Source organism: Arachis stenosperma, chromosome 2 (genome assembly GCF_014773155.1).
Source record: "Arachis stenosperma cultivar V10309 chromosome 2, arast.V10309.gnm1.PFL2, whole genome shotgun sequence".
NCBI classification, from domain to species: Eukaryota; Viridiplantae; Streptophyta; class Magnoliopsida; order Fabales; family Fabaceae; genus Arachis; species Arachis stenosperma.
This window is the reverse complement of record NC_080378.1, coordinates 52,841,115-52,913,203: the sequence shown is the minus strand read 5'-3', so window position 1 is coordinate 52,913,203 and position 72,089 is coordinate 52,841,115. Positions and strand designations below refer to the sequence as shown.

Here is a 72,089-nt window from a genome sequence, read left to right as displayed (position 1 = left end):
AATTATTGTGTTTATATATGTTTTGTGTCTTTATTTCATGATCATTAGTATGTAACCATGCCTTAAAGCTATGAATAAAATCCATTAATCCTTCACCTCTCTTAAAAGAAAAATGTTTTAATTCAAAAGAACAAGAAGTACATAATTTTCGAAATTATTATTGAATTTAATTTAATTATATTGATGTGGTGACAATACTTTTGTTTTCTGAATGAATGAATGAACAGTGCATATGTCTTTTGATCTTGTTGTTTATGAATGTTAAAATTGTTGGCTCTTGAAAGAATGATGAACAAAGAGAAATGTTATTGAGGATCTGAAAAATCATGAAATTGATTCTTGAAGCAAGAAAAAGCAGTGAAAAAGAAAGCTTGCGAAAAGAAAAAAAAAGAAAAAAAAATAGCGAAAAAAAAAAGAGAAGGAGCAGTAGAAAAAGCCAATAGCCCTTAAAACCAAAAGGCAAGGGTAAAAAGGATCCAAGGCTTTGAGCATCAATGGATAGGAGGGCCCAAGGAAATAAAATCCAGGCCTAAGCGGCTAAATCAAGCTGTCCCTAACCATGTGCTTGTGTCATGAAGGTCCAAGTGAAAAGCTTGAGACTGAGTGGTTAAAGTCGTGATCCAAAGCAAAAGAGTGTGCTTAAGAGCTCTGGACACCACTAACTGGGGACTTTAGCAAAGCTGAGTCACAATCTGAAAAGGTTCACCCAGTTATGTGTCTGTGGCATTTGTGTATCCGGTGGTAATACTGGAAGACAAAGTGCTTAGGGCCACAGCCAAGACTCATAAGTAGCTGTGTTCAAGAATCAACATGCTTAACTAGGAAAGTCAATAACACTATCTGAAATTCTAAGTTCCTAGAGAAGCCAATCATTCTAAACTTCAAAGGAAAAAGTGAGATGCCAAAACTGTTCAGAAGCAAAAAGCTACAAGTCCCGCTCATGTAATTAAATTAATATTCATTAATATTTTGGACTCTATAGTATATTCTCTTTTTTTTATCCTATTTGATTTTCAGTTGCTTGGGGACAAGCAACAATTTAAGTTTGGTGTTGTGATGAGCGGATAATTTATACGCTTTTTGGCATTGTTTTTATATAGTTTTTAGTAAGTTTAAGCTACTTTTAGGGATGTTTTCATTAGTTTTTATGTTAAATTTACATTTCTGGACTTTACTATGAGTTTGTGTGTTTTTTTTTTATTTCAGGTAAATTCTGACTGAAATTGAGGGATTTGAGCAAAACTCTGAAAAAGGCTGACAAAAGGACTGCTGATGCTGTTGGATTCTGACCTCCCTGCACTCGAAATGGATTTTCTGGAGCTACAGAACTCCAAATGGCGCGCTCTCAACGGCGTTGGAAAGTAGACATCCAGGGCTTTCCAGCAATATATAATAGTCCATACTTTGTTCGAAGAATGACGACGTAACTTGGCGCTAAACGCCAAGTACACGCTGCTGTCTGGAGTTAAACGCCAGAAAAACGTCATGATCCGGAGTTGAACGCCCAAAACACGTCATAACCTGAAGTTTGACGCCAAGAAATGCCTCTACACGTGGATTGATCAAGCTCAGCCCAAACACACACCAAGTGGGCCCCGGAAGTGGATTTATGCATCAATTACTTACTCATGTAAACCCTAGTAGCTAGTCTAGTATATATAGGACACTTATCTATTGTATTAGACATCTTTGGTCTCAGTTTTGTTTTATTCTTCATCTGAGGAGATCATTGATCACGTTAGGAGAGGGCTGGCCATTCGGCCATGCCTGAACCTCTTTCACTTATGTATTTTCAACGGTGGAGTTTCTGCACACCATAGATTAAGGGTGTGGAGCTCTGCTGTACCTCAAAGATTAATGAAGTTCTACTTTCTTTTATTCAATTCCTCTTTTATTCTTATTCCAAGATATTCATTCGTACCCAAGAATATGATGAATGTGATGAGTTAGATAACCCTCATTATCATTCTCACTTATGAACGCGCGTGATTGACAACCACTTCCGTTCTACATGCAACACAAGCTTGAATGTGTATCTCTTAGATTCCCCAACAGAATCTTCGTGGTATAAGCTAGATGGATGGCGGCATTTATGAGGATCCGGAAAGTCCAACCTTGTCTGTGGTGTTCCGAGTAGGATCCTGGGAATCCGGAAAGTCTACCTTGTCTGTGGTGTCCGAGTAGGATTCCGGTAATGAATGACTGTGACGTGCTTCAAACTTGTAACCTGCTGGGCGTAGTGACAACGCAAAAGAATCAATGGATTCTATTCCAGTAGGGGAGGGAACCAACCGGTGATTAGCCGTACTGTGACAGAGTGCGTGAGCATTAGCTTTCACTGCGAGGATGGGATGTAGCTATCACCATGGGTGATGCCTCCAGACTGGTTAGCTGTGCGAGTGACAGCCGCATAGGATATTTCCCCGAGAGGATGAAAGTAGCCACAGTTGATGGTGAACCCCTATACAAAGCTTGCCATGGAAAGGAGTAAGAAGGATTGAGTAGAAGGAATAGGAGAGCAGGCGTCCGTGAGCTCTACAGCACCTCCATTCCGCTTATCTGAAATTCCTACCAATGAATCTACATAAGTATTTCTATCCCTTTTATTATTCCTTTTTATTTACAATCCAATAATCACAATTACCCTTTAATCTCCCTAACTGAGATTTGCAAGGTGACCATAGCTTGCTTCATACCAACAATCTCTGTGGATTCGACCCTTACTCACGTAAGGTTTATTACTTGGACGACCCAGTACACTTGCTGGTTAGTTGAACGGAGTTGTGAAAATAAACAGTGCCCTAAGAGTATATTCCATTCAAAATCCAAGAAACATATAATGTGATCACAATTTCGTCCACCAACTTCCTATCTTCTTATCTTTTTTAAATTTAATTTCAAATCTTTTTCAATCAACTAACTAACTTTGTGTTTGTTTCTTATCTTTTTCAAAACCACCTAACTACTCTTCCCTCTCTAATTTTCGAAAACATCTCACCCTTTTTCAAAAATTCTTTTTAATTAACTAAATGTTTCATATTTTAATTTTAATTACATTTTATCTCTAAATTTCGAAAATTACTAACCCCTTTTTCAAAAATTATTTTCGAAATATCCCTTCTCTTTTCTTCTTCTATTTAATTATTTAATTACTAACACTTCTCTTCACCTCTCTTCATCTAAAAATCCGAACCCATCCTTCTTCACTCTTCTCCCCTTTCTTTTTCTACTAACATAAAGGAATATCTATACTGTGACATAGAGGATTCCTCTTTCTTTTCTTGTTTTCTTCTCTTTCATATGAGCAGGAACAAGGAAAAAGGCACTCTTGTTGAAGTTGATCCTGAACCTGAAAGGACTCTGAAGAAAAAATTAAGAGAAGCTAAGTTACAACAATCCAGAAACAACCTTTCAGAAATTTTCGAACAAGAGAAGGAGATGGCAGCCGAAAATAATAATAATGCAAGGAGAATGCTTGGCGACTTCACAAAGCCAACATCCAAGTTTGATGGAAGAAGCATCTCTATTCCTGCCATTGGAGCCAACAACTTTGAGCTGAAACCTCAGCTAGTTGCCTTAATGCAACAAAACTGCAAGTTTTATGGACTTCCATCTGAAGATCCTTATCAGTTTCTAACTGAGTTCTTGCAGATCTGTGAGACTGTAAAGACGAATGGAGTTGATCCTGAAGTCTACAGACTCATGCTTTTCCCTTTTGCTGTAAGAGACAGAGCTAGAATATGGTTGGATTCACAACCTAAGGATAGCCTGGACTCCTGGGATAAGCTGGTCACAGCCTTCTTGGATAAATTCTTCCCTCCTCAAAAGCTGAGCAAGCTGAGAGTGGATGTTCAAACCTTCAAACAAAAAGATGGTGAATCCCTCTATGAAGCTTGGGAAAGATACAAGCAGCTGACAAAAAGATGTCCATCTGACATGTTTTCAGAATGGACCATATTAGATATATTCTATTATGGTCTATCTGAATTTTCGAAAATGTCATTGGACCATTCTGCAGGTGGATCTATTCACCTGAAGAAAACGCCTGAAGAGGCTCAAGAACTCATTGACATGGTTGCAAACAACCAATTCATGTACACTTCTGAGAGGAATTCCGTGAATAATGGGATACCTCAGAAGAAAGGAGTTCTTGAAATTGATGCTCTGAATGCCATATTGGCTCAGAACAAAGTGTTGACTCAACAGGTCAACATGATCTCTCAAAATCTGAATGAATGACAACATGCATCCAACAGTACTAGAGAGGCAGCTTCTGAAGAAGCTTATGATCCTGAGAACCCTGCCATGGCAGAGGTTAATTACATGGGTGAACCTTATGGAAACACCTATAACTCATCATGGAGAAATCATCCAAATTTCTCATGGAAGGATCAACAAAAGCCTCAACAAGGCTTTAACAATGGTGGACACAATAGGCTGAACAATAGCAAGCCATATCCATCATCTTTTCAGCAACAGACAGAGAGTCCTGAACAAAACACCTCTAATTTAGCCAATGTAGTCTCTGATCTGTCAAAGGCCACTTTCAGTTTCATGAGTGAAACAAGATCCTCCATTAGAAATCTGGAGGCACAAGTGGGCCAGCTGAGTAAGAAAGTTATTGAAACTCCTCCCAGTATTCTCCCAAGCAATACAGAAGAGAATCCAAAAGGAGAATGCAAGGCCATTGATATAATCAATGTGGCCGAATGCACAAGGGAGGAGGAGGACGAACATCCTAGTGAGAAAGACCTCCTGGGACGTCCCTCAAGCAAGAAGGAGTTTCCTATTAAGGATCCAAAGGAATCTGAGGCTCATATAGAGACCATAGAGATTCCATTAAATCTCCTTCTGCCATTCATGAGCTCTGAAGACTATTCATCCTCTGAAGAGGATGAAGATGTGACTGGAGAGCAAGTTGCTCAATATTTAGGAGCTATCATGAAGCTGAATGCCAAGTTATTTGGTAATGAGACTTGGGAAAGTGAACCTCCCTTGCTCATTAATGAGCTGGATACTTGGATTCAGAAAATTCTACCTCAAAAGAAACAAGATCCGGGCAAATTCTTAATACCTTGTACCATAGGCACCATAACCTTTGAAAAAGCTCTGTGTGATCTGGGGTCAGGGATAAATCTTATGCCACTCTCTGTAATGGAGAAGCTGGGGATCATTGAGGTACAACCTGCCTTGTTCTCATTACAACTGGCAGACAAGTCATTGAGACAAGCCTATGGAATAGTAGAGCACGTGTTAGTAAAGGTTGAAGGCCTTTACATCCCTGCTGATTTCATAATCTTAGACACTAGGAAGGAAGAGGATGATTGCATCATCCTTGGAAGACCTTTCCTAGCCACAGCAGGAGCTGTGATAGATGTCAACAGAGGTGAATTAGTCCTTCAATTGAATGGGGACTACCTTGAGTTTAAGGCACATGGCCATCCCTCTGTGACAAAAGAGAGTAAGCATGAAGAACTTCTCTCAGTTCAGAGTCAAGAAGAGCCCACACAGTCAAACTCTAAGTTTGGTGTTAAGACCCCATATCCAAACTCTAAATTTGGTGTTGGCAACTATACAACATTGACCTGATCACCTTGTGGCTCCATGAGAGCCACTGTCAAGCTATTGACATTAAAGAAGCGCTTGTTGGGAGGCAACTCAATTTTATTTATCTAATTTTTATTCTATATTATTGTTATTTTGTGTTTTATTAGGTACATGATCATGAGGAGGCACGAAAAAATCATAAAAATTAAAAACAGAATCAAAAACAGCAGAAGAAAAAATTTGCACCCTGGAGGACGCACAGTCTGGCGTTCAACGCCAGTAAGATGCATCTGGCTGGCAATCAACGCCAGAACAGAGCATCATTCTGACGCTGAACGCCAGAAACAAGCAACATTCTGGCGCTGAACGCCAGGAATGTGCCCAGAGAAGAAAAGCTGGCGCTGAACGCCAGTAACAAGCATGAAACTGGCGTTCAACGCCAGAAACATGCTTTACATGGGCGTTGAACGCCCAGAATGTGCACCACACGGCGTTTAAACGCCAGAATGGTGTGCAAAGGCAATTTACATGCCTATTTGGTGCAGGGATGGAATTCCTTGACACCTCAGGACCTGTGGACCCCACAGAATCCCCACCTAACATATTCTCACCTTACCTCCTAATCCTATTTTACTCTTCTCCATGTCACACTTCCCAACAACTTCAATCTCTGAATCTCTCTTCCCAATAAACACTCTTTCCCAAAACCCTTCACCAATCACCTCAATCTCTCTTCCCAATTACCCCCTTCACCACTCACATCCATCCACTCTTCCCCATAAACCCCACCTACCTTCAAAAATTCAAAACCAATTTCCCACCCATTCCCACCCTAAATGGCCGAATACACACTACCCCCTCTCCCTATAAATACCCTTCCATTCTACCTCATTTTCACCAAACACAACCCTCTCTTCTCCCACTTGACCGAACCTACATCTCTCCCTCTCTACCATATTTTCTTCTTCTTCTTCTATTCTTCTTCTTTCTTCTTTTGCTCGAGGACGAGCAAGATTTTAAGTTTGGTGTGGTAAAAGCATAAGCTTTTTGTTTTTCCATTACCATCAATGGCACCTAAGGCCGGAGTATCCTCTAGAAAAGGAAAAGGAAAGACAAAAGCTTCCACCTCCGAGTCATGGGAGATGGAAAGATTCATCTCCAAGAGCCATCAAGACCACTTCTATGATGTTGTGGCAAAGAAGAAGGTGATCCCTGAGGTCCCTTTCAAGCTCAAGAAAAATGAGTATCCGGAGATCCGACATGAAATCCGAAGAAGAGGTTGGGAAGTCCTAACCAACCCCATGCAACAAGTCGGAATCTTAATGGTTCAAGAGTTCTATGCCAATGCATGGATCACTAGGAACCATGATCAAAGTATGAACCCGAGTCCAAAGAATTATCTCACAATGGTTCGGGGGAAATACTTGGATTTTAGTCCGGAAAATGTGAGGTTGGCATTCCACTTGCCCATGATGCAAGGAGATGAACGCCCCTACACTAGAAGGGTCAACTTTAATCAAAGGTTGGACCAAGTCCTTATGGACATTTGTGTGGAAGGAGCTCAATGGAAGAGAGACTCCAAAGGCAAGCCAGTCCAACTAAGAAGACTGGACCTCAAGCCTATAGCTAGAGGATGGTTGGAGTTCATTCAACGCTCCATCATTCCCACTAGCAACCGATCTGAAGTTACTGTGGATCGGGCCATCATGATTCATGGCATCATGATTGGAGAGGAAGTAGAAGTTCATGAGGTCATCTCCAATGAAATCTACAAAATAGCAGACAAGCCCTCACCCATGGCACGGCTAGCTTTTCCTCACCTTATTTGCCATCTATGTTACTCAGCTGGAGTTATCATAGAAGGAGACATCTCCATTGAAGAGGACAAGCCCATCACCAAGAAGAGGATGGAGCAAGCAAGAGAGACCCCTCATGGTTCTCAAGAGATGCATAAGGAAGCTCATCATCTAGAAATCCCTGAGATGCCTCAAGGGATGCACTTTCCTCCAAACAACTATTGGGAACAACTCAACACTTCCTTAGAAGATTTGAGCCACAATGTTGAACAACTAAGGGTGGAACATCATGAGCACTCCATCATTCTCCAAGAAATAAGAGAAGATCAAAGAGCAATAAGGGAGGAGCAACAAAGGCAAGGAAGGGATATAGAGGAGCTTAAGAACATCATTGGTCCTTCAAGAAGAAGACGCCACTAAAGGTGGATTCATTCCTTGTTCTTTATTTCTTTCTGTTTTCGGTTTTTAATGTTGTGTTTATCTATGTTTTGTGTCTTTACTTCATGATCATTAGTATGTAACCATGCCTTAAAGCTGTGAATAAAATCCATTAATCCTTCACCTCTCTTAAATGAAAAATGTTTTAATTCAAAAGAACAAGAAGTACATGAATTTCAAATTTATCCTTGAATTTAGTTTAATTATATTGATGTGGTGACAATACTTTTGTTTTCTGAATGAATGATTGAACAGTGCATATGTCTTTTGATCTTGTTGTTTATGAATGTTAAAATTGTTGGCTCTTGAAAGAATGATGAACAAAGAGAAATGTTATTGAGGATCTGAAAAATCATGAAATTGATTCTTGAAGCAAGAAAAAGCAGTGAAAAAGAAAGCTTGCGAAAAAAAAATGTTGAAAAAAAAAATAGAAAGAAAAAGAAAAAGCAAGCAGAAAAAGCCAATAGCCCTTAAAACCAAAAGGCAAGGGTAAAAAGGATCCAAGGCTTTGAGCATCAATGGATAGGAGGGCCCAAGGAAATTAAATCCAGGCCTAAGCGGCTAAACTAAGCTGTCCCTAACCATGTGCTTGTGTCATGAAGGTCCAAGTGAAAAGCTTGAGACTGAGTGGTTAAAGTCGTGATCCAAAGCAAAAGAGTGTGCTTAAGAGCTCTGGACACCACTAACTGGGGACTTTAGCAAAGCTAAGTCACAATCTGAAAAGGTTCACCCAGTTATGTGTCTGTGGCATTTATGTATCCGGTGGTAATACTGGAAAACAAAGTGCTTAGGGCCACAGCCAAGACTCATAAGTAGCTGTGTTCAAGAATCAACATGCTTAACTAGGAAAGTCAATAACACTATCCGAAATTCTAAGTTCCTAGAGAAGCCAATCATTCTAAACTTCAAAAGAAAAAGTGAGATGCCAAAACTGTTCAGAAGCAAAAAGCTACAAGTCCCGCTCATCTAATTATAATTAATATTCATTGATATTTTGGAATTTATAGTATATTCTCTTCTTTTTATCCTAATTGATTTTCAGTTGCTTGGGGACAAGCAACAATTTAAGTTTGGTGTTGTGATGAGCGGATAAATTATACGCTTTTTGGCATTGTTTTTAGGTAGTTTTTAGTAAGTTCAAGCTACTTTTAGGGATGTTTTCATTAGTTTTTATGTTAAATTCACATTTCTGGACTTTACTATGAGTTTGTATGTTTTTCTGTAATTTCAGGTAATTTCTGGTTGAAATTGAGGGACTTGAGCAAAACTCTGAAAAAGGCTGACAAAAAGGACTGCTGATGCTGTTGGAATCTGACCTCCCTGCACTCGAAATGGATTTTCTGGAGTTACAAAACTCCAATTAGCGCGCTCTCAACAGCGTTGGAAAGTAGACATCCAGAGCTTTCCAGAAATATATAATAGTCCATACTTTATTCGGAAATTGACGACGTAACTTGGCGTTGAACGCCAAGTACATGCTGCTGTCTGGAGTTAAACGCCAGAAAAACGTCATGATCCGGAGTTGAACGCCCAAAACACGTCATAACTCGGAGTTCAACTCCAAGAGAAGCCTCAGCTCGTGGATTGATCAAGCTCAGCCCAAGCATACACCAAGTGGGCCCCGGAAGTGGATTTATGCATCAATTACTTACTCATGTAAACCCTAGTAGCTAGTCTAGTATAAATAGGATAGTTTACTATTGTATTAGACATCTTTTGACAGTTTAATCTCTTGACTGTTTAGCCTTTGATTATTCGGTCTCTTGATCACTCAGGGGGCTGGCCATTCGGCCATGCCTGAACCTTTCACTTATGTATTTTCAACAGTAGAGTTTCTGCACACCATAGATTAAGGGTGTAGAGCTCTGCTGTACCTCAAGTTTCAATACAATTATTATTACTTTTCATTCAATTCTCTCTTATTCTTATTCCAAGATATACGTTGCACAACACTTTGATGAATGTGATGATCCGTGACACTCATCATCATTCTCACCTATGAACGCGCGTGATTGACAACCACTTCCGTTCTACCTTAGGCCGGGCGCATATCTCTTAGATTCCCCAACAGAATCTTCGTGGTATAAGCTAGATAGATGGTGGCATTCATGAGGATCTGGAAGGTCTAACCTTGTCTGTGGTATTCCGAGTAGGATCCTGGGAATCCGAAAAGTCTAACCTTGTCTGTGGTATTCCGAGTAGGATTCCGGTATTGAATGACTGTGACGAGCTTCAAACTCCTGAAGGCTGGGCGTGATGACAAACGCAAAAGAATCAATGGATTCTATTCCAACCTAATTGAGAACCAACAGATGATTAGCCGTGCTGTGACAGAGCATAGGACCATTTTCACTGAGAGGATGTGATGTAGCTATCAACCAAGGGTGATGCCTCCAGACGATTAGCCGTGCAGTGACAGCGCATAGGACCATTTTTCCGAGAGGATTAAAAGTAGCCATTGATGATAGTGATGCCCTACATACAGCTTGCCATGGAAAGGAGTAAGAAGGATTGAAGGAAGAGTGAGTAGTGAAGTAGAGTTTCAAGAGGAACACAGCATCTCCATATACCTATCTGAAATTCCCACTATTGATTTACATAAGTATTTCAATCACTTTTTATTCTCTATTTATTTATTAATTTTCGAAACCCATAACCATTTAATCTGCCTAACTGACAAATACAAGGTCACCATAGTTTGCTTCATACCAACAATCTCTGTGGGATCGACCCTTACTCGCGTAAGGTTTATTACTTGGACGACCCAGTACACTTGCTGGTTAGTTGAACGGAGTTGTGAATTCAACTGGTGCCATAATAATGATTTCATACAAATACAAAGAATATGGATCACAATTTCGTCCACCAACAATACTATCTCATCAAAGTAATCAGAATAACTCATAATATATAACTCAAATCTCATGCATTTTACTACTTCTTTTCTTTTTCTTTAGATTTTTCAAGTTTAGTGAGCAATACATGAGACCTCTTTCAAAATAAACATAAAACATCAAAATAAATAACTAAACTAGAAAGGTGGTGCACGAAATTGTGATCACTACTTTTCACAACTCAAATAATCCCCGGTAATGAATCCAAAAACTTGGTGCTCAATACCATGGCATAAACACAACTTCGCATAACTAACCAGCAAGTGCACTGGGTCGTCCAAGTAATAAACCTTACGCGAGTAAGGGTCTATCCCACGGAGATTGTTGGTATGAAGCTAGTTATGGTCACCTTGTAAATCTTAGTCAGGCAGATTCAAATGGTTATGAATGATATATAAAACATAAAGATAAAGATAGAGATACTTATGTAATTCATTGGTGGGAATTTCAGATAAGCGTATGAAGATGTTTTGTCCCTTCCGTCTCTCTGCTTTCCTACTGTCTTCATCCAATCCTTCTTACTCCTTTCCATGGCAAGCTGTATGTTGGGCATCACCGTTGTCAATGGCTACAGTCCCGTCCTCTCAGTGGAAATGTTCAACGCACCCTGTCACGGCACGGCTATCCAGCTGTCGGTTCTCGATCATGTCCGAATAGAATCCAGTGATTCTTTTGCGTCTGTCACTAACACCCCACAATCGCGAGTTTGAAGCTCGTCACAGTCATTCAATCATTGAATCCTACTCAAAATACCACAGACAAGGTTTAGACCTTCCGGATTCTCTTGAATGCAGTCATCAATTCTAGCTTATACCACGAAGATTCCGGTTAAAGAATCCAAGAGATATCCACCCAATCTAAGGTAGAACGGAGGTGATTGACGGTCACACGTTCATAGATGAGAATGATGATGAGTGTCACGGATCATCACATTCATCAAGTTGAAGAACAAGTGATATCTTGGAATAAAAACAAGCTGAATTGAATAGAAGAACAATAGTAATTGCATTAATACTCGAGGTACAGCAGAGCTCCACACCTTAATCTATAGTGTGTAGAAACTCCACCGTTGAAAATACATAAGAACAAGGTCTAGGCATGGCCGAGAGGCCAGCCTCCCAAAGAGGGTTCCATCATAAAAACATGATCAAAAGATGAAAATACAATAGTAAAAGGTCCTATATATAGAGAACTAGTAGCCTAGGGTTTACAGAAATGAGTAAATGACATAAAAATCTACTTCCGGGCCCACTTGGTGTGTGCTTGGGCTGAGCATTGAAGCATTTTCATGTAGAGACTCTTCTTGGAGTTAAACGCCAGCTTTTGTGCCAGTTTGGGCGTTTAAGTCCCATTCTTGTGCCAGTTCCGGCGTTTAACGCCGGGCATTCTTGAGCTGATTTGAAACGCCGGTTTGGGCCATCAAATCTCGGGCAAAGTATGGACTATTATACATTGCTGGAAAGCCCAAGATGTCTACTTTCCAACGCCGTTAAGAGCGCGCCAATTGGGCTTCTGTAGCTCCAGAAAATCCACTTCGAGTGCAGGGAGGTCAGAATCCAACAGCATCTACAGTCCTTTTCAGTCTCTGAATCAGATTTTTGCTCAGGTCCCTCAATTTCAGCCAGAAAATACCTGAAATCATAGAAAAACACACAAACTCATAGTAAAGTCCAGAAAAGTGAATTTTAACTAAAATCTAATAAAAATATACTAAAAACTAACTAAAACATACTGAAAACATACTAAAAACAATGCCAAAAAGCGTATAAATTATCCGCTCATCAAAAGGCAATAAAGTACTACTACTGATCATGCAAAAGCTTTTGAACAAAAAATAAGAAATAATATAAAACTCTGAAAAACATAAAATAAAATAGAAAGGCAGATAATGAAACTCAACCACTTCAATCATGGTGGCTACTGCTCCCTCCCGAAAATCCTCTCTGGTACTTCAGCTCATCTAAGTCGCGCCTCTGTCTCAGCTTTTGAGTGGTCTTGATGCTCAATCTTCAGCTGATCAACAAAAGATATTAGCTCCCCCAATAGATGTAGTCAACTGATCCCAGTAGTCACAAGGAGGGAAATAGAATCCCTGAGGCATCTCCAGCTGCTCCTGCTGAGGAGGGGGAACTGGCTCTTGAGACAGTGCATGTCCAAGCTCCCTAGCATACTCTATATCCCTCCTAGTGATAGGTTTATCAACAGTAATAGAGGTATCTCCATCAATATGGACTCGGGCATCCTCACACAAGCGAAAGATGAGGTGGGAAAGACCAATCTAGTGGAGGTGAAGGCCTTCTCAGCTATTCTGTATAACTCCTGCGGGATCACCCGGTGCACCTCCACCACATTACCGAGTATGATGCAGTGAATCATCATGACTCAGTCAATAATAACCTCGAACCGATTACTCATAGGAATGATGGAGTACTGAATGAACTCCAACCATCCCCGAGCAATTGGCCTTTGATCGTGCCTACCCAACTAGTATGGCTAACCTCTAGCATCCCTCCTCTATTGTGATCCGGGGAGGCAGACATCAGTAAGTACCTAGTCCAAACTCTGGTCAGTGTTGACCCTCTGGGTGTAAGAGTGAGGGTCATCTCTAGATGGTGGCAACTAAAGTATCTCCCTCACCCTCTCTGGATTGAACTCGAGGATCCTCCTTCTGACCATAGTGTGCCAGATCTTTGGGTTTGAGTTCACGCCTGTGATATGCTTGTAAGTCACCCAAGCAATGGCGTAGAATTCCCTGACCATAAGCATGCCCACATCGGTCATAGGGTTGGTAAGAACTTCCCAACCCCTCCTCAGAATCTGGTCCCGAATTTCTAGATACTCTCCCAGCTGCAGATCAAAGCGAACCTCCGGAATCACTTTTTTTTCCACTATTTTATTAAATTGATCCTCGTGGGTCTTAGAAAAGAACCAAATAAAATCATAAGGACCGGATGCGAGAGCTTTTTCCTTCTTCTTGCTTGAAGAAGATTCACCAGTTTTGGATGCCATGTAGAAAATGATGATAAAGAAAAGCAGAGTGTCGCAACACGAAACTTAAGAATTTTGCTCGTCCCTGAACAAAGAAAAATAGAAATGACAAAAAAAAGAAATGAAGACTTGGAAGTAAGGTGGATGGACGAATGAAAGAAGGTGGGGAGGGGGTTGGCTTCGATTTTAAGGAGAGGATGGAGGGAGAAGAGATTGGTGGAGGAAAGAATTTGGGGGGATAGAGGAATGGGGGGTTACGGTTAAAAAAGAAAGATAGGGAAATGAAAAATGGATGGAGAAGTAAGAGTAAGAATGAAGATAGTGAATGAAGGTGTGGTAAAAAAAAATATGAAGAAGTAGATATTTATTGGGGAGGGGGGATTCGGTTAGAATGTAAGGGGTGCGGTAAGTAAATGGAATTGAATGGGGTTAATGGTGATTGGGGTAGGTGAATATGGGAAAGAAGGATTTGGGGAATTGATGGGATTTGATAGGTTGATCGGAGGTGAGGTTGAAAATTGGGGAATGAATGTGGATGGTAAAATGGAGAAGGGGGTGAGAGGGAGTGGTGTTTGAATGGTCAAAGTGAAAAGGGGAAAGGGAGTGACCGTTGGTCACGGTTAAGCTTCCTTCAAATTTTTAAAACACACACTGTTGGCGTTAAACGCCAGCTCCAGCGTTTAGCGCCCCATCGTGGTACTGCTCTTGCCATCCTGGCATTAAATGCCACCCATGGCGTTTAACGCTAGAATTGGATTCTTTTTTTTTGGGAATGAGCCTTGGCGCTAAACGCCCAGCTAACGTTTAGCGGCCTAGGGGGTATGGTGAGTCTTGGGAGTTGTGCCTCTTGTGGGCGTTTAACGCCAGCTTCTGCTTGCCAACCCAGGCGATAAATGCCTAGCCTGGCATTTAGCGCCTGAGCACTTCGAGTGGAATTGCTCTCTAAGTTGCTCTGTTCTTCCTCCAGATGCCTCCTGCTCCTGTTCTACACCCTTTGCATGACCGCAAAAAAGATTAAACCAAGAAAAACAATGGAAAATAATGGCAATAAAAATCAAGGATGAATGAAAACAAACTGAAAGAAAAATCAAAGGATACTCAGTGTTGGGTTGCCTCCCAACAAGCGCTTCTTTACCGCCACTAGCTTGACAGTCAGCCCTAGTAGGGAAGGGGTTTATCATAAGCCCTTAGCTCTTAACCTCTCACTGTGAACTTCTTTCTTGAGCTGTCATAGATTAACTCAACATGCTCAAGAGATAGGATCATATTCACTGTATGAGACAGGATTAGACTTTTAGTAAATACCACCTTCATTCCTGGTGAGAAATCATCAGTGAGAATCTTCTTGTTCCTCCAATCCTTGGGCACCTTCTTTATGGCGCTCCCCTCCTTGGTGGATGATGCACACCCAACACTAAATTTAGGTTTGATGTCAGGAGAAATGGTATTGAGGATTTCGACTTAGGACTAATTAAAACGTGAGTGAAGATATTTATTTTAAATTTTTTAGGGTAAAGTGACAATTAGGTTTTTGAGGATTTCGACTTAGGACTAATTAGTCCTAGAAAAAAAAGTATTAATTAGGTCCTCCACGAAAGTAAACACTGGATATGTATCTCCCTTCATCAATGGATAGTGTGAAACAAAAAGAAATTGTCCTTGTATTTCGTTATCTATAATGATGCATGTCTTGTTGCTGTCACATCAGCATGGAAACGATGTAGTTTTGGATAATGAAGCATTCATTATCTTTTGAGTTTTCATATGACATTTATCAACTACTCTCTATTTATTACGAATACTATTAAAACAGGTGAAGTTTCGCTCCAAAAATTGTTATCTACATAACAATCTTTCATAAATAGATACGTCACAGTAGTTAACAGTACATATAAGAATTACCGTTAAATTTTACATGATAAATTGATATAGGAACAAAACATGTCTACTGTCTACTATCGTGGAGGGCTAATATTGGTACTTTATATTTTTAAGGCCTAATTAAGTCGAAGTAAAAAATTTCAAGGACGTAATTGTCACTTTACTTAATTTTTTATTGTTTTATATTTTTTATCTACGTAGGACCGCTTTTACCAGTTCAACCAGTAAACTAATGAACCAATAACTTGACTAATTTGATCATCAATTTGATTCTGACAACTATGCTTACTCTTACCGCCATTCTCCATGCCCCTTGTTCCCCTTCGTTGTTGTTCCTATCCGTCGTTAGTTTGCCCATTGCGTCTTTGTTCGTTGCTGTATTTCGCAGTCACATCGCCGCCACCAGCATAATCTTCTCCTCCGATAGACACTTCAAAAATTAATGTAAAAATTAACTCATATTTGCCAAGGCTATATGAGTATACTTAAAACTGGTATTTTAGAATCTCTTTTAAAGAACTTTAACCAAAACCCTCCAAACATTAACGCTAACATATTTTATCATATACAAATTTTAAAATCAGAAGGATTTTTTAGTTCTTTTTTTTCAGATATTGAAAAAGAGAAAAAGTAATATACAAAATATCCTTCTTTACTTCTCATGTACTTTTATCTAGTTCAAAACAAATAGTTATGAAAATTCTAATTATTTTATAGATTTTTGTATAAATAGAATCAATATTATATTTTAACTATAAATGTCAAGAAAAGTTTAGAAGGTTCTTGTAGGATAGGAATCTCTTCTCTGCCCGTTTCCTGTTTATGATTTAAACACGTTTTTTAAATTTAAAAATGTTTGATATCTAATTAATTTTATATTTGTTGTTATTAAATATATAATAATAAATAAAAAAATAAATTATCAAAAATGATACACTAAGACTTAGTTTGTATATATTAAAATTTAAAAATCTAATATAATCTTATATATTAATTAATTTTTAGATTTATTTTTATTATAATATTTTTAAATTTTAAAAATGATTTTATTAAATATAATTATTATTATTTATATTTATTAAAATTATTTTTAATTTAATTTATAAAATATAAATATTATAATTTTTAAAAAATTATCTCTTAAAAATTAATTTTTATAAATTATTTTTAAAAAGTAAAAATTTTAGCAAAACAAGCATCACAACTCACAAGACAGCAAAAAAATAATAATGCTCTACATCCATGTAAAAAATCTAACCAAGTCATCTAAACACTTTTTTGTTAACGTGCCTCCCCCCTCCCAAGTTATGTGAGATACACGCGCCCCCTCCCCCTCCTATTAACGTAACAGAATTACGTAAAGCTTATTCTTCAATATAAACATTCTTCAACGTTAACGATCTGATAGAAATTTTCAAATCTTCTTTGTTGCTCGTCGTTCTTCTTCTTTTTCTTCTCTGCTGTTCGTCGTTCCTCTCTGCTACTCGTCGTTCTTCTTCTTATTCCTCTTTGTTTTCTTCTTCGATCGATTTGTGGATTTATCTTTTTTGTTTTCAGATTTCAATAGGCTATCAAAACAATGAATGATTCAATTTCAAATCAGTTGAATGAGAGCGATTTGGATTATTCTTCTGAACCGAATCAAGCGGACAATATTTTTATTATTGAATTGAATTGAATGCAATTGCTAAATTCTAGACGCAGGTGTTCTGATTTGGATTGAATTGAGTTGAATTGAATGGAATGCAATCTCTGAATTCTAGATGCAGGTCTATCGAATTTGATTTTATATATCGAATTTGAATATATATATATATATATATATATATATATATATATATATATATATATATATAATGGATAATGTTTCGTTTATTTTGTACTATACAATTATTTTGCTTTAATAATGTATTTGGTTCTTTAGCAGACAGTTGTTCGAATTTGAATTTATGTAATGGTCAATGTTCCGTTCATTTAGTACTATACAATGATTTCATTTTAATAATGTGCTTTATTCATTATGCAGACCAAGTGTGTTGTGGATGAATAATTTGTCCCAAAGGTTGGTATAATTTTCATGACACTATAAGAAGTTGGAAAGTTATACAAAAATTATTCCAAATTTGCTGATTTTTCATTTGTACATTTTGATAATATATGATTTATTGTCTTTTGCAGTTGAACCTTTTAGATGGTGGATCAATGCTTCACTCAAACTCCAGTCTTTACGATGCACATGATATGAATTATCCCAGAGAGGATTATAGGAGTTTCAATTTTTATTAACATAAATTTTCATTCATGTATGAGCAATTTTTGGTTCATTAAAATTATAGGAGGGTTAATTTTTGATTGATGTTAATCTTTATTGAATAGTCACTTTTTTATTTTTGAAATTAGCTTTCTGAAATTTTTTATTGAATAGTCGCTTCTTTGTTTATTGAATAGTCATTTTATTTTGTTATGTCAAAGAGTTTAGGTGTTTCTGAAATTGAATACTTAATAATGTATTCGGTTCTTTAGCAGACAGTTGTTCGAATTTAAATTTATGTAATGGTCAATATTCCGTTCATTTAATACTATACAATGATTTCATTTTAATAATGTGTTCTATTCATTGTGCAGACCAAGTGTGTTGTGGATAAACAATTTATCCCAAAGGTTGGTATGATTTTCATGACACTATAAGAAGTTGGAAAGTTCTACAAAATTATTCTAAACTTGCCGGTTTTTTCATTTGTGCATTTTGATAATATATGATTTATTTTGTCTTTTGCAGTTGAACCTTTTCGACGGTGGATCAATGCTTCAGTCAAACTCCAGTCTTTACAATGCAGATGATATAAATTATCCCAGCGAAGATTATAGGAGCTTCAATTTTTATTAACATAAATTTTCATTCATGTATGAGCAATTTTTGGTTCATTGAAATGATAGGAGGGTTAATTTTTTATTGATGTTACCAAGAAAAACAATGGAAAATAATGGCAATAAAAATCAAGGATGAATGAAAACAAACTGAAAGAAAAATCAAAGGAAACTCAGTGTTGGGTTGCCTCCCAACAAGCGCTTCTTTACCGCCACTAGCTTGACAGTCAGCCCTAGTAGGGAAGGAGTTTATCATAAGCCCTTAGCTCTTAACCTCTCACTGTGAACTTCTTTCTTGTGCTGTCATAGATTAACTCAACATGCTCAAGAGATAGGATCTTATTCACTGTATGAGGCAGGATTAGACTTTTAGTAAATACCACCTTCATTCCTGGTGAGAAATCATCAGTGAGAATCTTCTTGTTCCTCCAATCCTTGGGCACCTTCTTTATGGCGCTCCCCTCCTTGGTGGATGATGCACACCCAACACTAAATTTAGGTTTGATGTCAGGAGAAATGGTATTGAGGATTTCGACTTAGGACTAATTAAAACGTGAGTGAAGATATTTATTTTAAATTTTTTAGGGTAAAGTGACAATTAGGTTTTTGAGGATTTCGACTTAGGACTAATTAGTCCTAGAAAAAAAAGTATTAATTAGGTCCTCCACGATAGTAAACACTGGATATGTATCTCCCTTCATCAATGGATAGTGTGAAACAAAAAGAAATTGTCCTTGTATTTCGTTATCTATAATGATGCATGTCTTGTTACTGTCACATAAGCATGGAAACGATGTAGTTTTGGATAATGAAGCATTCATTATCTTTTGAGTTTTCATATGACATTTATCAACTACTCTCTATTTATTACGAATCCTATTAAAATAGGTGAAGTTTCGCTCCAAAAATTGTTATCTACATAACAATCTTTCATAAATAGATACGTCACAGTAGTTAACAGTACATATAAGAATTACCGTTAAATTTTACATGATAAATTGATATAGGAACAAAACATGTCTACTGTCTACTATCGTGGAGGACTAATATTGGTACTTTATATTTTTAAGGGCTAATTAAGTCGAAGTAAAAAATTTCAAGGACGTAATTGTCACTTTACTTAATTTTTTATTGTTTTATATTTTTTATCTACGTAGGACCACTTTTACCAGTTCAACCAGTAAACTAATGAACCAATAACTTGACTAATTTGATCATCGATTTGATTCAGACAACTATGCTTACTCTTACCGCCATTCTCCATGCCCCTTGTTCCCCTTCGTTGTTGTTCCTATCCGTCGTTAGTTTGCCCATTGCGTCTTTGTTCGTTGCTGTATTTCGCAGTCACATCGCCGCCACCAGCATAATCTTCTCCTCCGATAGACACTTCAAAAATTAATGTAAAAATTAACTCATATTTGCCAAGGCTATATGAGTATACTTAAAACTGGTATTTTAGAATCTCTTTTAAAGAACTTTAACCAAAACCCTCCAAACATTAACGCTAACATATTTTATCATATACAAATTTTAAAATCAGAAGGATTTTTGAGTTCTTTTTTTTCAGATATTGAAAAAGAGAAAAAGTAATATACAAAATATCCTTCTTTACTTCTCATGTACTTTTATCTAGTTCAAAACAAATAGTTACGAAAATTCTAATTATTTTATAGATTTTTGTATAAATAGAATTAATATTATATTTTAACTACAAATGTCAAGAAAAGTTTAGAAGGTTCTTGTAGGATAGGAATCTCTTCTCTGCCCGTTTCCTGTTTATGATTTAAACACGTTTTTTAAATTTAAAAATGTTTGATATCTAATTAATTTTATATTTGTTGTTATTAAATATATAATAATAAATAAAAAAATAAATTATCAAAAATGATACACTAAGACTTAGTTTGTATATATTAAAATTTAAAAATCTAATATAATCTTATATATTAATTAATTTTTAGATTTATTTTTATTATAATATTTTTAAATTTTAAAAATGATTTTATTAAATATAATTATTATTATTTATATTTATTAAAATTATTTTTAATTTAATTTATAAAATATAAATATTATAATTTTTAAAAAATTATCTCTTAAAAATTAATTTTTATAAATTATTTTTAAAAAGTAAAAATTTTAGCAAAACAAGCATCACAACTCACAAGACAGCAAAAAATAATAATGCTCTACATCCATGTAAAAAATCTAACCAAGTCATCTAAACACTTTTTTGTTAACGTGCCTCCCCCCTCCCAAGTTATGTGAGATACACGCGCCCCCTCCCCCTCCTATTAACGTAACAGAATTACGTAAAGCTTATTCTTCAATATAAACATTCTTCAACGTTAACGATCTGATAGAAATTTTCAAATCTTCTTTGTTGCTCGTCGTTCTTCTTCTTTTTCTTCTCTGCTGTTCGTCGTTCCTCTCTGCTACTCGTCGTTCTTCTTCTTATTCCTCTTTGTTTTCTTCTTCGATCGATTTGTAGATTTATCTTTTTTGTTTTCAGATTTCAATAGGTGACAAACCCCAATTTGAGGCTTTGTCTTGTATTGAATTTAGAGTATTTTGATAACCTTTTGTCACATTTAGCCTATAAATTAGCATGGTTTTGTTATCTCTCCCGTATTTGTGCCTAAGTGTAAAAACATGTTTTTTAAGCCTTATCTTGATGAATTCTATTTCCTCTTTTGATTCCATAAGATGCCTTGATGTGTTTGTTAGTAATCTCAGGATGAAATAGGCTAGGCATGGATCAAAGGAAGCAAGGAAGGAAGCATACAAGTGGAGAGAAGCATAAAAAGCCAAAGAATTGAATCCGGCCAAGCACGCGTACGCGCACAAGGCGCTCGCGCGCACATCGCAGAATTAGCCAGGGACGCGCACGCGTACCATGCGCGCACGCGCCGATGATCGCACATGACTTCATTAAGGCAACACGTGCCTGGCGATTTTTGGAAGGTTTCAGCAACCAACTTTGGCGCCAAAATGCATATAGAGCCAAGGATTGAAGGGGGATTGACATGACATACATGACATTAACACATTCACATCCATAGACTAATTAGAGATCATTAGTTTAGTAGTTAGAGATAGTTTCTAGAGAGAGAAGCTCTCACTTCTCTCTAGAATTAGGATTAGGTTTAGGTTAATCTCTCCTCTTAGGTCTAGGTTTAATTCATGCTTTGATTTACTTTTCCCTTATCAATTCTTACTCTTCTCTTCTCTCTCTCTCTAGTTATGTACTTTAATTCTTGCAATTCTTCATTTTGTTGTGGATCTAGTGTTGTTCTTTTGTTTTCTTTCAATAATGCAATTTGAGGTAATTCATGATAATTGTGAGTTCCTTGATTGTTGTTGTTAATTCTTTGTATTCAATTGTTGTTAGAATTCTTTCTTGTTGTGATTTACTATACTTTCCTTTTGTGCCTTCCAAGTGTTTGATGAAATGCTTGGAAGAATGTTAGACTAGAATTTTATGTTCTTGGCTTGAGAAGGTAACTTAGGATTTCTTGAGTCACTAGTGTCCAATTGATTGCTAGTTGATAGCCATTAACTCTAGCCTTCATTAATCTAATTAGTGGAAAGCTAGGACTTATGGACTAGGATTGATGTAACTCACTTGACTTTCCTTTGTTAATTGATTTAAGGATGACTAAGTGGGATTAATCCTTGCAACTACCATACTTGTGGCTAGTGATAATGATGAAGACCCTTGACAACCAAATCTTGCCAAGACCATTTTGTTAATAAAGTTTTCTTACCATTTACTATTCATGTTTCTCATCTAAAACCCCAAAATAACTCACAACCAATAACAAGACACTTTATTGTAAATCCTAGGGAGAACGACCCGAGGTTTGAATACTTCGGTTTATAAATTTTAGGGGTTTGTACTAGTGACAAACAACTTTTTGTATGAAAGGATTATTGATTGGTTTAGAAACTATACTTGCAACGAGAATTCATTTGTAAAATTCTATACCATCAAAAATCCAATCGTCAAAATGGCGCCGTTGCCGGGGAATTGCAATGGTGTTGTGTTATTGGTTGTTGTACATATGTGAATATTGTGAATAGGTTTGTCTTTTGTTTGTTCCTTAATTTTTGTTAGTTTTATTTTGTTCTTTCACTATGAATTCTCACTTTGGCTATGAGTTTGGTTCTAATTACGTTGTAGGTGAGGGGAACTTCAATGATGACATGTATCAAGGATGGGACAATCAAAGGTGGGAGGAGCCATATGCTTATGATCAATCTTCATGGCAACAACCCCCACCAATGCACTATGAAGAAGAGCCATTCTATGATGCATACCAATCCAATGGCTATGGTGAATCACCTTGTGATTTCCAAGCACCATCACCATATGCCTATGAACCATACCTACAACATAACCCTCAACCATACTCACAAGCCTTTCCATACCAAGCACCTTTTCATGACCCATACTCATCATACAACCAACCATCCATACCATATCTTTATGACCATTATGAGCAAGAACCTTTAGACCCACCACAACCCTACCAAGATTACTACCAAGAACCACCTCAATGCACACCACCTCCACAATTTCACCAAGAAGAACCACCTTCCTATTATGAACCCTCTCTCCAAAATGATGAACCTTCCTATTCACCCCAAGCCCCACTAGACGATCCTCTCACTTTGTTACTTCAAGGACAAGAAGCTATGAAGCGGGATACACTTGAGTTTGTGACCAACTTGACCAAGGTAGTGTCCACCTTAGCCTACCAATGCTTGAACACTCAAGGTACTTCCGTGACCCCATGTGCAAAGTCAAAAGAAGAGCAAAGCATGAAGGAGAAATTGGAAAATCCGGTGAAGAAGGAGGAGTCAAATTTTGTATTGGAACAATTGGAGGAGCCTATGATCATTGAAGAAAAGGAAGAAGTGGTTGAAGATTTAGGAGATGTTGAAAGTCCATGGGAATGTAGCATCATGGAGAACTCTTCCAAGAAGCTTGATATCGATGTGGAGGAGGGTGCGCAACCTCCAAGGCATACCATCAGTGGAAACTTAGAAGAGGCTTATCAAGAGATGGATTCAATCATGGATGAATTTCTCTCTACAATGGAATCCTCACCCATTGGACATGAAGCTCAAATTATAGAAGCGTGTGCGCAACCTCCCAAGGAAGACGGAAATGGCATGGTGTATATTGAAATTGAAGAATATGAAGAGGTTGATCAAGAGATGAACTCATTCATCAATGAATTTCTATCCAAAATTGAATCGCCTCTCATTAGACAAGATGAAGTTCTTGAAGATAACACCAAGCCACGTAACAAAGAGGATGAGGTTAAAATTGAAGAAAATTGTGAAGAGGTGGAAACAATCAAAGAAGAGCACAAGGGAGTGGACCTTGCATTGTCTAAGTGTGGGGAAACCTCCCTTCCCAAGTTACCATCCAACACAACGTTTAAGTGGGTAAAATCTCTATCCCTAAGCTTTAATTTCTCACTTGAATATGGTTTGATTGAAAATGATGGGCAACTTAGAACTCTTTGTGAAATTAAAAGTAAGAATGAGTTGTGTAGTGGTTGGAAAGTAGGTGTTAAGCTTATCAAGGTCAAGGCCTCAAGGTATAGGGATGATGTTGGGACAAGGATCACTTTGTATGGATCTAGAAGGAAGCATTGGTGGAATAAAGAGAATTCTTTTTGTCAATCACCTTTATGCCAACCGCTCATCCGTCAAAATCATGAAACTCAACTAACGGATGGATGCGAAAATAAGATATGGGATCCCGGTTTGCTATGTGAAGACCGAATATGGGGACTCGTATTTTGGGTAGAACTCTACCCAAGCTTAATAAAAATGGTTGGAAATTCTGTCAACCGATTGAGAAGCAAAGATCCTTGGAGATTCAAGGATGAGTACAAGCATAAGCCACTATGACAAGAAGCTTCTCAAAATGTCCAACTTAAGGACTTAAACTAAAAGTGATAGGTGGGAGACACCCCACCATGGTAAACTCTTTCCACTCTTCTAAACTTACTTAATAAGTGATTTGAGTTACCATTGTAGGTAGATGTTTCATACAAATTTGTTTGTACAACTTAATTGTTAGCTTAGTCACATGCATGTTGTGTTTAGTAGTAGATGAATAATATCAAAAATTGTATTTTTGTGAATTGTATGATAGTTGAGTGAATAGGAGTTGTGAACACTAAGGGGAGCACCCAGCAATTTGTTTTCTGAAAAAGGGGGTGGACGCGAGCGCACCATGTACGCGCACGCGTCCTTGTGTCGATGCACCATGAGCCACACACCCGAGAGTTGGGCTTCCCTTGGGCATACATTATGCCCTGAGCCCAACACAATACACGCGTACGCGCACAACGTGCGTGCACGCCGTTTTTAAGAACATGGACATTCGCGCGGACGCGCACTTGCCGCGCCCGCGCCGATTTGCTGCTGCAACAATTGAGCCAATCCACCGAGAGTTGAGCCAGTTCTGGGCCAACCTTAAGCCCCTGGCCCAACTTTCTTCGCGCGGACGCACACATGCCGCGTGCGCGCCATCCTGTCATAAATCCTCAACTCACGCGGGCGCGCACTTGCCCCGCGCGCGCCCTTGCGTGCTGCCACCTAACTAAGCCACGGACCCGAGAGTTGGGCATGCCTCAAGCCCATTCCAAGCTTCAGGCCCAATCTCAGGTACGCGTGCGCGCACGGTACGCGCACGCGCCCTTACCACTTCTGCCATCCCACGCTTGAGCGCATTGCACGCTCATGCGTAGATCTCCATTCCTCTCAATGCGCGCGGACGCGTACATGACGCGTGCGCGCCGATCTGATGGCGAGACTCCTAGGCCGTTCTCCAGAGAGTTAGGCCTGAGTTGGGCCAACTCTAAGCCCCTAGCCCAACTCCATGCACGCGTGCGCACACTGTACGCGCACGCGTCCCTTCCTAAGGTGCTCATCCATGTTCAAGCGTGTTGTACGCGGACGCGTAGGGCCCAAGTTTCATCAAGGGACGCGGACGCGCAAGTGGCGCGCGTGCGCCGATTCAAAAATAGGGATAACCCTAGCACGCGTAGCACACTGCGCAGTTGCGCAACCCCTTCCCCCACCCTCTATCTTCTTCTTCCTCCTCTCTCACCCTCCATACCGCCGCGGCAGCAGCGACAGCCACCACCGTCGGTCCACCATCTCCACCGCCTCCTTTCTCTTTCTCTCTCTCTTTCATCACCACTCACCACATTCTCTCTCGCTCCTCCACTCACTCCCTTTGTCCGCGATCACCAACCACCACCGCGCCACCATCTCCGCCGCCACACTGTCACCACTGCCGGCGGCTTGCTCCATCTCTACCCCCCTTCACATTCTTCTATCACTACCCTCTTCCACCGTCACCGACCCCCTCTCAGTTCCTCATTCGTCCAATCACCCCGCCGCCGCTCGTCTTTCCGGCCACCGTTCACGGCGGTGCCAGTTCCTGTCTCCGCAGCTCCTGGCCCTATTCCACTCCCCAGTTCCCTTTCAATTCTTAGTTCTTCTCTACTCCCAGGTTCCCGCTCCACTTTTTGTTGTCTTTTTCTGTTTTTCCTTTTTACTGTTCGTTTATGTCTAATTACTGTAATTGCATGTTAGTTAGTTAGACTTAGAACTTTGCATGTTAGGTTAGATAGAAATAATTGCGGTTAGGTAGCTAGGGCTGGATAGAGGATTCTAGGCCTGATAAGTGCTCCGTATGTGCTTACTTGCTGTCTGTTTATTTGGAAGTTGTATGCTGCTTTTGGACTGTTCTTATGCATTTCTTGTTGCCTGAACACTATACCTCTGTGGCTATACGTACTTGATGTTGTTTCTATGCTAATTGTGATAATTTGCTATCCGGGAACGTCCAATTTTAAGCCGGAATGCTGCCCGATTTTCAAGGAAAATAGTTCATTTTGGTCTTTAATTCAATTTTGGGCAAAATTCCGTTTCCTTTTTAACTTCCCGGATTTGCATTATTCATTGTGAACATGAACCACAATCTTTTTTTTTTAAATTGCGCAAACATGTCATCATCTTCCTAACCTACTTTTCTAACTCACTAACTTCTTTAACCAATTATCTTCCACCCCTCTTTAACATTCTTTAACCATTCTTTTACACTTTGATGACATTATTGCCTTTTAAATAAATAATGCTGTCCTAATAAGGATTACAGTTTTTGGTTCATTTGTTCACCTATGGTTACTTGTTCACTTTTGCATATTCGTTGCAACATCATGATTATTCTTTGATAATGGTATCCTGAACATGCCTTCTTTGCTACATGCTACATGTTTTATATATTCTATCATATTTTTTTCAGGATGTCGGATAAAGGCAAAGCCATAGCCACTGCCTCCAAGAAGAGAAAACACTCTACCCCCTCCATTTCTTCCATCTACAAGCATTATGCTAAGAACCCATTGAATGATGAGGAAAAAGAAAACCAGTTATTGCCTTCCACCAACCCGGACAAATTCCCCAACCTATACTGTGAGCTCCGGTTTTCTAGATATCGAACCACAAAGCTAAACATTGAGAAGAAGTTACTTCTACCTAATGATGTGAGACGGTCCATTACCGGTCGGATCCTTGATTTGGGCATTGACTTTGTTGACCGGGAATTGGGTGATATCAACATATCTTGGGTGAAGGAATTCTACTGCAACTTCTTCCACCCAACTTTGGATTCGGTTCAGGTGAGGGGTAGGGAGATTATGATTACTGAGACTGCGATTGAGGAGGCGCTACAGTGTCGGCATGTCCCGGATGAGCTGTGTGCCCATCAGCAGGCTGATTTGGCCATACACAGCATGACCTTCGATTATGAGGCACTCCGGACTGTTATTGGGTTACCAGATGCCACATGGGTTATGGATGCCAACAACACCAAGCCGAAAGGGATGCTCTTTACTCATCTGACTCGTGAGGCCAAGACTTGGCAGATGATATTCGCTTGCTATGTCCTTCCCACCACCCACTTCTCTGAGATTCCTATGGAGATGCTTCTACTGATTGGGTGTGTGATGGAAGGGAAGGAGGTCTCTTTCCCTAGGCTTATCCGACAGTGTATGTGGCGGGCGCATATTCGTGGCCTACTCCCATTTCCTACCTTGGTCATGAGTATGGCGGCCCTAGCTGAGGTCCCATGGCTGGACGATGATGTGCGACCACCACCCCCTGATGCTGATGACAGGGAGGTTACTATCCCCTGGGGTGGTTGGGTGCACGAGAGGCCACCTGCGAGACGCCGCTCTCGGGCTAGAGCTGTCATTGGGACACCCTCACCATCAGCCCCTACAGCTGCCCCATCATCCTCTACAGCTGCAGCTCCTTCTTCATCTACTAATTCTACAGCTGCCCCTGAGCCTACTTATCTCCTGGTTCAGCGTCTATTCCGATTCCTAGAGCGCGAGCGACGCCATGTTAGACGCCGTTTAGATCGGATGGACCAGGCACTTATCTCTTTGGGTGCTGAGCTACCTCCGCTCCCCGACTCTCCGGCCTCCGATGAGCAGGATCATCAGGAGGAGGATGCGGAGGCACCGATTCAGCAGGATGCCCCTGACACCACAGAGCAGCCACTGACTCAGGAGGAGCCGGTCCCACAGTCACAGTCAGAGCCAGAGCCTATCGTTGTTGACGATTAGATTTTTGACGGTTTAGAATTTCACAAATGAATTCTCGTTGCAAGTATAGTTTCTAAACCAACAATAATCCAATCGTCAAAATGGCGCCGTTGCCGGGGAATTGCAATGGTGTCGTGTTATTGGTTATTGTATATATGTGAATATTGTAAATATGTTTGCTTTTTGCTTCTTTGTTAGTTTTTAGTTTGCTCTCTTTATTTGTTACTATTTTTTATTTTTGCCCTCTCTCGCTATCATGAATTCTCATTTTGGCTATGAGTGTGATTACAACTATGTTGTAGGTGATGAGAACTTCAATGAAGAGATGCATCAAGGATGGGACAATCAAAGGTGGGAGGAGCCATATGCATATGATCAATTTTCATGGCAACAACCTCCACCAATGCACTATGAAGAAGAGCCATTTTTTTATGCATGTCAATCCAATGGCTATGGTGAATCTCCTTGTGACTTTCAAGAGCCACCACCATATGCTTATGAACCCCCTCCTCAACATGGCCCCCAACCACACTCACAAGCCTCTTTTCACCAACCACCTTCATATGATCCTAATCCATATCCACCATTCCAACAACCATATGAGCCATATGCACCACACATAGAACCACCACCATCCCAACATCAACATTTTCAAGAGCCACCCCCTCCATATTATTACCAAGATGAACCACCTCCAATATACGAAAATTTTCAACCACAAGATGAATACTACTTTCCACCACAACCTCCCATGGAAGAATACTCATATCCATTGATCCAAGAGCCACATGATCCTAATCATATTATCCAAGAGGAACAAGAGTCAAAGGATCATCTCAAGGAAGTATTGGATCAATTTCAAGTAACCATGGAGTGTGTTGTGCAACAAGTGGAAAGAATGGAAAACATTGAACCACCACAACTCTACCAAGAAGAACCACCTTCCTACTATGAACCCTTCCCCCAAAATAATGAATCCTTCCTACCACCCCAATCTCTAATGGATGAAACCCTTAGTGTTCTTGTTCAAGGGCAAGAAGAGATGAAAAGGGATGTGCAAAATTTTATGGCCGCCTTGGATGCGGTAGCAAATCAATTAGCCTCCCAATGCTTGAACACTCAAGGAACTCCCACGGCTACATGTGGAGAATCAAATGAAGAACATAGCATGAAGGAGAGATTGGAAACTCCGGTGGGAAATGAAGGAAGTTGCTTTTTATTGGAACAATTGGAGGAAGCTTTAATTGTTGAAGACAAGGAAGAAGTGGTAGAAGACTTAGGAGATGCGGAGCCTCCATGGGAACATAAAGTTGAAGAAAACCCCTCCAAGATGATTGAAATTGATGCTAGGGAGGAAAGTGCACACCTTCCAAGGCATATTCCATATGAAGACTTGGATGGGATAGAGAAAGCATTGAGTTCCCTTGGTGATGAAGATCAAGCATCAAGTCTTAGTGGTGAAGAATCCTTTGAGCATGAAGAACCTTCTCCGGTTGGATTTGAAAGCGTTGAGGAGGTAAATTTTTCTCACCCTCCCTATTATGATTTGAGTAAAGGAAAAGGTTTAGATAAAATTATTGAACAAAGGATTGAGATTAAGAGATCTTGTGAAGAGGTAGAAGTCCCTAGAAATAGAAGAACGAGGGTTGGCTATGCTTTGCCAAGATCTTTGGAAGCATCTTTGCCTAGGTTGCCATCTACACCTTCATTTGAGTGGGTGAAATTCATTTCTATTAGCTTTATTATCCCACTTGAATATGGTTTGCTTGAAACGGATGGCCAACTTAGGGAAGTTTGTGGGATGAAGCGTAAGCGAAAAAGGTTTTGTGGTGGGCGTTGCAAACCAAGGCTCATTATGGTTGATGCATCAAACATGAGATATAAAGGATGGAGTAGTGCTCAAATAGATGGGTCTAGAAGGATTGTTGGGCACTTCATAGAGAATTCACCTTACTCACCACCCGGGTGGACCAATAATGATGATCAACTTCAAAACGGGTGTGAAGATAAAGTGTGGGACCCCGGATCACAAGAAGAGGATCAACTTTGGGAGCCCCAAGCTTGTGAAGAACTCCATCAACACTTGGCTCAATCCATGAGAAATCTTGGGGCACAATGGAGAACCAAGCATTGGTGGGAGTTCCAAGATGAATACAAGCACAAGCCACCTTGAAAAGAAGCTCCCCATAAGTCTAACTTAAGGACAATAAATAAAAGTGCTTGGTGGGAGACACCCCACCATGGTAAACTCTTTCCATACTCTTTTAGTTTGTTAATAAGTGAATTGAGTTGCCATTATAGGTAGATTCTCATTTTCATTTTTATCTTTTGTAAATATTAGTAGAATTAGTTTAATTTCTTGTTTTTATTGTTTTATCAAGTTTAGTTAGTAGTATAGTATGTTGAATAAGGTTCTAGGGCATTTTGGTAGCTGTTTGGAGGATTGAAAGGCTTGGATTGGTGTAAGAACTTAGAAAAATATTTTTTGAAAAACAGAACACCATCCACGCGTGCGCGCACATGACGCGTACGCACACCTGAGCATTTTTCGACCATCCACGCGGACGCGCACTATACGCGTACGCGTGGATGCAAAAATTCTACCTTCAGCCAAAAACCCGAGAGTTAGGCCTGCACTATGCAACATTGGGCCTAAGGCACAAGCCTATGCACGCGTGCGCGCACCTGGCGCGTACGCGCAAATGATCTTAAATTCGCAATGCGCGCGCACGCACACTGTGCGCGCGCGCGTCGATTGCACAATCTGCACCCCCGATACTTTTACCCGAGAGTTGTGCCAGACTTGGGCCGACACTATGCCTCCGGCCTAACTCGATGCACGCGTGCGCGCACCTGGCGCGTACGCGTCCTTCAACTAATATGCACATCGACGCGTAAGCACGCATGACGCGCACGCGTCGGTAAAAAAAAAAAAAGAAAAGAGTTTTTTCTCCCCTTCCATTTTCTTTTGCTTATCACATTCGCATACTTCTACTCTTCCCATTTTCATTTAGTTTTTGTAGTATGTTTTCATTTTTTTTAGTCATTTTCAATAATGGTGTTAGATTCTTACACTCAATTGTTGAGAAATTCTTGCATTATTTTGGTGCTTCTTGACTTGTTTGATATTGTTGGGTGATGAAACTTTTAAATCAATGCTTCATCTTGTATGACTCTTATGTCTTTGTGCATTGATATGACCTCATATTGTCTTTCATGACCCACTTCTTCTTATGTGAACTTGATGTGCCATACACTCTTCATGTTTTGACCTTACTCTTGCATCAAGTATCATTGATATGCCATTTTCTCTTATTGTTTCCTCCTCTACATGTTGTAGCTACCATGTAGTAGAGTACCATCCCTTTATTTGGCATTAGCCCCCTCCTATGTTCTACTTGTTTTAATATCTTTGTTGTAGGCCTAATTGTCATTCTTCTTTCCTCCCCTTTTAGGTTGGCCACCAAGGAGGGCGAAATAAATAGCTTTAAATGGGGCAACAAACAAGTCATCCGCACAACCTTTTGAAGGAGCTCATCAATTGCAACAACCCGTCCACCCTGCTCTTCTTTGTATGCACCGAGGACGGTGCAGACTTTTAAGTGTGGGGAGGTCGTCCGACCAATCGGCGATTTTGGGTGACAAACTTCTAATCCCAACACTTTTGCATTTCATTTTAGGTTTTTAGGATTCTTATTGCATATATATACACAATAAGCTTAGTCAAAATAATGAAAATTTTCAAGATTTCTATCTATAGGGCACCTTAATTGATTTGAGTAAAAACTTTTCATAGAACTTGCCTGAAATATATATATATATATATATATATATATATATATATATATATATATATATATATATATATATATATATATATATATATATATATATATTGTGGATCATGTTTTTGAGCTAAGAACACAAGCAAGTGAGATTTGAGCCTAATGGCGTGGTTACATCTTATAACCACTTATTTTCCTTCTTGTGGGCATTATTCTCTTTCTATGATTGTAATCTTTGATTTGTTTGATTCTTTATGTCCATTATTTTGTGTATTCATGCATTTATATGATTAAGGTCATCATTTCATTGAGCTTACTTACCCAAATAGCCTTACCTTTTATATTCCTTTGTTAGCCAATTTGAGCCTACGATTAGCCCGCTTGTTCTTAATTTTAGCACATTACAAGCCTTAAAGCGAAAAAACAATAAATGTCCTTATTTGGATCTTTGATTAGCTTAGGCTAAGAGTGTGTGAGTATCATTCAAGTGTGGGAACCTTGGGACATTGGGTGAATAAAAGGGTAGTTTTGTATTTTTATTGAAATTATTGGGAATTGGGTACATACTCATGTATTGATCAAATGTAAAACCTTATGCATTGATATTCTTGTATATAAAAAAAAGGGAAAATGAGAAAAAGAAAAAAGAAAAGAAAAAAATAATATGGAAAAAAATAATTGCTTTGGATACTTTTATTGCTTATTTTGGATTTTAGATATTTTGATGCTTTTTGGATATTTTTTAGATGTTTTGGATGATAGATTCCATACTTTTAGTTGGATTCTTCTTCATACATTTTGTTTATCTTTGTTTTTAGTTTGTAGTTGTGATTAGAAATCATACTTTGAATTGCAAATACTTAGTCACCCTTTTTGCATAATATATTGGTTTTAAGTGAAAAAAGAAAGGGTGAACTAAGAAAATTTTTGAACCTTTCAATCACAACAATGCTTAGTCAAACATTGAGACTTTTCAAGAAGTTTAAATATAGGGCATTAACCCAATTGGTTGAAAGAAAATTTTTGGTGAAACTTGCTTGAATTTAATACCTTGTGAAGCATGTATTGAACTAAGAACACAAGCTTGTGAGACTTGAGCCTATTGATGTGGTTACATTTTATAACCACTTATTTTCCATTCTTGTGTGAAATTGCTCTCTTTTTATGATTGTGATCCTTGATTTGCTTGATTCTATATATCCATTTATTTCTTGTATTTATGCATTTATGTGATTGAGGCCATCACTTCATTAGCCACTTACCCAAATGGCCAACCCTTTTGTATTCCTTTGTTAGCCAATTTTGAGCCTATGCTTAACCAACTTATTCTCAATTTAGCTCATTACAAGCCCAAGGCGGAAAAACCAATGAAAAGTCCTTGTTTGGATCTTTGATTAGCCTAGGCTAGTGAGAGTGCTTTTTATTCAAGTTGGTGAGGCTTGGGAACATTGGATAGGATAAAAGGGGTGGTACATTTTCATGTTTAGGAATTGGGTACATATTCATGTATTGATTAAATGAAAAGACCTTATGCATTGATGTTCTTGTATGTAGTGTGAAAGAAGAAAAAGAAAAAGAAAAAAAAAGGTATATAAAGAAAAGAAAAATGAATGAAAAAAAAAATAAAGAAAAAAAATATGATGATGAAAAAAAAATATATAAGAAAGAGGGGACAAAATGTCCCAAAGTGAAGTCAATAAAAGGAATCAATGCATAGGTGTTATGAATCAAATAAGAATGCATGAGTATGTAAGAAAAAGTGAAGAATGGGTAGTTAGAGTAGTTTGAACTTGTATAGGTCATTATATAGTTAGGTGGGGAAGTCTATGCTAATCAAAGATTCAAATCCTAGCTTACTTAACCATAAATGATCCCACCTTGACCCTAATCCCATTACAACCTAAATGAAAGACCTCATGATGAATGTATGCATGCATTGAATAAGTGTTGATTGTTAGAAGAAAATCAAATTTTGGAAAACATGATTAGAAGAGAATTGAGTGAATTAACCCTTAAACACTTGAGTGAATAGAGCGGATACACATCCGGTGAGGGTTCAAAAGTTCAATCACATGTATTCACCCATATTATCTATATTCTTGCAAGTTGAACTCCTTTTGATAATTCAATACAATTGTGGTTTGGACTTAATTCCTATTGCCTAGCTCTTGTACTTACACATGTTCTTGGGAGTTGATTTGTTTGAACTAAGCATTTCCAATTGCTTTAGGTAGTTGCATTTAGATAGGATTCACATAGTTTAGTTACATTCAAATAAATGTCATAACCCTTAGTTCCTTCTTATTTTAGCATGAGGACATGCTAATGCTTAAGTGTGGGGAGGTTGACAAACCCCAATTTGAGGCTTTGTCTTGTATTGAATTTAGAGTATTTTGATAACCTTTTGTCACATTTAGCCTATAAATTAGCATGGTTTTGTTATCTCTCCCGTATTTGTGCCTAAGTGTAAAAACATGTTTTTTAAGCCTTATCTTGATGAATTCTATTTCCTCTTTTGATTCCATAAGATGCCTTGATGTGTTTGTTAGTAATCTCAGGATGAAATAGGCTAGGCATGGATCAAAGGAAGCAAGGAAGGAAGCATACAAGTGGAGAGAAGCATAAAAAGCCAAAGAATTGAATCCGGCCAAGCACGCGTACGCGCACAAGGCGCTCGCGCGCACATCGCAGAATTAGCCAGGGACGCGCACGCGTACCATGCGCGCACGCGCCGATGATTGCACATGACTTCATTAAGGCAACACGTGCCTGGCGATTTTTGGAAGGTTTCAGCAACCAACTTTGGCACCAAAATGCATATAGAGCCAAGGATTGAAGGGGGATTGACATGACATACATGACATTAACACATTCACATCCATAGACTAATTAGAGATCATTAGTTTAGTAGTTAGAGATAGTTTCTAGAGAGAGAAGCTCTCACTTCTCTCTAGAATTAGGATTAGGTTTAGGTTAATCTCTCCTCTTAGGTCTAGGTTTAATTCATGCTTTGATTTACTTTTCCCTTATCAATTCTTACTCTTCTCTTCTCTCTCTCTCTAGTTATGTACTTTAATTCTTGCAATTCTTCATTTTGTTGTGGATCTAGTGTTGTTCTTTTGTTTTCTTTCAATAATGCAATTTGAGGTAATTCATGATAATTGTGAGTTCCTTGATTGTTGTTGTTAATTCTTTGTATTCAATTGTTGTTAGAATTCTTTCTTGTTGTGATTTACTATACTTTCCTTTTGTGCCTTCCAAGTGTTTGATGAAATGCTTGGAAGAATGTTAGACTAGAATTTTATGTTCTTGGCTTGAGAAGGTAACTTAGGATTTCTTGAGTCACTAGTGTCCAATTGATTGCTAGTTGATAGCCATTAACTCCAGCCTTCATTAATCCAATTAGTGGAAATCTAGGACTTATGGACTAGGATTGATGTAACTCACTTGACTTTCCTTTGTTAATTGATTTAAGGATGACTAAGTGGGATTAATCCTTGCAACTACCATACTTGTGGCTAGTGATAATGATGAAGACCCTTGACAACCAAATCTTGCCAAGACCATTTTGTTAATAAAGTTTTCTTACCATTTACTATTCATGTTTCTCATCTAAAACCCCAAAATAACTCACCACCAATAACAAGACACTTTATTGTAAATCCTAGGGAGAACGACCCGAGGTTTGAATACTTCGGTTTATAAATTTTAGGGGTTTGTACTAGTGACAAACAACTTTTTGTATGAAAGGATTATTGATTGGTTTAGAAACTATACTTGCAACGAGAATTCATTTGTAAAATTCTATACCATCAAAAATCCAATCGTCAATAGGCTATCAAAACAATGAATGATTCAATTTCAAATCAGTTGAATGAGAGCGATTTGGATTATTCTTCTGAACCGAATCAAGCGGACAATATTTTTATTATTGAATTGAATTGAATGCAATTGCTAAATTCTAGACGCAGGTGTTCTGATTTGGATTGAATTGAATTGAATTGAATGGAATGCAATCTCTGAATTCTAGATGCAGGTCTATCGAATTTGATTTTATATATATACAATGTTCGAATTTGAATTTATATAATGGATAATGTTCCATTTATTTAGTACTATACAATGGTTTCACTTTAATAACATGTTCGATTTATTATGTAGACAGTTGTTCGAATTTGAAGGGATAATGTTTCGTTTATTTTGTACTATACAATTATTTTGCTTTAATAATGTATTTGGTTCTTTAGCAGACAGTTGTTCGAATTTGAATTTATGTAATGGTCAATGTTCCGTTCATTTAGTACTATACAATGATTTCATTTTAATAATGTGCTTTATTCATTATGCAGACCAAGTGTGTTGTGGATGAACAATTTGTCCCAAAGGTTGGTATAATTTTCATGACACTATAAGAAGTTGGAAAGTTATACAAAAATTATTCCAAATTTGCTGATTTTTCATTTGTACATTTTGATAATATATGATTTATTGTCTTTTGCAGTTGAACCTTTTAGACGGTGGATCAATGCTTCACTCAAACTCCAGTCTTTACGATGCACATGATATGAATTATCCCAGAGAGGATTATAGGAGTTTCAATTTTTATTAACATAAATTTTCATTCATGTATGAGCAATTTTTGGTTCATTAAAATTATAGGAGGGTTAATTTTTGATTGATGTTAATCTTTATTGAATAGTCACTTTTTTATTTTTGAAATTAGCTTTCTGAAATTTTTTATTGAATAGTCGCTTCTTTGTTTATTGAATAGTCATTTTATTTTGTTATGTCAAAGAGTTTAGGTGTTTCTGAAATTGAATACTTAATAATGTATTCGGTTCTTTAGCAGACAGTTGTTCGAATTTGAATTTATGTAATGGTCAATGTTCCGTTCATTTAATACTATACAATGATTTCATTTTAATAATGTGTTCTATTCATTGTGCAGACCAAGTGTGTTGTGGATAAACAATTTATCCCAAAGGTTGGTATAATTTTCATGACACTATAAGAAGTTGGAAAGTTCTACAAAATTATTCTAAACTTGCCGGTTTTTTCATTTGTGCATTTTGATAATATATGATTTATTTTGTCTTTTGCAGTTGAACCTTTTCGACGGTGGATCAATGCTTCAGTCAAACTCCAGTCTTTACAATGCACATGATATGAATTATCCCAGCGAAGATTATAGGAGTTTCAATTTTTATTAACATAAATTTTCATTCTTGTATGAGCAATTTTTGGTTCATTGAAATGATAGGAGGGTTAATTTTTTATTGATGTTAATCTTTATTGAATAATCACTTTTTTGTTTTTGAAATTAGCTTTCTGAAATTCTTTATTGAATAGTCACTTCTTTGTTTATTGAATAGTCATTTTATTTTATTATGTCAAAAGGTTTAGGTGTTTCTGAAATTGATACTGATATAAACATTTTTTCCAAATTAGCTTTCTGCAATAGTGATATATGCACTTTTTCGGTTCATTTGGTCTATTATTTTTGGTTTATTTGTGCTTTTGGAATTCTTAATGTTTGATATATAAACATTAACGTTTACATTAATATTCATATATATACATTAAAGAAGAAGTGTTTGTTTTTTTAAACAAGTTAAACAAATTAGTGCTAATTACAACGAGTAAAGAAAACTACACCTATTTATTATCTATATCGCCAGATGTGAATTTACAAAAAGAACTTGAGAAAGCAGCAGGTGACTTGAGGAGTCTTATGATTTCAGATGCATGAATCACTCTGTTTCTATTTTGTTAATCTTGTTCGTTGACCATTGAACTTGATATATTCTGCTTCAACTCCCTCTCCATCCTCCATTAAGGATTCTGCCCCAGTATAAACCTTCATCTGGGATATTATTAATCCTTGACAAGGATATAAAAAATAAATCAGGCATAAGGAGTGATTGAATAAAACGTGATAAACATTCAATCAGCGAGAAAAATATTTTCTGCATGCAAATGAACTCAAGTGAATCTAAATCACCAACTCCAATGAACCGAATTCCTTTCATGTTTGAATAAAACGTGATAAACATTCAATCAGTAAGAAAAATATTTCTGCATGCAAAAGAACTTAACTGAACACTTAACAATCAAGTAAATGTAAATCACCAACTCCAATGAACTGAACTCCATTTATATTTGAATAAAACATGATAAACATTCAATCAGTAAGAAAAATATTTCTGCATGCAAAAGAACTCTACTAAACACTTAACAATCAAGTGAATCTAAATCACCAACTCTAATGAACCAAACTCCTTTCATATTTGAATAAAATGTGATAAACATATTTCCATTCGTAAATCACCAACTCTAAAATATTTTTGTATGCAAATGAACTCAAATGAACACTTAACAATCAAGTGAATGTAAATCACCAACTACATTGAACCGAGTTATATATCACAGAAAGCAAATAACAACACATGTCCATGCGTATACCCTATTTATGGAGAAAAATGGAATAAAAATAAGTTGATCTACTAAATGCACCAACTCAATTCACTAAACTTTAAATCGAACAAGGAGAAACACGAGTTTTGCGCAAAATTAAATAAACATAATAACAATAGTTTTTCTCATACTTTGGGAATCTCTATTCTTGTTTTTGTTTGTTTTTTCTTCTTTTTTTCAAAAGTTTGATGCGATTCTGGAGTAGTAGCAGTTTCCGCAGAGAACACGAACGAGGTTTGAGAGATTTTGAGAGAAATTTAAAAATTTTCAGTAATGGTTTCGACAGTAAAAAATGAACGTTGTTTCATATTTAAGTGCGAATGGTAACGTTGGGGGGAAGGGAGTTCGCGCGTGTATACACGTTTCATTTAATAAGATTGAAATTTTTTTTATTTTGAAGCTGCTTAGATGGACTTAGTTAAAAAATTACTTGGATGTATAGTCCAACTGCCAAAAAATATTAATAATCACAATAAGTTGATATATAATTAATCACCTAATCAACTTGGGTTGGTCGAGTGGTCAGCTCACTCGTCCGCTTAAGCAAGTGTCAGGAGTTCGAACTCCGCCTTGTGCATGTAGCAATCCATTGGCCAGCGACATACCCTTAAATGGAGCTTATATCTGCGGCGGATTAATCTTTAACCTGTCGGGTTGGGGGATACGTTTAGATAAACCAAAAAAAAAAAAAAAATTAATCACCTACATCTACATATAAGCATTTACACTTTCACCGCTCTATGTTGCAATCCAAGTTGCAAGCTTTTGTTTGCAATCACCCTCTTCTCTGGTTTTCTTCAATTACCTTTTCTTCTTTTAATTCAATTTAATTTTTAGAAGTTGAATTTTTTAATAATCATCAACGTCGTTACCGTATTTATCTTAACGATTAATTCAATCTCATATTAATATTGTTATTCTTCTCTCTCTCTCTCTCTCTCTCTCTCTCTCTCTCTCTCTCTCTGTGGCTCTTTCTCAGAAGAAGCAATTTCGGCGAAGAACAACAAAGAAGAAGAAAGCGTTGGCTTTAAAAATCAACACACAATATTGGCTTCTCTTTTGTTTTCCCTTTTTCGTTCATATAAAAACTGGGTCTTCGACTTTCTCTCGAAGACCGATTAAGAACTGCAAACTAGGTACTTCAACCTGAGAATGAAACGACAATTGAAACTTGCGTTTTGAGTATTCGAAAACTTCCATGATTGTGTTCTTCCACTGATCGTGTTCTTCTTGCTCTCATTGTGTATTTGTGTTCGTCTGATGATTGATAAAATTGTTTGGTTTGGCTTCTATGGTTAAATTTTTGTTTGTGTTTTTGTCTTTCATGTACATGTGAATCTGTTGTTTTGGTCTTAGGTTTCTGGTTTTTGTCAAATTTTGAATCGATTTAATTGTTTGTTGCTAATGCGATTTACATGGTGAGAAACAAGGTGGCTTGTGATGTTTTAATGTTCGTAAAAGTGCATCATCAACACCGATAGCTAAACCAATTGCACCATCACCACTTTTTCTTTTGCTAAAAATTAATCATCCTACTTTTTGATTGATTGTTTTTAAGAATTTTGGATGAGTACTTCAGGCCACTTGTGCTATCTATAATTGAATGAAGCTGTGAAAACAGCAAGATTTTGTTTGTTCTTGATTGGATTTATGAACCAACAATATAGTTTTCTCTCTGACATGATGCAATAAATGTGTTTACTAACGATTCAGACTTAATTTCACTAATTATGGTTTAAGAATTTATGGAGATCAATGAAATTGATATGATTATTGTGTATTACATTGCAGAGGATTCTGATTCCATTGGGAATAATAGCAACTAATGGAAAGTCGAGGGCAAAAGCGTCCAGAAATGGTGGATGAACTTCCTGCGGATAAGCGGGCATGCAGTTCACTGGATTTTAGACCTAGTTCTTCAAATTCCTCAGTGCAAACCCATATGAATTCAACCCACTCGACATTGGAGGCCCATGATCATGACATGGACACTTCTTCGTCTGCATCGGCTTCAAGCCGATCAGAGGGAGAGCATGAGAAAGATTCGGCTTATGGTTCGTGTGACTCGGATGAAATGGATCAGCATCATAGTAGTCTCCGTGACTATCAGAGGCGGAGAATGTCAAGTGATCATGGGAAATTTAAAAGCATTATATCAAGCTTGAGTGGACAAACTGAACCTTCCGGTCAGTTAGCTGTACTTACTGAACTTTGTGAAGTTTTGTCGTTTTGTACAGAAGGTTCACTCTCCAGCATGACTTCGGACTTGTTATCACCGCTACTTGTAAAGCTGGCGAAGCATGAGAGCAATCCAGATATAATGTTGTTTGCTATAAGGGCCATCACTTATATATGTGATCTGTACCCTCGGTCAGCCGCTTTTCTTGTTCGCCATGATGCTGTTCCTGCATTATGTCAAAGATTGTTGGCTATTGAGTATCAAGATGTAGCTGAACAAGTAATTGTTTGTTTATTTGTTTCTCATTTGTAAAGTTTGCACCTTTTTTACTGTCATCATTTTTTTATAGAAGAAAGGAATATAAGGTTTATTGGTGTTGTATTTAATGTAGTGTCTCCAAGCATTGGAGAAAATTTCGCGAGAGCAACCACTTGCTTGCTTACAGGCTGGGGCGATCATGGCCGTCCTCAATTATATTGACTTCTTTTCGACGAGCATACAGGTAAGCCTTTTAACACAATGTGGCATGGTCTTCATGAGTGATGACCATTTACCCCCTTTTTTCCATAAATAAAATATGTATTTTATGATTTTAATTAATTAGAGGAGTGAAGATTTTTATTTTTTCTCATGATTTTCATTTCTCTTTTCTCCTGTCATCAGAGAGTGGCTCTGTGTACTGTGGTGAACATATGTAAGAAGCTTCCTTCAGAAAGCCCTTCACCTTTCATGGAGGCTGTCCCAATATTATGCAATCTTCTTCAGTATGAGGATAGGCAGGTACCAATGAATGGTCTTCAGAAATCAGAACATTGTCCTTTACTCTGACCAGATTGTTATATGTTGTGAGTTTCATCTTTCTATTATATTTACTGACTGGAAAATGTACTTCCTCAGCTGGTTGAAAATGTTGCTACCTGCTTGATTAAAATTGTGGAGCGAGTAGCTCAGTCCCCTGAAATGTTGGATGAACTTTGTCAACATGGATTGATTCAGCAGGTCACACATCTCTTAAGTATAAATGGGCGGACGACCCTATCTAAATTAATTTATAATGTAAGCAACTTTGAACATTCTTTTAATTTTTTAATATATTCTATGATTCTCCATTTTTTTCTTTATGAACTTTGATGTTATCTATTTGTTATTTTGCTTGCCAGGGACTGATAGGAATGCTTGTGAAACTTGCTTCTGGTTCAGTTTTAGCCTTCAGGACTTCATATGAGCTTAATATTAGCAGCATATTGAGAGATATATTAGCTACATCTGACCTCTCACATGGATTGCCAACATCACATGTAATTGTTGGACATTGTAATCAGGTTTGAGGCTTATATTTGGCTTTATTATTTTTTATCTTCTGCCGGTATATTGCACTATAGACCAATTAATTTGCTGTTCTCAAAATTGAAGATTTTGGCATATGCATTTGTAGTTTTTCCATTATTAATAATTAAATAATATACTTGTTTGATATGAAGCCCCTAAAGATATCCTTTCTCTTCTAAGAAGTGAGAAAATACTAATAATAACTACAAGAAAATGACCCAGATGCTGGCACACAGTGTAATCGCTTGCGGTCCAACATGCCTACAGTTTGTAAGAAAATTTAGTGTAAATTTTATCTAGAATGATGCAATTTGACAATTGGAAGTTTATTTTAGGCCAATTGATGGATCACTTTATGCTGTTTGAAAATTTTGTTATTCAAATTTCTTTTGATCATCTTCAATTCATGTAGTACCAAGCCTATGGAATATGGTATTGAATTTGCTATGATCCAACACTACTAAAAGCGCAGGTTGTTAAATACAGGCACTTGAATGGTTTTTCATCTGACAAATGTCCACGTTTCTTTTTTTTTTTGGTGGATGTATATTTTTCTAATATGTTTGGTGGGTTGTTACACTAGTATTTATTTTAATGGAAATACAGAAATACAATAGAACTGTAAAAGATAAAAGAGGAATTTCGAGAGTCCTCTTCTCTCCTAGCCTAGGCCTTTCCAAATCTTTTCCTACCTCTCACCTAATCAGCTCCTCCTTTTATTGCCTTCCCTCAAATTAATTATCATAATTAGCATTCGACTCCTACGATTACGCCTCCCTGATTCTCTCATCTGACTAATCCAATCATCAATTATTGTCACTTATGATTACACATTTCTCGTGCCCTATTATTCCTCCCTTTTATTTATTGCTTCTTCTAGAATAATGATAAGGTAAAGGGATTATTTTCTTCCCTTTTTTGGCTGCCTTTGCTGCTGCCTCAGCATTCTCTCTCTCTCTCTCTCTAGGGTATGTAACAATACCTTCCCCTTGAAGCATCACCTTGTCCGCAAGGTGGACGGAAGGAAAGGTTTCTTGAATTGCAGCTGTATGATGACAGTTGCAGCTCTTCCCGTTCAGGTTCCCCTGCATGGGCCTCTTGGTTAATCCCTACATCTCCTTCTGCCTCCTCTTCAGCATCTTCTCCTAGGAGTATGATTTGATAGTGCTTCATGGAGCACCTATGATCAGGTCCCCACTTCTCTCCACATCTGGAGCACAACCCTTTCCTCTGTCTCTCTGCCCACTCTTCGTTCGAGAGCCGCCGTGTGCCACTGTTACGAGTCATCTGCGAATGAGAAGCCCTGCTGCCTCCGTTCGAACTGGTGGTAAGGCCTGTACGAGGAGTAGGGGTGCCTCTGTTTGTGTTGGATCCAATCTCGCCCCTCGATTCGCTGCTGCCGTGTGGGTGTTGTACTTCGCCAAACTAGAATTTTTGAAAAATCCAAATCTAGCTCACACCGAACTTGATCCGCCTGATCCGCTCCCTTCCGGCAACCCCTCCACCCTCTTGCCGTTAGGGTCAACCCCGGTCTCCTTTCATGCTTGATTTCTCCATTCAATAGCCGTGGCTCTATCCATTAAAGCTGGTAAATTATCGAACTGAGCCACCTCCAACTCTGCCTGAATTTCCTTTTTGAGTCCATTGGCAAAGATGCACATGAGAGCCTTTGTTCCCAGGTTTCTCTGCGTTCATGCTGCAGCCTCAAACTCTCGCCTATACTGAGCGACGTCCTCCACTTGTTTCACCTCTAGTAACGGAGCCATGGGGTTGAGAGCAGCTCCAGGTTGAAAACCTTTCAATAAGTCCTCCTTGAATCGTCTCCATGTCTGAAATGGTGTGTATTCTTCCAACCACTCCATCCATGCGAGAGCCTCTCCCTCCAAAGCAAGAGTGACAAAGTTCATCCTTTCTGCCAGAGCCACCTGGGTGACACGAAAATATCTTTCCATCTTCACCAGCCAGCCATTTGCATCATCTCCCGAGAAGATGGGAATGTCAAGCTTCCTAGTAGGCTCAAATCTCCTCTGCTCTGTTTCACCTTCGTTATTGTTGCCGCCTCTGCCTTCTGAACCTTCTCCATCTCCCCCATTTCTCCCTCCAGCCCCGTTTCGTCCCTGGTCATGGTGTTGCAAAAACATTTCCCTCACCTGTCTTAGCAGGTTGGTGGATAAGAGTTTAAACGATCGGTTTTGAGCTTCCAGCGAACGATTCTGGGCCTCCCTCATCTCCTCCATTTGCTTCTCCAAGACTTCCAACCTTGACTCCATGGCAGCTCGCATGGAAACCATGCACAGAACACCTAAGATCGGTGCTCTCATACCAGTTGTTACACTGGTATTTATTTTAATGGAAATACAGAAATACAATAGAACCGTAAAAGATAATAGAGGAATTTCGAGAGTCCTCTTCTCTCCTAGGCTTTTCCAAATCTTTTCCTACCTCTCACCTAATCAGCTCCTCCTTTTATTGCCTTCCCTCAAATTAATTATCATAATTAGGATTCAGCTCCTACGATTACGCCTCCCTGATTCTCTCATCTGACTAATCCAATCATCAATTATTGTCACTTATGATTACACATTTTCCTGCCCTATTATTCCTTCCTTTTCTTTATTGCTTCTTCTAGAATAATGATAAGGTAAAGGGATTATTTTCTTCCCTTTTTTGGCTGCCTTTGCTGCTGACTCAGCATTCTCTCTCTCTCTCTCTCCAGGGTATGTAACATGGGTCCAGTGAGTGATTCTCTAAAAGACCAGTTTCAATTGCTTGCATTGGTACATTGTTATTTTATAAGATGATCTAGTAATAGAATGATATAAATATTCTATTTATTCTCTGAGTTATATTATGCCTACGGCATAAAAGTTTTCAGAATTTAACTTACTAATTTTATAGGAATCTGTTATTGACATTTATTCAGTAAATTTTTTGGAAACATTGATGTATACATTATTAAAAAAATATTACATCAGATTAAAATTTCCAGGTTTGTTGACATTTATTCAGTAATTTTTTTTGGAAATATTGATACATACATGATTAAAAAATATTACATTAGATTAAAATTTCCAGGTTGTTTTTATCCACAATAAATAAGTAAACAAATTCTGTGTAGCATTTATTATGGGAAAGACTAGGAATCTTGCCATAGGTGGTTTGTTATTCGAGGAAAAAGTTTGTAAAAGACCCTAGTAAGCTTGTAGAAGGGAAGGGAAGATTTCTTTTTAATAGTCGAATCAATTCATGTTTGTATGATTTGTGAGCTTTCTCATAAATGACCTGTGAAACGTTTTTCTTATAAATTGCTGACCTGTTAGGTGTATGAAGTACTGAAATTGTTAAATGAACTTCTCCCTGGCATTACAAAAGATGAGAATGATCAACAAGTGCAAGACAAGGAATCCTTTCTAGCTAATCACCCAGATCTCCTCCAAAAACTAGGGACTGATGTGATTCCCATGTTGATCCAGGTTAGTTTTGTTTTCTTGTGAATAGTTAAAATTATTTTACTTTATTTAATTGCACTGCAATGATTCTTACTTCCTGAACAGGTGTTTAATTCTGGTGCGAGTTTATATGTTTGCCACGGATGTCTATCAGTTATGTACAAGATAATTACTCTGAGTAAATCTGATATGCTTGTTGAATTGCTTAAGAAATCCAGTATTTCAAGGTGAAGTAGACCTGTCTCATCCTTAGACTTGCAGTCAGAAATTGATTTTGTTAAAGGTACTGATTTTTCTCCTGCTTAATCTGGCAGTTTTTTGGCTGGAGTGTTCACTCGAAAGGATCACCATATGCTAATGTTAGCCTTACAAATTTCGGAGACCATCCTTCAGAACTTTTCAGATATTTTCTTAAAGTTGTTTATAAAGGAAGGTGTCTTTTTTGCTATTGATGCACTCTTAACACCAGAAAGATCTACGCAATTGATGTATCCAGTATATAGTGGGATTCAGTTGTCAGTGGATTCCAGTCAAAAGTTTACTTCTAGAGAAGCTCTGAGGTGCCTATGCTATGCATTTTCGACTAGCCAATCTCCTACTCCTTCAGAAGGTGGACACTGCAAACTTGACAAGGACTCTGTTCATAATCTTGCACAGAATATAAAAACAAAATACTTAGCACCGGAATTATATGATTCTGAGAAAGGATTGACTGATATTTTGCAGCAACTAAGAGCATACTCTAATGATTTATTGAGCATGTCTGCTGACAACAGTGTTTGTGCTCAGAATGAAGAGAAGGTTAACAGTATATTATTGTCTCAGATTATGGACAAGCTTACCGGCAAGGAACAGGTCTCTACTTTTGAGTTTATTGAGAGTGGAGTTGTGAGATCACTTGTCAATTATTTATCTCAGGGTCATTATGTGAGTGAAAATGATGGAAAAGGAATTGTTGGTGGTAACTATGCTGCCATAGAAAAACGATTCGAGGCCCTGGCAAGGGTATGTTTACAAGGTTCTCAACCTTTTTCTAGTGACACAGCCCTTCCAATATTAATCAGGAACCTGCAGAATGCATTGACTTCATTGGAGGCATTCCCCATTGTTCTAAGCAATGGACCAAAACTGAGACATTCATATGCTGCTGTTCCTAGTGGATGTTCCATTCCTTATCCTAGCCTGAAAGTTCGTTTTGTCAGGGCAGAGGGTGAGACTTGGCTGAATGACTGTACTGAAGATTTTCTTACAGTTGACCCTTTTTCTTCTTTGCATAGCATTGAAGGATATCTTTGGCCCAAGGTCAGCAAGAAAAGCAGAAAGCAAGAAAAATCAGTATCAAGCCACGTAGTGTTGCAACCAGAAAGTCCACCCCTTCAATCAACATCAAATGCAAGTTCCTGTCCAGCTGAAATTCCAGTAATTTTGGGGCCTGGTGACATGTCAACAGATCTCCCTGAAACACAGGTTGTATTTCTAACTAAGCTTATTGATTTATTACAATGCAGCCTACTTCTGTGTTTATTTATATAAAGTTGGTGATTGAGGCTTGTTTATTAATTAGCTCTCCTTTTTATGTTGTAACTATACTTGTTTTGAAGGGAGAACCAAAGTTATCACATCCGGATGAAACAGCCAAAGTGAATGCTGGAGAATCATCTTCCTCTGGAACTCAGGTTGTAATCATATTAGTTAGTTAATAATGCAAAACACTTTTGGTTATTTGCCCAAAAATAAGTTTAAAGTTGTACTAGACCATTGTTCTTTATTCATCTTCTAAAAGTATATCATTTTATGGATTAGTATATCATTCTTTAAAACCGAACATATTTACGTGTTATAAATTCTGATCACTGACGAGCACTTTGAGATTTTTTTAAAGATGGGTTAGTATTATTCTGGAGATTATATAATCCAACAAGTCATGCAATGTAAGTAACTTGGTCAATAATCCCAAGTAACAGGGAAATAGGAGATGTAAAGGATTCATGCCAGCTTGATAAAATTGAGTAGTAGTGTGGTTGTTCTCTATGATAGGAAAGTACCAATCAAGTTTAAAGGATACACTTTTACTGGATAACTATAAAACCTGAAAATATTATGTTACATTGACCACTGTGTGTTGGAAGGGGAAAGGAAGTTGCAGAGATGAAGATGCTGCAATAGATGAGTCAACACACTACACAGAACATAAACAAATATAAATGCATTAGAAAGGAAGTTGTGTAGTATATATAAAAAAATGGTAGAATTCCAAACTAGGTGATTGTATTATGTGATTATTAGACTTGTAAAAGCTACAATAGGAGGAGTGGATTAGATTGAGCGCATTCCAATAGGTGGGGATAGGGTAAGAGAAGGATTTGCTTGTGTACATACTATGTGCTATTCTCAAGTAAAGTTTAGTAGTTATGATGCTGTTATAAAAACTCTACCTCTAAATTCCAGAGTTTTAAATTTCTTTTTCATCTTGATTATGAATCTCTTTTATATGTTATTGTCTTTACTTACTAAATTTTTGTTCCCATATCCTAACAGGGATCTGTAGAGAAGGAACTGCAATCCAATGCAGAACCAGACTCAAAATTGGCAAGGCAGCATCTTGCATCTTGTAGCAACGAAGCTGCTCAAAAACTCAATTTTTACCTTGATGAACAGTATCTGGATCACCAATTGACTCTCTATCAGGCAATTCTTCACCAAATAGTAAAACAAAATGACTGTTCTTCTGGTTCAAAATTGTGGAGTCAAGTACATATAATAGCGTATAGAAAGGCTGTGGAATCCAAGGACATATTGCCTACAGAGTGTCTGCCTTCACCTCAGGATTTATCTCATGATGAAGTTTTAGCTTATTATCAGCAGACACCTTTCTTCTCAGACATCTTCTCTTGTGAACTTGTTTCCGATCTCCATAGGCCAAGTCCAACTTATGATGTTCTATTTCTTCTTAAATGCTTGGAGAGCATGAACAGATTCATGTTTCACCTTATGTCTCGTGAGAGAATTTGTGCTTTTGCTGAAGGGAAAGTTGATAACCTAGATAGCCTGAACATATCAGTTCCTAGTGTCCCACAAAATGACTTTGTGAGCAGTAAGTTGACAGAGAAGCTGGAAACACAGATGAGGGACTCTTTGGCTATCTGTCCTGGTAGTATGCCATCATGGTGTAATCAGTTAATAACTTCATGTCCTTTTCTGTTTAGTTTTGAGGCTAGATGCAAGTACTTCAAAATGAAAGCGTTTGGCCAGCCCCAGATCCAACCCCATATGTCTTACAACTCCTCTGGAGCAGAAAGTGACAGACGACCAAGTCTTGGTGGATTGCCTCGAAAGAAGATTTTAGTTTATCGTAACCGGATTCTTGAGTCTGCTGCTCAAATGATGGACCAACATGCGCGCAATAAAGTGGTTCTTGAAGTAGAATATGATGAAGAAGTGGGCACTGGCCTTGGACCAACATTGGAATTTTATACCTTGGTATGCCGTGAGCTACAGAAATCTGGGCTGGGCATGTGGAGAGATGATCCTTGTTCCTTTGCCCTCAAGTCAAATTTACAGGTTGAGGAAATGGGAATCAATTCTCTTTATGGATTGTTTCCTCGACCGTGGTCATCAACACTTGATACATCTAATGGCATACAGTTCTCCGAAGTAACTAAGAAGTTTTTCCTTTTAGGCCAAGTTATTGCTAAAGCACTTCAAGATGGAAGGGTCTTAGATCTCCACTTCTCTAAAGCCTTCTATAAACTTGTACTTGGAAAGGTAAGCAACTCTGGATGCAATTAATGAACCTCAAAGGAGCTCTCCACCCACCAACGAATAGCTAGATAGATAATGATGTTGCTTATTACTAACTAAGTTTCTCTATTTGCTTATGGATATGTCACTTTAGGAACTTTCTCTCTATGACATCCAGTCACTTGATCCGGGGCTTGGTAGGGTGTTGCAAGAGTTTCAAGCACTCATTAACCGGAAAAAATTCCTGGAATATTTCAATGGAGGGAATGAATTGGAATATGGATTAAGCTTCCGGGAGACCAGAATTGAGGATCTCTGTCTTGATTTCTCGCTTCCTGGGTATCCTGACATAGTTCTTGCTTCAGGGCATGATCACACCATGGTTAGACATGGCTCAGTATTTTTACAGTTCAAGTGTCTTCCATCCTTGCATTGGCAGAATACTAATGTCAAATATTCTTCTGTTGTAGGTAAACTTGACAAACCTGGAGAATTATGTTTCGCTTGTTGTCGATGCAACTGTGAGGTCTGGAATTTCAAGACAAGTGGAAGCTTTTAAATCTGGCTTTAACCAGGTATTGTACCACTGCTCACTCTGTCTTGATAATACTTGAATATTTTCTAGCTAGCTAGCTATTTATTGAATGCTCTACTGTTTAAAAAAAGAACCTTCTTCGTTGTGCATAGTTACTGTCACTATTTAAAAGCTGTAGTCAATTGCATCATAAAGAGAAGAAAAAATCTCGGGAGAATTGAGGATTTTTACATAATCAACCAAGTGTATCTGGCCCTGAAACAAACATACATAAATCCCTTAAATTAAGATTTTGTTTTAATCTCATCTAGTTCTCAAATTGGACTCATCTCATGATCTCATCTGATCATGAGACCTTAATTGTACAACAGTTTTCCCCCCTAATATATAGAGGTTTTACAATAGTTGGCAAACATGTTCGTAGAGTCATTGTACATAGCAGTAAAATTTCTTGCGTTGCTTTGTGTCTGAGGTTGGCTTCAATATTTTGTTATGCATACTTCAGTGCCCATATTCTCTTTATGATTTATAAATGCTAAAATAAACAGCAAATCAACAGTTAGAGCTTGGAGAGAGACGTCTGATGACAAGACTGCTTAATTGCTACCTTTATTTAATTTATTATATGAAGTCCAAAATAGGTTTTATGTCTTCTAATCCATTCTTTGTCTGTCTTCACTCTTCAGAGCAGGCAACCACTAACAGTGTACTGAATATTTTGGTTTTATTTAGGATACTGTTTAAAATTCATATTTTCAACTTCCAGGTTTTCTCTGTCGAACATCTTAAGATTTTTAATGAACAAGAGCTCGAGCGCATACTTTGTGGAGAGCATGATTGTTGGGCTGTATGTATTAATTTCTTTCTTGGTTCATGTTTAATTTTGCTCTGCCCTTATAAAAGCAATTCAAAGGGAAAAACTGAATTGAAATAATGTGTTGGTAGCAGATAAATGAGCTCGCTGATCACATTAAATTTGATCATGGATACACTGCTAGCAGTCCTCCCATTGTTAATGTAAGCACTTCCGCACTTTTGATTCCTTTTGATATTATGTTCTGATTTTCTTTCTTTTTTCCCTATTCTTTTCCTTTTGTTGAATCTCATAAACTGCCTAATTCTTTGGATTCAGTTGCTGGAAATTATCCAAGAGTTTGATCATGAACAGCGTCGATCCTTTTTGCAATTTGTGACTGGTGCACCACGGCTTCCTCCTGGAGGATTGGCATCTCTCAATCCAAAGTTAACCATTGTTCGAAAGGTGTGTAAAAACTGTACCGCTATTTTTCAGTATGCAGGTTTCACTCTCCACATGTTTTTTTGGTCTACTTACACCCTTTTGAGTATTTTCCTTGCAGCATTGTAGCAACCGAGCAGACTCGGACCTACCTAGTGTGATGACTTGTGCAAATTATCTTAAGCTACCTCCATACTCATCAAAAGTACCTTTCACTCTTTGAAACTCACAATAACAAACAAACATCAAATAAGTTTCTGCAAACGTTGTTATTACTTTTGAGCCTAACTTTTTTTTCCCCACACTCGATTCAATTTCAGGAAAGGATGAAAGAGAAGCTCTTGTATGCCATTACAGAGGGTCAAGGATCGTTCCACCTCTCATAAAATCCGTTATCTTGGGTTTGGATCTGGTACTTGGAATTCTGAAGCTGTAATTATTAGGTTAATTGGTAGTAATGTAGATAAAGGATCTCAATGAGTTACTTGCTGGCAGTGATCTCAATGAGCTTACTTTACTGGTAGTGGTGTGTCTCAATTAGTTTACTTGGACATGAAGGAGCTGCTGTGTTTCTTCACTGACTACAATTGTTGGGGGTGTGTACATAAAATGCCTGCTGATAGAGTTAGAATATGATTGACATGTGTCGCCTGTACAGAGATGGAGGGCACTTGTCATGGTCGGTTGGTTGGTTTCGTTGGTTATGCTTTGATATTTTAGTACAGTTTTATTATCATTTTTTTTTTTTGTACAGGAACCTTTATTATGGATAGACTTTTAAATGCAATGATAACAGCTTGCTATCTTTACTCTGGCTAGATTTGCTATTGTTCTGTTGATTCAGTTATTAGTGAAACTTGTTTCTGTCGTTTTTCTCTCCCCCTCTGTCGCCTCCCTTAAATTCCATTTGCAATTTTGGATTGGGAGAATCTTACTTTGGGGTGGGATCATGGGTAGATTACTTGAGCTTAAATGAAGATGTAGTTTAATTTTTGCTCACTTGTTGAGATTTAAGAATGTACCAGTATTGCTCATTTCTTTCATCTTAAGAGCCTCGTCCAGCACACTTATCATCTGAAGATTTTATATATGGTTTAATCAATGAGATTTAAATTAGGTTATATCTTTGTTTATTAGGTTGCTATGTAAAACTCTTGCATGAAAAAATTTATCCTCCTAGAATTTTATAACGTGGAAAATACACTATTTATATAAGTATGTTATAATATAACTAGCAGTTCAACAGGCACTATAGTATCTCTTCTGTCGTTTTTTTATTATTTTTAAAAGATTAATTTTCATAATTTTATTTTTAAAATTATAAATTTGATAAAATAATTTAAACATTAAGAATAAAAAATATTTAAAAATAAAAATAAAAATTTTATAAATTATTTAACTTTTAGAATGTATAAAATTTATAAATTTAAATTAAATAAGATATTAAACAAATTATGTTGTTATTATGTGTAATAAAATCAAAATAAAAAATTAAAAATATTATTTACAATTAACTATTTATAAATGTTATTAAGTTTATTTATTTATTTTTAATAATACTTAATTTAAAACAGAGATAAAAATTTATATTAAAAACACTCTTTATCTTTTTATATATAATTTTAATTGATAATTTTTGTTTTAATTTTATATTTAATCTTTTAAATTATTCTTAATTTTATTATTTTTTTTAAAATTATTAATTTATATTTTGTTATATCCCCTCATTATATCAAATACTATTTTTTTCTTACTATTATTCTCTATATACATACTTGCTCTATATACACAATGATAAAGTCGGCAATGCTGGCGGCAGAGATAAGGGGAGAGTGTAGGAGGGTTGTACCTGGAGACAAGGAGGGGATTAATTTGGGAGAGACGGTTAGACCCTTAAAGGTGTCCTTTAGAGATAAAGTGGTGGGCGCTAAGACGGCTAAGGCTTTCACATGGACAGAATCTCTTTTTGGAGATAGCATGGCTGTGGTGATTGGAAAGCAGGGGGATTTCACACCACCACGTGTAACTTTTTCGAAAAAAGTTAGGTCTTCTTTGATTGAACCATATATGGATGCAGTGGTTATTAAGGTGTTAGGAAAGCATTTCAGTTACACAGCGCTTCTCCACATGCTGAAGGCCATATGACGCCTCAAAGGTGGTTTTGAATTGTTAGATGTTGGGTTTGAATATTTCATGGTTAAGTTTGATCTCTTCGAAGATAGGAAAAGAGTGCTCTTAGGTGGTCCTTGGTTGATTGCGGGGTTTTATATAGCTGTAAAACCTTGGTCCTATGATTTCAGATCATGTGAGGCCTCTTTTGGATCCACCATGGTTTGGATCCGCATCTCTGGACTTCCTGTATGGTACTACCAGGAGGAGGCAATGATGCGCATAGCAGCGGCAGTAGGGAAGCCAATTAAAGTTGACTTAACTACAAAATCGGTAGAGAGAGGCAAGTTTGCGCGGACATGTGTCTAGATCGACCTCGGTACGGTGGTGATAAAGAAAATCATTGTTGATGATTATGAATATGAGGTAGAATACGAGAGTCTCCATCTTATTTGTGGGACGTGTTCATGCTATGGTCATGTAGCAAGGGAGTGCAAAAGTGCTTCTTCTTCCATTGATGAGGGTGTGGAAGTAACTGCTTTGAATGAGAATCATGGGAAGGAGTTGCCGGAAACCGACAAATTGTCGGAGATGAGGAATGTAACGGGCGGGTGATCAAAAATGGCAAGCTTTTGAATTTGGAAATAATAATGGCGAGGAGCAAAAGGATAGGGAAGGTTCGGATTCTTTGGAGACAATTTCTCATGCAAATCACGTTACTTTGGCAACAAGTGATGAAGAGGAGGGGTGGGCCAAGACGATTAAAAAAGAAAAAGGTAAATTGGGTTTAAAAAAGGGCGGAACCTTCATGTGGGCCATCTTTCAACAAGGCCCACAAAGCTAAGAAAGGAGTTACCTTGAAGGGCTTAATGAATTTGGGCCAAAATAAACAACTGCATGCACCAAAAGAAGATATTTTCAAGAAGGACAAAAGTGAAGATTTCTCTGCACTAACAAGCACGGAACAGAACCTGAAGAAGGGCGCAACCCCTCGAGTGTATACTTCTCGCTTCGGAACTAGTAGAAAAAGATTATGACTGGCGTCCCTCCAAGCATCCCCGGTGGACAATGACCGAGTTCATGTGGGGTCTAAGAATGGCGAGAAGCAAACTGAGGTGGAACAAAGAGATATTCAGATTTGGGTAAAGGCTGAGGATTAGAACTCCTTTTCTCTATTTTTTTTTATATTATTGTTTATGGATAGTCTTAATATAATAGTTTGGAACATTAGAGGTGCTTTTAACAAATTGGCATAGGTTCATTGCAAGGAGCTAGTGAGGAAATACCATCCTACCTTTTTTATTATTGTGAAAACACATTCACCTTTTCAGAATCTTAAAGTGTTTTGGAAGAGGCTGGATTTTTATTCTATTGGTATAGTGGAGGCTACAGGTCATAAAGGAGGTATTTGATTTCTCTCTTCTATTCCAAATATTCCTTGTAAGCTTATTAGTAATTTTAATCAATGTCTTACTTTTGAATTTTGCCGAGGAAATATAAATTGGAGATGCAATGCGGTGTATACTAATCCCCATTTTAATAGTAGAGTCTTGTTATGGGATCATCTTTTATCTTTGGGTACTTCTTTTGATGGTCCGTGGCTTGTGCTTGGAGATTTTAATGAAATTTTAAGAGAAGATGACGTCAGAGGTAGCTCCTTTTCTGTTCAAAGGGTCGAGATCTTTGCCTCTGTCCTAGAAGATTGTGGCTCACTTGACCTTCGTATGATTGGTAGGAGCTTCACTTGGTATAGAAGAATCCAAAATTATAGAGACATAATAAAAAAGTTGGACATGACTCTTATCAATAGTTCTTGTCTTTCATTGTTTCCAGAAGCTTATGCAGAAATTCTTAGTAGACTTCATTCAGACCCTGTCCAATCTTAGTGAGATGTGAATGATCTCCTCAACTCAAAGGTGCTCGTCCTTTTAGGTTCCAAGCTGCTTGGGCTACTCACCCAGCATATAGACAGGTTGTGCAGCAAAATTGGAGGCATGGGTCTTAGTGGATAGCTGAAAATCTTCACAAGCTACAAAAAGATTCTTTGGATTTTAATTCCAAGATTTTTGGTAATATTTTTATGAAAAAATAGAAAGCTAGAGAAGCAAATTGAATCCATCCAGAAGAGGCTTGAGTCGGTTGATTCTCTTTCTCTTAGAAACAAAGAAAAGGAGCTTATAGATAAGTATAATTGCATTCTTTTTCAAGAAGAAATCTTTTGGTTCCAAAAGTCCTAAGAACAGTGTGTGCGTTTTGGAGACAGGAATACAAATTTTTTTCACCTCTAATCTCTAAATCATAGGAAACATGATAAGATCAATGGGTTGTTTTTAAACGATGGTACTTGATCTATGGATCAAGATGCTCTTCAAAATGAAGCTATATCTTTCTACAAACAACTTTTTTGTTCAATAGAGGAAGTGGATTTGGATTGTCTTGGAGATAGTCGCTTACCCTGTTTAAGTGATGAAGCTGGTCAGAATCTCACTGCACCAGTAACACTAGCTGAGGTAAAAGAAGCTGATTTTGGTATGAATTCCTTCAAGGCTCCAAGCCCGGATGGTTTTCAAACTTTTTTCTTTAAAGAGTATTGGGAGATTTTTGGTTTGGATATTTGCAGGCTTGTTCAGAATGTCTTAACAAGTGGTTACATTGACCCTTCATTTATGGAAACCTCATAGTGCTTATCCCTAAAGTGGAGGTGCCTAATTACATGAAAGATTTCAGGCCGATTAGCCTATATAATGTGGTGTATAAGATGATCACCAAGGATTTGGTAAACCGACTCTGACCTTTTTGACATATATCATTGGACCTCTTCAAGGCGGTTTCATCCAAGGCAGGGGTGCACCAGAGAACATCATCATTGCTCAGGAGATTCTCCATTTCATGAAGAAAACAAAATTGTACAAAGGAACGTTGGCCTTTAAAATCGATTTAGAGAAGGCTTATGATAGGGTTGACTGGAGGTTTCTTGAACATTCCCTTAGGGGTTTTGGTTTCTCCACTACTACTATCAAACTAATCATGTCTTGTATCCAAACTTCTTCTCTCTCAATTCTTTGGAATGGCAGCAGGTTAGATAAGTTTGTCCCTAAGAGGGGTCTCCGGCAAGGAGATCCTATGTCCCCTTATTTGTTTGTTATCTGTATGGAGCGTTTAGCTTGCTATATTACTAATCACGTTGATATGGGTATATAGGATCCTGTGGCTGTTTCTAAAGGGGGACCTAGGGTCTCCAATCTTATGTTTGTTGATGATTTGCAGAAGCTGCAAAGCCAGGAAATTCCAAGTCCAAGTTCTCATGAATTCTCTCAACTTATTTTGCAAAATTTTTGGGATGAGAATTAATTTGGATAAATCCGAAGCTCTTTGCTCCAAGAATGTTTCTAATCAACAGAAAGAGATGTTTACCGGAGTTTCTATCATCAGATTCACCCAGGATCTTGGGAAGTATCTCGACATCAATCTTAATCACTCCAGGATGTCCAGAGTTTCCTTTAATAGTGTCGTGGATAAAATAAGGTGTCGGCTTGCTAATTGGAAAGGGCGTCTCTTGAATAGGGCCGAGCGACTCTGTTTGATTAATTCAGTAGTGGCCTCTTTACCAGTTTACCAAATGCAGGTTTTGTTCTTTCCTATCAATGTCACTAATAAGATATCTTTGTTAATGCACCGATTTCTTTGGAAGGGCCAGGTTGAAGGAAGGTATACGAGTCTTGTCAATTGGAGGACAGTAGTCACCCTGAAGAAGTTTGGTGGACTTGGGATTAGAGACCCTGCTTGCGCTAATATAGCACTGTTTGGCAAACTAGTCTGGCAGTTTTTTCAGTGTCCAGAGAAACTTTGGGTTCAAATGCTTGCTACGAAATATAAGAGCATATGCTTGTCCTCCTATAAGAATGCTTCCTATGTTTGGACAAGTATGGTGAAGGCTTATCAAGTTCTGAAAGAGGGTTTTTCTTGGCGTATTGGTTCTCTAAATGGTTCCTTTTGGTTTGATTCTTGGAGAAGAGAAGGTGTTGTTGCAAATGAGTTGCCATATGTCTACATCGCAGATACTGACCTTGCTATTGGTGACCTTTGGAGAGATGGTTGTTGTAATTTCAATGGAATTTACACTCCTATACCTAATATTTTGTCTCTAAATATAAATTCTTACAATCCTGATGTGGATTCTGGAGACATAACAGGTTGGAGATGGGATGCATCAAACTAAAAAATTTACTTTTGTAGTAGTGGTTACTTATGGCTTTGCAAGCATAAATATCCTAAGGAATTCAAATTTCTTGTTTGGCCTTGCCTCCATAATGCTCTTTCAACTGCTGTTTTTAGACATCATCATGGCTTTCTTCTTCTGATTTATGCCCACGTTGCTCTCTAACTCCAGAAACTATTCTTCATTGTTTGCGTGATTGTCCAAAAGTTAGTGTAATTTGGCAAACTTTAAAGCTTAATGATGTTCACGGTTCATCCTTTAAACAATGGATATCTGAATGAAAAAATGTCAATGCTACTCTTTTTTTCTCTGGTCTTTGATGGATTTGGAGAGACAGGAATAATGATATTTTCAATCCTATGAATTCTTGGCCTTTCAATAAAGTGCTATCATTAATCTCAGCATCTGATAAGGAATTAAAGTCTTTGTTCTCTAAGCTTAACGGTGTTCATTTATCTTGCCCGAGCTCATCTTGGTCTCCTCCTCTTAGGGGAATGTTTAAGATTAATAGTGATGCTAGTATCCATGGTAATTGTGCTGGCTTTGGCTGTATTATCCGAAATTCGGATGGTGCCTGGCAAGGTGGTTGTATTAGGGTTCTGCCGCTAGGATCGGTTCTTCATTGTGAGCTTTTTGCTATTTGGAGGGGATTACTTTTGGCTTGGGAGGCAGGGTACAGGCAGGTTTCTTGTGAGACAGACTATTTGAAAGCTTTTCTCCTAGTCCAAGACCGTTTTACTAACATTTAAAGTGTTGATCATGATTTGGTTTCTAAAATTTATGATATTTTGACTTCGAATTGGAGAGCTGATGTCAAGGTAATTCAAAGATCAGCCAACCATGTTGCGGATGCTTTGGCAAAGTTTGCAGTAGTGAATAATATCTCCCAAACAGAGTTGTTGGAGCCTTGGGATGAGCTTCGCATCTTACTTACAAAGGACGTAGCTGCTAGTTTTTAGGGAGCCTTCCTCTCCCTTTTGTTTCATTTGTTTTCTTTTCTTTCTTGTCTAGTCAAAAAAAAAAAAAAAAAAACCTGCCATTGTTTCATCGCCACTATTATATTACCTTGTTCTCCTTTTTCATTTTTTTTCTTCTCCTTCCATCTTCTCTTCATCTGATCGTTATTAATTATTACCAAGTATCATTATCGCAACTTTTAATCTTGTCTATCACTTTAATTTATAACCATCTTCTATTAATTTTTATGAGTTGTTGAAGTTTTACTAAAAGAATTATTAAGATATAAAGCATTTAAAAAATTTGCCCAAATTATCAAAATTTGATGTTAGTAATCCTTAAAAATAATATCAAAATATATTATTTTCAACTAAAAATATTAAAAAAATAGTACATAATTATAAGATTTTTAACCAATAATTATAAATTTAAGTCGCAGTTTAATATAGTACTTTGGGACAGAAGACAACCATTGCTGTTCACATTTGACTGCTACTATATAAGTTTCACATTTATTTTATTGTGCACATTAATTAAACTATACTTTATTATTTTATTTTACATGTTTTTAAATAATGCCATCATATTATAAGGATGAGATTAATTTTTATAATCTAATACGAATCTTCTTATTATTTTGTTCGTCATTTTAATACTATCCATAAAAAAATTACTTAAAGTGAAACATTATATAAAGAGAGACAGAAAACTTTTAGATTTACCGTTCTAGTTTGCTTCTTAAACCTCACTTAATATACGCAAATTTAATAGTTTTGATGGTGGTGATTTTTTGTAATTAGTTAAAAAGTTTCAACTTTCTGTTTGTCTTTCTAACTCTCTCTACGATTTTGAACAAACTTAATTTTATTATTAAATAATTTTTTAAGTTTAGAATTTTTTAACTTCCTATATAACAAGTATCTTTTAAATTATCTAATGCATAAAAGGTTACATTTTTTCATGTGTATTCTGAAAGTTAAAAATTAAAGTTAAATGATATTAATTTTTTTTATTAAGTACAAAAATAAACATAGTCTGAATGATTAGTTCTTTTATTAATGTAGAAAAACTCCATGAAAGGATAATATTAAGTCTATATTGTTATATATGAGAACATGTACTATTTATTATATTATATATAATCTTTGTACCTATAACAAAATGTGTAATCTATAAAGTCAATACAAAGAGTTGACCATGACTTTAGTTTTCAATTTTTTTGGACTATATTTACTTTCTAACAAACTATTTCATAAAGAAAATTATAAGGACAAAATAATCATAAACTTTATTTTAAAAAATTCAATAATATCCCACAAAAATAAAAACAGTTTTGTTACCCTGTAACCATAATAACACATATCGAGTATATGTAAATTGTTAATAAATCAGAAAATAGACTAACCATAATAACACATCTCGAGTATATGTAAATTGTTAATAAATCAGAAAATAGACTAAATAAGTGAACATCAATATCTTCACATTTTTTCATCATTTTCATGTTTTGTTTAATTCTATGTTAGTTTTAGTTTATATCTTTTATTTTATCAATGTCTTTACATTCTTCATCATCTTTATATTTTGTTTAATTCTATGTTAATTTTAGTTTATATCCTTTTGTTTTGAGTACGATATACTTTCACCAGTAGTTTGATTTCACTTTAACTAATTTTTTTTTCAATTTTTTAGAAAAATCTACCAATTTTATCCTTTATGCACACTTTTATGTGTTTCTCTTACTATCGCCCTTCTCCTTTTTTTTTTCGACCCTATCAATTGCATCACCTCTATAGTCTTCTATTACCTTCATCCACTATAGTTTGCAAATTTCATTCGGTTTCACGCATAATTTCCACTTACATTTTTTTTTGTTCAATTTACTTATTTAATTTATATTTTCAGTCATTCTTCTATTATTTTAATTTATTTCTAATTTTTCACGTAAAAAATAGTTGTTTTTTTTATCAATTCAATGTAAAAAAAACTTTTTTATGTTATCAATTTGATGTAAAAAGAATATTTTTTTATTTGATATGTATTCTTATATTTTTATTAATTTTTTGTATAAATTTTTTTATCTAATTAAACTATCTTTTATCTAACATGTCAAGAATTAAACTTAACTTATTTTATAATGAGTAGTTTTTAAATCATCTAATTTATAAAAAGAAGTCACATCTTTTTATTTATTCTAAAAATTTAAAAATTAAAATTAATTTTAGTAGTTTTAGACCAACATAATTAAATAAAAATACAAAATTTTAAATTTCAAAAATATAAAATAATTATAAGATAAAAAATTTATTTAAACATAATTTTTTGTAAAATAATTTATGAATTGACATAAATATAAAATGAACTTTGAAATTGTGATGTGAGCATTACTGCGGTCCACCACTACAAAAATAAAGATGACATATAAATACACAATTTGTTTTAAAAAAATTCAATAAATATATATCTAATGTTCTTCATTAAGATAGTTATTTAAGTTTAAATCCATTCTCTCAAATTATTGATACCATTCAAACTGAATATAAATTTTATGACGACCTTGAATAATAGGCATAGACTTTCCTTTTAATATTGAGAAGGTTTCGTATCCATGGCTAAAAAAAATAAAAAATTAAACTTACATAATCCAAGATATAGAAGAAGACAGAAAAAAAATATATATAATAATGCAATGAATAATTATGTGTTAGTTACAATAGGAGATCTGACTTTGATAACTATATTTTGTAAATATGAGACTAATAAGATTACCTAAAAGATAAAAGAAAGTACTATCTGTACTTAGTGAAATGAAGAAGAAGACACCATGACGGAAAATTGTGCATAAAATAAAAAAGTAATCGCAACATAAATGAAGAAAAGTTAATGATAATTATATTTTATACCAATTTTTAAAATGTAGTTATGTCAATCAATGTTTATTAATAATGTTAAAATGGAAATACAAAAATTGGACACCATTTTTTCTATATTCTCTTTATATATTGTTATAGATGTGGATGTCTGGTTAACAGTGCACATGTTTCTCACTAAACCATACTTTAGTATAAGTTTAGTTTGTTTAATTCATTTATAATGTATTATATTTTAATACTTCGAATTGATGATCAATTTTGGCTATAAATAAGTAAATTTATGACATTCGTAATACAACAAATAAGAAGAAAGCGAAAGTGTATATTGATGTTGCTTTGAGTGATATTATTGTACTACATAATAGTATAGGATTAATCTCTACATACAAGTATTTTGCGCTTACAAATTTTACAAGCCCGGAAGAGAACGAAACCTCTAAACGCGCTGTTTATGTTACGTACGTTTCATGCGTCTCTTTAACAGACTTTTAAATCAATCTAAATCAATTAACGCGCGAATATATAACTTCTATTTTTCAAAAGATTTCGTTTCCTTTTTCAAGTTTCTTGCCAAATTTGATCGATCTCCTTCGTGCGTTCTCTCTTTACCTTTTCATTTGTTGTTTTACGTGCGTTTATCACTAGTTTCTTCTTCGTCATTTATGTGTGTTTCTCTCTCTGTATTCTTGCTTCATTTTTTTTATTTTCATGGTTTCTAAAATCAAGTTTTGAAATCGTTTTGAAGATAATGGATGATTCAACTTCAGATTGTCAGCTGAATGATGAGCGGATAATTTATACGCTTTTTCGCATTGTTTTTAGATAGTTTTTAGTAGGATCTAGTTACTTTTAGGGATGTTTTTATTAGTTTTTATAATAAATTCACATTTCTGGACTTTACTATGAGTTTGTGTATTTTTCTGTGATTTTAGGTATTTTCTGGCTGAAATTGAGGGACCTGAGTAAAACTCTGATAAAAGGCTGACAAAGGACTGCTGATGCTGTTAGATTCTGATGTCCCTGCACTCGAAATGAATTTCCTGGAGCTACAGAACTCCAAATGGTGTACTCTTAATGGCGTTGGAAAGTAGACATCCAGAGCTTTCCAGCAATATATAATAGTCCATACTTTATTTGTGATTAGATGACGTAAACTGGCGCTCAACGCCAGTTCCATGCTGTATTCTGGAGTCAAACGCCAGAAACACGTCACAAACCAGAGTTGAGCACCAAAAACACGTTACAACTTGGCGTTCAACTCCAAAAGAAGTCTCTGCACGTGTAAAGCTCAAGCTCAGCCCAAGCACACACTAAGTGGGCCCCGGAAGTGGATTTCTGCATCAATTACTTACTTCTATAAACCGTAGTATCTAGTCTAGTATAAATAGCACATTTTGCTATTGTATTCAGAGTGTTTTGACTAGATCCTGGTTCCTAAATTGTATTTTTGATCCTGTGATAATGTTTTGGGGGTTGGCCATTCGGCCATGCCTGAACCTTCATCACTTATGTATTTTCAACGGTGGAGTTTCTACACACCATAGATTAAGGGTGTGGAGCTCTGTTGTACCTCGAGTTTTAATGCAATTACTACTATGTTTTATTCAAATTCAATCTTATTTCTGTTCTAAGATACTACTCGTACTTCAATCTGATGGATGTGATGATCCGTGACACTCATCATCATCCGTCCTTATGAACGCGTGCCTGACAACCACTTCCGTTCTACAAGCGAAAGCTAGAGTGTGTATCTCTTGGATTCCTAATGCACGACGCATGGTTGCCCTCGCCTGACAACCGAGCCCTCCATTCCGTGAGATCAGAGTCTTCGTGGTATAAGCTAGAATTGATGGCGGCATTCATGAGAATCCGGAAAGTCTAAACCTTGTCTGTGGTATTCCGAGTAGGATTCCGAGATTGAATGACTGTGACGAGCTTCAAACTCGCGATTGTGGGGCGTGATGACAAAATCAAAAGAATCAAGGGATTCTATTCCGACATGATCGAGAACCGATAGATGATTAGCCGTGCCGTGACAGAGCATTTGGACCTTTTTCACTGAGAGTGGGATGTAGCCATTGACAACGGTGATGCCCTACATACAGCTTGCCATGGAAAGGAGTAAGAAGGATTGGATGAAGGCAGTAGGAAAGCAGAGATTCTGAAGGAGCACAGCATCTTCATACGCCTATCTGAAATTCCCATCAATGATCTACATAAGTATTTCTATCCTTACTTTCTGTTTATTTATTATTATTATTCGAAAACTCCATAACCATTTATTATCCGCCTGACTGAGATTTACAAGATAACCATAGCTTGCTTCATACCAACAATCTCCGTGGGATCAACCCTTACTCACGTAAGGTTTATTACTTGGACGACCCAGTGCACTTGCTGGTTAGTTGAGCGAAGTTGTGAAATTATGTTTAGACCATGGTATTGAGTCTTGAGTCAACCTTTAAGTTTGGTGTCAATTGCATTTTTCTAAAAATTTATGAATTTTTTGAAAATTCATGCATTCATAGTGTTCTTCATGATCTTCAAGTTATTCTTGGTAAGTCTTCTTGTTTGATCTTGATGTTTTCTTGTTTTGTATCTTTTGTTGTTTTTCATGTGCATTTTTGCATTCATATTGTCTAAGCATTAAAGATTTCTAAGTTTGGTGTCTTGCATGTTTTCTTTGCATAAATTTTTTTTTCAAAAATATGTTCTTGATGTTCATCATGATCTTCAAAGTGTTCTTGGTGTTCATCTTGACATTCATAGTGTTCTTGCATGCACTATGTGTTTTGATTCATAATTTTCATGTTGTGAGTGATTTTTTATGTTTTTCTCACTCATAATTAAAAATTCAAAAAAAAATCTTATCTTTTTTAAAAAAATAAATATCTTTTCCTTTTTTCTCTCAAAATTTCGAAAATTTGGGTTGACTTAGTCAAAAATTTTTAAAATTAGTTGTTTCTTATAAGTCAAGTCAAATTTTTAAATTTTAAAAATCTTATCTTTTTAAAACTTTTTCAAAAATTAAATCTTTTTCGTTTTTCTTATTAATTTACGAAAATCCTTTAAAATATTTTTCAAAAATCTTTTTCTTAGTTTTATCTTTATTTTCGAAAATTATGCTAACAATTAATATGATTGATTAAAAAATTTGAAGTTTGTTACTTTCTTGTTAAGAAAGGTTCAATCTTTAAATTCTAGAATCTTATCTTTTAGTTTCTTGTTAGTAAAGTAATCAATTTAAATTTTAATCATATCTTTTTATCTTACCTTTTATATCATATCTTTTTCAAAATTTTATCTTTTTTAAAAATTTGATTTTAAAATATCTTTTCTAACTTCTTATCTTCTTATCTTTTCAAAATTAATTTTCAAATCTTTTTCAACTAACTATTTGATTTTTTGTTTGTTTTTTATCTTTTTCAAAACCACCTAACTACTCTTCCCTCTCTAATTTTCGAAAATACCTCCCTCTTTTTCAAAAATTCTTTTTAATTAATTAATTACTTTAAATTTTAATTTTAATTTTATTTCTTATCTCAATTTTCGAAAATCATTAACTCCTTTTCAAAATTGTTTTCGAAAACTTCTCTCTCATCTTATTCTATTTATTCATTCATTTACTAACACTTCTCTTTATCTCAAATCACTGTCCCTATCCTCACCCTTGTGTTTGGATTCTCCTTTCTTTATTCCCTTTCTTCTTCTACTAACAATAAGGAACCTCTTTACTATGACATAGAGGATTCCTCTTCTTTTTCTATTCTCCTATCCTTCATATGAGCAGGAAGAAGGAAAAAGGCATTCTTGTTGAAGCTGATCCAGAACCTGAAAGGACTCTGAAGAGAAAACTAAGAGAAGCTAAATTATAACAATCCAGAGACAACCTTGCTGAAATTTTTGAACAAGAAAAGGAGATGGCAGCCGAACCCAACAACAATAATGCAAGAATGATGTTTGGTGATTATACTGCACCTACGTCCAAGTTTGATGGAAGAAGCATCTCAATTCCTACCATTGGAGCAAACAATTTTGAGCTGAAACCTCAATTAGTTGCTCTAATGCAACAGAACTGCAAGTTTCATAGACTTCCATCAGAAGATCCCTACCAGTTCTTGATTGAGTTCCTACAAATCTGTGAGACTGTTAAGACTAATGGAGTAGATCCTGAAGTCTACAGGCTCATGCTTTTCCTTTTTCCTGTAAGAGACAAAGCTAGAACATGGTTGGACTCTCAACCTAAAGATAGCCTGGACTCCTAGGATAAGCTGGTCACGGCCTTCTTGGCTAAGTTCTTTCCTCCTCAAAAGCTGAGCAAGCTTAGAGTGGATGTTCAGACCTTCAAACGAAAAGATGGTGAATCCCTCTATGAAGCTTGGGAAAGATACAAGCAGATGACCAAAAGATGTCCTTCTGACATGTTTTCAGAATAGACCATGATAGATATATTCTATTATGGTCTATCTGAGTTCTCTAAGATGTCACTGGACCATTCTGCAGGTGGATCCATTCACCTAAAGAAAACACCTGCAGAAGCTCAAGAACTTATTGACATGGTTGCAAATAACCAGTTCATGTACACTTCTGAGAGGAATTCCTTGAATAATGGGATGCCTCAAAGGAAGGGAGTTCTTGAAATTGATGCCCTGAATGCCATATTGGCTCAGAACAAAATGTTGACTCAGCAAGTCAACATGATTTCTCAAAGTTTAAATGGATGGAAAAATACATACAACAGTACTAAAGAGGCATCTTCTGAAGAAGACGCTTATGATCCTGAAAACCCTGCAATGGCAGAGGTAAATTACATGGGGGAAGCCTTTGGCAACACCTATAACCCCTCATGGAGAAATCATCTAAATTTCTCATGGAAAGATCAACAAAAGCCTCAACAAGGCTTTAATAATGGTGGAAGAAACAGGTTTAGCAATGGCAAGCCTTTCCCATCATCTTCTCAGCAACAGACAGAGAATTCTGAACAAAGCACCTCCAACTTAGCAAACTTAGTCTCTGATCTATCTATGGCCACTTTAAGTTTCATGAGTGAAACAAGGTCCTCCATTAGAAATCTGGAGGCACAAGTGGGCTAGCTGAGTAAGAAAATCACTGAAACTCCTCCTAGTACTCTCCCAAGCAATACTGAAGAGAATTCAAAAAGAGAGTGCAAGGCCATTGATAATCAACATGGCCGAACCTAGAGAGGAAGGAGAGGACGTGAATTCTAATGAAGAAGACCTCATGGGACGTCTCTCAAGCAAGAAGGAGTTCCCTATTGAGGACCCAAGGGAATCTGAGGCTCATATAGAGACCATAGAGATCCCATTAAACCTCTTTCTGCCATTCATGAGCTCTGAAGACTATTCTTCCTCTGAAGAGGATGAAGATGTAACTGGAGAGCAAGTTGCTCAATATCTAGGAGCTATCATGAAGCTGAATGCAAAGTTTTTGGTAATGAGACTTGGGAAGGTGAACCTCCCTTGCTCATTAGTGAACTAGATACATGGGTTCAGCAAACTTTATCTCAAAAGAGACAAGATCCTGGCAAATTCGTAACACCCTGCACCATATGCACCATGATCTTTGAAAAAGCTCTGTGTGACCTGGAGTCAGGTATAAATCTTATGCCACTCTCTGTAATGGAGAAGCTGGGGATCATTGAGGTACAACCTGCTATATTTTCATTGTAAATGGCAGACAAGTCAATAAGACAAGCTTATGGATTGGTAGAGGACGTGTTGGTAAAGGTTGAAGGCCTTTACATCCCTGCTGATTTCATAATCTTAGACACTAGGAAGGAGGAGGATGAATGCATCATCCTTGGAAGACCTCTCCTAGCCATAGCAGGAGCTGTGATAGATGTTAATAGAGGAGAATTAGTCTTTCAATTGAATGGGGACTACCTTGTGTTTAAGGCTCAAGGATCTTCTTCTTTAACAATGGAGAGGAAGCATGAAATGCTTCTCTCAGTACAGAGTCAAACAAAGCCCCCACAATCAAACTCTAAGTTTGGTGTTGAGAGGCCACAGCCAAACTCTAAGTTTGGTGTTGAATCCCCACATCCAAACTCTAAGTTTGGTGTTGGGAGTCTACAACATTGACCTGATCACCTGTGAGGCTCCATGAGAGCCCACTGTCAAGCTAGTGACATTAAAGAAGCGCTTATTGGGAGGCAACACAATTTTTATTTATCTAATTTTATTTTTCTTTTATTGTTCTTTTATGTTTTATTAGGTTCATGATCATGTGGAGTCACGAAAAAAATACTAAGATTAAAAACAGAATTAAAAACAGCAGAAAAAAAATCACACCCTGGAAGAAGGACTTACTGGCGTTTAAACGCCAGTAAGGAGCATCTGGCTGGCGTTCAACGCCAGAACAGAGCATGGATCTGGCGTTGAATGCCAGAAACAAGCAGCATCCTGGCATTTGAACGCCAGGAATATACCCAGAGGAGAGCTGGCGCTGAACGCCAGAAACATGCTGCAATTGGGCATTGAACGCCCAAAATAAGTATCACTTCGGCGTTTAAACGCCAGAATTGTATGCAAAGGCGTTTTACATGCCTAATTGGTGCAGGGATGTAAATCCTTGACACCTCAGGATCTGTAGACCCCACAGGATCATCCTAAGATCTGTGGACCCCACAGTATCCCTACCTACCTCAACTCACCTTCTTTCCTCTTATTCACATTCATCCTCTCTTCCCCATAAACACTCTTCCCCAAAAACCCTTCACCAATCACCTCAATCTCTCCTTCTAATTACTCCCCCTTCACCACTCACATCCATCCACTCTTTCCCATAAACCCCACCTACCTTCAAAATTCAAAATTTCTTTCCCACCCAAACCCACCCTAAATAGCCGAACCTACTCCCTCTCCCCTCACTATATAAACCCCTCCATCCTTCTTCATTTTCACACAACACAACCCCCTCTTCTACACCTTGGCCGATTACACCTCCCCCCACTCTCCTCCATATTTTCTCTTCCTCTTCTTCTTTTTTTCTTCTTTTGCTCGAGGGCGAGCAATATTCTAAGTTTGGTGTGGTAAAAGCATAGCTTTTTGTTTTTTCATAACGACATATGACATCTAAGACTGGAGAAACCTCTAGAAAAAAGGGAAAGGGAAGACAAAAGCTTCCACCTCCGAGTCATGGGAGATGGAGAGATTCATCTCCAAAACCCATCAAGACCACTTCTATGATGTTGTGGCCAAGAAGAAAGTGATCCCTGAGGTCCCTTTCAAGCTCAAGAAAAATGAGTATCCGGAGATCCGACATGAGATTCAAAGAAGAGGTTGGGAAGTTCTGACCAACCCCATTCAACAAGTCAGAATCTTAATGGTTCAAAAGTTCTATGCCAATGCATGGATCACTAGGAACCATAATCAAAGTATGAACCCGAATCCAAAGAACTATCTTACAATGGTTCGGGGGAAATACTTAGATTTTAGTCCGGAAAATGTAAGGTTGGCATTCAACTTGCCCATGATGCAAGGAGATGCACGCCCCTACACAAGAAGGGTCAACTTTGATCAAAGGTTGGACCAAGTCCTTATGGACATATGTGTTGAAGGAGCTCAATGGAAAAGAGACTCCAAAGGCAAGCCGGTTCAATTAAGAAGACTGGACCTCAAGCCTGTGGCTAGAGGATGGTTGGAGTTCATCCAACGCTCCATCATCCCCACTAGCAACCGATCTGAAGTTACTGTGGATCGGGCCATCATGATTCATAGCATAATGAATGGAGAGGAAGTAGAAGTTCATGAAGTCATCTCCCTTGAATTCTACAAAATAGCCGAAAAGCCCTCTACCTTGGCAAGGCTAGCTTTTTCTCATCTTATTTGCCATCTATGTTACTCAGCTGGAGTCATCATAGAAGGAGACATCCCCATTAAGGAGGACAAGCCCATCACTAAAAAAAGGATGGAACAAACAAGAGAGCCCACTCATGGATCCCAAGAGACGCATGAGGAAGCTCATCACCAAGAAATCCCAGAGGTGCCTCAAGGGATGCACTTTCCTCCCAACAACTATTGGGAACAACTCAACACTTCTCTAGAAGACTTGAGTTACAATATGGATCAATTAAGGGTGGAACATCAAGAGCACTCCGTCATTCTCCATGAAATTAGAGAAGATCAAAGAGCAATGAGGGAGGAGCAACAAAGGCAAGGAAGAGACATAGAAGAACTCAAGGACATCATTGGTTCTTCAAGAAGAAAGCGCCACCATCACTAAGGTGGACTCATTCCTTGTTCTTATTTTCTTTCTTTTTTTTTTGAATTTATGCTATATGTTTGTTTATGTTTTGTGTCTCTACTTCATGATAATTAGTATGTAGAAACTATGTCTTAAGGCTATGAATAATTCCATGAATCCTTCACCTCTCTTAAATGAAAAATGTTTCTAATTCAAAAGAACAAGAAGTACATGAATTTCGAAATTATCCTTGAATTTAGTTTAATTATATTGATGTGGTGACAATACTTTTTGTTTTCTGAATGAATGCTTGAACAATGCATATTTTTTTATCTTGTTGTTTATGAATGTTAAAATTGTTGGCTCTTGAAAGAATGATGAACAAAGAGAATGTTATTGACAATCTGAAAAATCATGAAAATTGATTCTTGAAGCAAGAAAAAGCAGTGAAAAAGTAAAAGCTTGCGAAAAAAATGGCGAAAAAAAAGAAAAAGAAAAAGCAAGCAGAAAAAGCTAATAGCCCTTAAAACCAAAAGGCAAGGGTAAAAAGGATCCAAGGCTTTGAGCATCAATGGATAGGAGGACCCAAGGAAATAAAATCTAGGCCTAAGCGGCTAAATCAAGCTGTCCCTAACCATGTGCTTGTGGCATGCAGGTCCAAGTGAAAGGCTTGAGACTGAGTGGTTAAAGTCGTGATCCAAAGCAAAAAGAGTGTGCTTAAGAGCTCTGGACACCTCTAACTGGGGACTTTAGCAAAGCTGAGTCACAATCTGAAAAGGTTCACCCAGCTATGTGTCTGTGGCATTTATGTATCCGGTGGTAATACTGGAAAACAAAGTGCTTAGGGTCACGGCCAAGACTCATAAAAGTAGCTGTGTTCAAGAATCAACAAACTTAACTAGGAGAATCAATAACACTATCTGAAATTCTAAGTTCCTATAGATGTCAATCATTCTAAACTTCAAAGGAGAAAGTGAGATGCCAAAACTGTTCAAAAGCAAAAAGCTACAAGTCCCGCTCATCTAATTAGAATTAATATTCATTTTGGGATTTATAGTATATTCTCTTCTTTTTATCCTAATTAATTTTCAATTTCTTGGGGACAAGCAATAATTTAAGTTTGGTGTTATGATGAGCGGATAATTTATACGCTTTTTGGCATTGTTTTTAGATAGTTTTTAGTAGGATCTAGTTACTTTTAGGGATGTTTTCATTAGTTTTTATGCTAAATTCACATTTCTGGACTTTACTATGAGTTTGTGTGTTTTTCTGTGATTTTAGGTATTTTCTGGCTGAAATTGAGGGACCTGAGCAAAACTCTGATAAAAGGCTGACAAAGGACTGCTGATGTTGTTAGATTCTGACCTCCCTGCACTCGAAATGAATTTTCTGGAGTTACAGAACTCCAAATGGCGTGCACTCAACGGTGTTGGAAAGTAGACATTCAGAGCTTTCCAGCAATATATAATAGTTCATACTTTATTTGTGATTAGATGACATAAACTGGCGCTCAACGCTAGTTCCATGCTGCATTCTGGAGTCAAACGCCAGAAGCACGTCACGAACCAGAGTTTAACGCCAAAAACACATTACAACTTGGCGTTCAATTCCAAAAGAAGCCTCTGCACGTGTAAAACTCAAGCTCATCCCAAGCACACACCATGTGGGCCCCGGAAGTGAATTTCTGCATCAATTACTTACTTTTGTAAACCCTAGTAGCTAGTCTAGTATAAATAGGACATTTTACTATTGTATTCAGAGTCTTTTGACCAGATCCTGCATCCTGAATTGTATTTTTGATCCTGTGATCACGTTTTGGGGACTGGCCATTCGGCCATGCTTGAACCTTCATCACTTATGTATTTTCAACGGTGGAGTTTCTACACACCATAGATTAAGGGTGTGGAGCTCTGCTGTACCTCGAGTTTTAATGTAATTACTACTATCTTTTATTTAAATTCAATCTTATTTCTGTTCTAAGATACTACTCGTACTTCAATCTGATGGATGTGATGATCTGTGACACTCATCATCATCCATCCCTATGAACGCGTGCCTGACAACCACTTCTGTTCTACAAGCGAAAGCTAGAGTGTGTATCTCTTGGATTCCTGATGCACGACGCATGGTTGCCCTCGCCTGAAAACTGAGCCCTCCATTCCGTGAGATCAGAGTCTTCGTGGTATAAGCTAGAATTGATGGCGGCATTCATGAGAATCCGAAAAGTCTAAACCTTGTCTGTGGTATTCCGAGTAGGATTCCGAGATTGAATGACTGTGACGAGCTTCAAACTCGCGATTGTGGGGCGTGATGACAAACTCAAAAGAATCAAGGGATTCTATTCCGACATGATCGAGAACCGATAGATGATTAGCCGTGCCGTGACAGAGCATTTGGACCTTTTTCATTGAGAGTGGGATGTAGCCATTGACAACAGTGATGCCCTACATACAGCTTGCCATGGAAAGGAGTAAGAAGGATTGGATGAAGGCAGTAGGAAAGCAGAGATTCTGAAGGAGCACAGCATCTTCATACGCCTATCTAAAATTCCCATCAATGATCTACATAAGTATTTCTATCCTTACTTTCTGTTTATTTATTATTATTATTCGAAAACTCCATAACCATTTATTATCCGCCTGACTGAGATTTACAAGATGACCATAGCTTGCTTCATACCAACAATCTTCGTGGGATCGACCCTTACTCACGTAAGGTTTATTACTTGGACGACCTAGTGCACTTGCTGGTTAGTTGAGCGAAGTTGTGAAATTATGTTTAGACCATGGTATTGAGCACCAAGTTTTTTGGGCCATTACCTGGGAATCAATTTCAAACAACAATTTAAGTATGAATCACAATTTCGTCCACCATTGAACTAGGGCAAAGTGAATTTTGAATTTGAATCAAACAAAGTTTCTGAGGTGTGATTTAGTTTCAG

At 37.2% G+C, this 72,089-nt stretch overlaps 1 protein-coding gene across 2 annotated transcripts; it reads left to right on the top strand.

The window, feature by feature from the left end:
• The first annotated feature begins 39,259 nt into the window (after positions 1-39,259).
• On the top strand, positions 39,260-51,594 carry LOC130959045 (E3 ubiquitin-protein ligase UPL4). Of its 2 annotated transcripts, none has more exons than XM_057885259.1 (18): positions 39,260-39,451; positions 40,107-40,773; positions 40,886-40,996; positions 41,158-41,274; positions 41,392-41,550; positions 41,655-41,816; positions 45,144-45,296; positions 45,378-45,499; positions 45,587-46,739; positions 46,874-46,948; positions 47,811-49,037; positions 49,168-49,395; positions 49,484-49,588; positions 50,315-50,395; positions 50,497-50,565; positions 50,681-50,809; positions 50,907-50,990; positions 51,106-51,594. In XM_057885259.1, the coding sequence occupies exons 2-18, from the start codon at positions 40,141-40,143 to the stop codon at positions 51,169-51,171; spliced, it is 4,674 nt and encodes a 1,557-aa protein (XP_057741242.1). In that variant the 5' UTR covers positions 39,260-39,451; positions 40,107-40,140; the 3' UTR covers positions 51,172-51,594. The 2 variants fall into 2 exon arrangements, with proteins under 2 accessions (XP_057741242.1, XP_057741241.1); XM_057885258.1 differs by having other exon boundaries at positions 50,494-50,565.
• Positions 51,595-72,089: the final 20,495 nt, after the last annotated feature.

Bases quoted from the DNA above. Each gene is read 5' to 3' on its own strand.
- LOC130959045 (XM_057885258.1), top strand. From the start codon at position 40,141: ATGGAAAGTCGAGGGCAAAAGCGTCCAGAAATGGTGGATGAACTTCCT. The intron at 50,396-50,493 runs GTATGTATTAAT...ATGTGTTGGTAG, and splicing joins GAGAGCATGATTGTTGGGCT to CAGATAAATGAGCTCGCTGA. The intron at 50,566-50,680 runs GTAAGCACTTCC...CTTTGGATTCAG, and splicing joins GCAGTCCTCCCATTGTTAAT to TTGCTGGAAATTATCCAAGA.